The following is a 72,089-nucleotide window of genomic DNA, read 5'->3' as shown; positions in this document are numbered from 1 at the left end:
TTGGCTTTACAGAGTTACTTCAGAACCAGAAAGCCATTTTCACTTCTCTAGTTCCATAGAAAAGCAGTCTTACCTGCCGTAACAGACTGTCTGTCTGGAAGGGACAGTTGTTGAGGTCATCAGTGTTGCCCCTCTTCCTGCACATGGTCCGTGAGATCTCCACTTCCAGAATGTAGCGGATGCCTTTGACTATCTATAGCAGAGCAGAGATCAGATGACGTATGTACACACACACACACACACACACACACAGTGAGACGTATGGGCATCTGGAGTTATACCTGTCTCTTCGCATCATCAACAGCTGATGCTTTGAAGAGAAAGGCATCATTGGATTTATTATTAAAGGAGTAGGTTCCAGTCAGGACGGCCTCCTTCACCCCAGTGTCATTCTTGCTGACATTCTGTAGAGTTCCTGGGATTGGTCTGCTGACAAATGCATGGACTGGAACTTTCTCTTTAGTCAAAGAAGAAAAATGCAAACATTTTATGCACAGGTCTTTATACAAAAGAACATCATATTCTGAGTTGCTCAATTGGACAGACTATAGCCATTTAAGTGACCATATAGTACATCCTTACAAGAAAGCACACAAAACTAAACAAACATCTTTATCTACAAACAAATAAGAAAAGAATTATAGGAAAAGCTTGTCTTACCGAGTGAGCATAAGCCTGCTAAGAAAAGCAAGACTAGAGCCTGATAAGAGACCCTCATGTCTGTTGAAGTTCTCTCAATTCTACTCAGCAACTTCCTGTTCAGCAACACTTCAACCACCAACTGTGTGCTGCAGTCCTCTAGAGGGAAGGCACATTTCCCATTGGTCAGCAGTATTGTTTCCTACGTGGACTCTCAAAGGCCTTTTACACAGGAACACAGGTGAAGTCAATTGACTGCTAGTTACTGCTAGAGTACAATGTGATGTTCCTTAAAGATGCTGCAAAACTTATATTTTTGATATTTTTTTTTTGTTTTGATAGTTCCAGATAGTTCCAAGTGCATGTAGAAGTTGAGGGTTTGCTTCTATAAATATCAAACATTGTAGAGACCACCGAAATCAACAAGAACAAAGAACTGAATCCTTCCTCAGACTGAACTGAAAGAGGTTGTGTGTTGAAATGCTTTGAAAGATGCAAGTGAACTCCTGTGGTTTCCTCCCACATCCGGTGATGAAATTAGCAGATAAGAATACATGCTTACATGTGAGTAATGCATCTGAATGTTGATTTATTGGCTGAGCAGAGTAAAACTGTGTTGATTTGTGCTAGATTAGAGATCTGCATCTCTGCAGTCAATAATATTCAAAATGAAACTGCAATTGCGACCCATTTTTCGTCAAGTCACCTTTATTTATATAGCGCTTTATGCAATACAGATTGTGCCAATGCAGCTTTGCAGTATTAAACAGGAAAAACGAGTCAGAAAACAGTCAGTTACTCAGTTAAAATCAGTTCACTGTTGATTCATTGATGTCATCGTCCAGCTCAGTTCAGCTCTCTTCTAATAGTGTCTGTGCAGTCAAGTCAACAATGACAAAGGAGACGGTGACAAGGAACCAAAACTCAGTCGGTGACAGAAATGGGGGGGAAAAAAAATCCTCCTCTGTTCAGACGAAGCCAGCATGGTGTGGTTTAATTCCAGGCTGCAATGCAAATCAGATTGAGCAGAGGACTCGTCTGGTTCTCGTGGTCTTGTGAGGTCGTCTCTAGGTTCTGATCCACCCTCTGGACTGGATCCAGGTGACTGCAGTGACCCTCTGATCTGGATACAGACTGGATCTGGTGGCCACGGTGACGTCGGAATAAGAATAAAACAGACTTATATTAGCGTAGATGCCATTCTTCTTAAGATGAAGCGAGTAGATCTGGTGTTATGGAAAGTGTTCCCAGTTCTGGTTTACCTATTTAATGTAGACTAACATTTGAATTATAGTAAAGCAGTAGTGTGTTATGTGTAAACCAGATTAAAAAGATGGGTCTTTAATCTAGATTTATACTGACAGAGTGTCTCTGCCTTGTAATTTTACTTGTAAATTACATTGATAAAATAGCAAAGCAATGTAAGGTAGATTGTTCCAGAGTTTGGGCACTAAATAGGAGAAGGATCTGCCGCCCGCAATTTTTTTTTTATATTGAAGGTATTCTCAAATGGCCAGAATTTTGAGATCACAGCGGACATGAATGACTATAATACAAAAAGAGGTCGCTAAAGTATGAGGAGCAAAACCATTCAAGGCTTTATAATTAGTAAGATTTTAAAATGTATATGATATTCAATTAGGAGCCAATGCAGTGTTGACAGAACCAGGCTAATATGGTCATACTAGTAACTAGTTACTTATTCTAGTAAGAATTCTAGCTGCAGCAATTTGGACTAGCTGGAGTTGTGCACAGAGTAAACACCCAATAAATCATTACAATAATCTAACCTTGAAGTCATGAACGCATTAATTAATGTTTCTGCATTTGACATAGGTAATTTGACATTAGCATAGGTATTATATATATATATAAGATGGAAAAATGGTTTTTTTTTTTACAAATGTCTAGGTTCCTAACTGATGACAAAGAATTGACAGCAGGGCCATCAAGTGTTAGACACTTGCAATGCAGAGTTTTTTTGGTCCAATAATTAACACCTCTGTTTTTTTTGTTTTTTTAATTTTTTGTTTGTTTGGTTTTTTCAGAATTAGACAATAGGAAATTACTAGTGAACCAGTTTTTTTATATGAACTATACATTCTAGCAGTTTTGCTAATTGGTATGTTTCGTCAGGCCGCAAAGAAACGTAAAGCTGAGTATCAGCAGCATAACAGTGAAAGCTAACACCATGTTTCTTGTTGATAGTTGTTGTAAGTGTGAAAAGCAATGGTCCTAGTACTGAGCCTTGTGGTATTATGCATTTATGCACTGCTACAAATTGATGATGGTCAGATAATATTATTTGAACCATTCCAAAACAATTCCAATAATGCCAACATAATTTTCCAGTCTACCCCTTACCAAAAAGTAGTATACTTCAAGTTTATTTTACGAAGTATACTTAAGTAAAGTTCAGGTATATTTTTCAAGTATACTTTATGTAGCAAGTACACAAATATCAGTGTTCTAGTAGTATACTTGTAAGTGTACTGTTTCAATACTCCTTGGGACTAAATTGGCCCACCTTCTAGTATATAAAAGTATACTTTTAAGTACACTTCATGTGTAACAGTGGCAAACTTTGAGTACACAACTAGTTTACCTCTATGTTTGTAGTTTGTACAGCAATTATACTAAAAGTAAACATAGATCTACTGACAGTTTACTAATTAAATACTTTTTAAGTAAGGTAAACAAGTAAATTTTGAAGTATAGTCTCAGTAAACTACTAGTTCAGTAGTATACTCAAGTATACTCATAAGTTTTCTTTAAGTGAACTTTACATCATACTTTAAGTATACTACTATGTCCCTATTTAGGTTTGAATTTGTATATATTTATTTATCAAAAGAAAGAACAGGGTATCTGCTTGTAAACAAAAGAAATGTGTTCTTTTTTAAACACTTTAATGTGGGTAAGTTTCATAAAAATAAAGAAATAACATTTTGAACAAAAAGCTGAAAAAAGAATTGGATTCAGAATGATAATCAAAATGTTGACCAACACCCCAGAACTAAATGTCATTTTAAGTATATTTCTGAGGAGTACATAAAGCCAATTTCTGAGAAGTACATAAAAAGTCAACTAAAAAGCATAATTTCCTATTTTTAGTTTAAAAGAAATATACAAATAGCATACTTGAATAAACTTATTTTTAGTGAGGGATTCAAAAGAATGTTGTTCAAGTTTATTTTGTATAGCTCTTTTTACAATGCAAATCATTACAAAGCAACTTTACAGAAGATTAAGTTTCTACAATATTTATAGCTTATAATTGGGGACTGTCAGTTTGTGCGCATATGACAGGATTTTTTTGAAAAAATAATACAAGACATAGTCAGTCAGACGATGAACATTATTAACAGCAATTATTATATGATGCAATCACACTTGTAGCAATATTTGTTAGTTCTGTTTGTTGATTCAGGGTTAGCATCATCTGAGGTCCTCTGAAGGGTCAGCATCATCTCTTCTCAGGTGTTCTGGATCCAGACTGGAGCTTGTGGCAAAACAGAGAAACAAATAGAGACATCATATGTAAAAAAGCTTTACCTCCTTTAGTGGACTTTGCTATTCTAGGAACTACCAAAAGTCCAGTATTTTTTTACCTTAGGAAGCGTGATGGATTGTAGCGTGGTAGAAGACTAGTTAGGTACGCAGGAGCTAAACCATTTAGGGCCTTAAATTTGGGCATCTGGAGACTGTAAAATTCGGGTAATATGATCATATTTTCTTGACCTGGTAAGGACTCTAGCCACTGCATTTTGGACTACCTGTAGTTTGTTTATTGAAGATGCAGGACAACCACCTAGAAGTGCATTACAATAGTCCAGTCTAGAAGTCATGAATGCATGAACTAGCTTTTCTGCATCAGAAACAGATAAAATGTTTCATAGCTTGGCAATGTTTCTAAAATGAAAGAATGCAGTTTTTGTAACATGGGCAATATGGTTTTCAAAAGACAAGTTGCTGTCTAATATAACACCCAGATTTCTGACTGTAGAGGAAGTAACAGTACATCTGTCTAGTTGCAAACTGTAGTCTACTTGATTCTGTGTACTGTTTTTTGGTCCAATTAGTAATATCTCTGTTTTATCTGAATTTATTAGAAGACAATTATTGGTCACCCAGTCTTTTATATTTTTAACACACTCTGTTAGTTTAGATAATTTAAAAGTTTTATCTGGTCTCGTTGAGATATATAGCTGAGTATCATCAGCATAACAGTGGAAGCTAATCCTGTATTTTTTAATAATATTACCAAGGGGCAACATGTATTGTATATTGAAAATAGAAGGGGACCTAGGACGAATCCTTGTGGCACTCCATATTTTACTGATGATAAATGAGATGACTCCCCATTTAAATAAACAAAATGGTAGCGTTCGGACAGGTAGGATCTAAACCATCTTAGAGCCTGCCCTTGAATACCTGTATTTTTTAATCGATCTATGAGTGTGTCATAATCTATGGTGTCGAACGCAGCACTAACTAAGTAAAGCTAGCAATGAGATGAGTCCTTGATCTAACGCAAGAAACAAGTCATTTGTAATTTTAACAAGTGCAGTTTCTGTGCTATGGTGGGGCCTAAAACCTGACTGAAATTCTTCATACAGATCTTCTTTTTTTTGCAGGAAGGAGCACAACTGAGCAGACACAACTTTTTCAAAAATGTTAGAAATAAATGGAAGATTTAAAATAGGCCTATAATTTGCCAGTTCACTAGGATCTAGTTGTGGTTTCTTAATAAGAGGCTTAATAACAGCCAGCTTAAATGGTTTTGGGATGTGACCTTAAGATGACGACGAGTTAATAATATTGAGAAGCGGTTCTTAGTCTACAGGTAACAACTCTTTCAGTAATTTAGTGGGTATAGGATCTAATAAACATGTTGTTAGTTTAGATACAGTGATAAGTTTATTTAGCTCATCCTGTCCTTATAGCAGTTTATCTTTGGGTGCGATGGATGAAACTGAAGTATTAGACGCTGTAGAATCTACATTTGCTATTGTATTTCTAATGTTATCTATTTTATCAGTGAAGAAATTCATAAAGTCATTACTATTAAACGTTGGTGGAATATTTGAATCAGTTGGCGTCTAGTTATTTGTTAATTTAGCCACTGTACTAAATAAAAACCTTATATTGTTTTGGTTATTTTCAATGAGTTTGTGGATATGCTCTGCCCTAGCAGTTTTTAGAGTCGGTCTATAGCTGGACATACTGTTTTGCCATGCAATTCTAAAAACTTCCAAGTTAGTTTTTTTCCATTTGCGTTCAAGACTACGAGTTTTTTCCTTGAGAGAGTGAGTATTACTGTTATACCATGGCACAGTTTGTTTTTTTCTAACCTTTTTCAATTTGGCAACAGCTTCTAATGTATTAGAGAAAATAGTGCCCATGTTGCCAGTCATTTCGTCTAGTTCATGTGTATTTTTGGGTACAAATTGAGATAAATCAGGCAGGTTTCTTGCGAATCTTTCTTTGGCGGCTGGAACAATAGTTCTGCCTAGATAGTAACGCTGAGTCATATAGTTAATATCAGTGATATGCAGCATGCACGATACAAGGAAATGGTCTGTATCATCATCACTTTGAGGTACAATATCTATATCAGTAAGATCGATTCCATGCAATATAATTAAATCTAGTGTATGATTAAAATGATGATTGGGCCCGGTGACATTTTGCTTGACTCCAAAAGAGTTTATTAGGTCAGTAAACGCAAGTCCTAATGCATCATTTGTATTATCAATGTGAATATTAAAATCTCCCATGATTAGCGCTTTATCAACTGTAACTAGAAGGTCTGAGAGGAAATCTGCAAATTCTTTTAGGAATTCTGTAAATGGCCCTGGTGGTCTATACACAGCAGCCAGAGCAAGAGATACCTTAGATTTATTTTGCAGTTGTGGTCAATAGTGTCAAACATAGATTCAGTAGCACTAATAGAGAGCTACCACGATCGGATGATAAGAGCAGGTCTTTTTTAACTCTGATATGAGATGATAAGATCTAAATCCTGACTGGATACCATTTTTCTCTAAGAAAGAACATAATTGTGAGGAGACTACCTTTTCTAGTATCCTTGACAGAAAAGGGAGATTTGAGATCGGTCTGAGAACTTATTATCCAGGATCAAGTTGTGTTTTTTTTAATGAGAGGCTAAATAACAGCCACACACACAGCTATTTTTGGCAAGTTGTTTTATTTTGATGAAAGATTATGAATGTTATTTTTCCTGATAAATCATACAGAGTAAAACCAGCAATTACAAAACATCAAAAGAATAATACAAAAGTCAATAATAATAAATTATAATTATGACCTTTAATTCAAAATTGCTATAAATGTGTATATACATCTCCCATTTATATACATTGTCATTTAAAAAATGCACGTACATGAGTGTTTTTGTGTTTGTTGACCAGTGTACTTACTCACCCTTGACTTCCTCTTAATATTCAGTCAAAGTTATGACTAAGGAAACCAGTATAGTTTATTTTGATTTCCACAATTTTTTTCTTTTTTTTTTTTAAGAGGAAGTCGTGGTCTAAGATGTTTATCTGCTCTATTACAGGCTGAACTGGCCTTAAACAAAAATATCTGTAGCCATTTGAAATTAGAGGCAATCACTGCTTTTTAAACACATTAAAAAAAAAGAGGCTACATACATGTAGCATAAGCATTTTTATTATTATTATTATTTAAATTAAATTGCATAATTTCAAGATTTAAGACTAACAAAATGGTCAGATTTTAGCTTTGTGAAATTATGCTAATAATGCAATTTCAGTCTCTGACAGCAGGTGGCGCTTATGGAACAGCTGCATAGCGTTTCCTTGGTCACTGCTGTAACCAAAGCAATGCTGAAACAATACTACTTAAATATGTATTATACAGAGGTAAACTAAAAGAAAATATCATCAGAAATGTTCTGAAACCAGTCAGTTCCTTTCAGAGTTGCATTAATATTTTATTTTGAATGTAATATTCAATATTTTGAATTTCCTTTAATTTTGCAAACAGTGAGCTTGCTCTGTCTGGTATAGTAAGTGCTTGCTGAAGAGAGATATGTCAAGATTATAAGACATAAAGTCAAAATGTTGACATAAGTTAGAAAAAAAACAGTACTTTGATAAATCTTAATTACGACGAAAAGTCCAGATTATGAAATAATAAGTTGTAATATAAAAGGTCAAAATGAGATAAAGTAAATGATGAGATTAAAAAACTAAGTTGTAATTATGACAAACACAACTCACAAAGTCATAATTATGAGATAAAAATGATGCTAAAAGATTATGCTAAAAAGTCATAAGACAATAGGATTTTAATATGATGCATGGAATTCAGAAGGTCATTTGCATGGAAGCCCATTTCCTACACATCAGGAAACATGTTTTAGTAAATCATAATTCATTCTCATCATAATTAAGAGATAAGATGTTTTAAAAAGTAAATGAAGAGATCAAGTTGAAATTAAGAGATACAAAATTGAAAATTATATTATAATACCAAATAAACACACACAGATATGTACTACATATCACACATGAGACTGCTATTGTCAGAAGATGCCACCATTCAGTTTTGGTTACATTATAATTACTGTGGAAATCCATAAAGCATGCTTTGGCAAATAGAAAAGTCATAATTAATGGTGACAATGAGTAAGTCTTAAGTGTTAGTTATTAAACCATTATTGATTAAAAAAATAAATAAAAAAGATTCATTCAGGAAAAAAATAATTATGATCAGTGAGCCTTATGAGTCATTGAATCATTCATTCCAATGATTAATTCAAAACAATGATTCATTCAGGAAAATAAAAGATCTTTACTACCATTACTGTGTGTTGCTTGGGGACAAGGAGCAGCCAAAGATATACAGGTAGCTGGAAATAAAAAACAACAGCACAATTGGGATGTTGATCCGATGTTCAGCATTATTGCATGTGATATTGCTTTCTAAAGTAACTCACAATATTGGTTAACTAGCATTTTAGAGACAATCTTAGGGTTTAGTGTATATGGTAACAAAATATATTGATTTTTAGACATCATGGTTAATCTCTATGAAAATAACTTTTGAATGAGTCGCATTTACAGGCTCCATTATGTGTCTGAAAGAGCTGTCTAAGTTTGTATTCATAACCTGCAGATGGCACTGTGTCGATAGAGGTACATTCTGTTGCTCTGAAATAGCCCACGTTTTGTTGAAGCCCTAGTTTTAAGACCCTGTATTGGATCAAAGTGGACCAGAAGCCACATTTCAGCATTCATCCTGCAATCACCAAAAACACTTTAGCTATAGCTTTTCAGTAGTTCGCAAGAGAAAAAATGTGGCATCTTATCTGCTCACTTCTGCTTCTGGACACTTCTCGGCTCACAGAACTTGAAGGATGGTGCTCATATCAAGTGTTTATCCTTGTGCTGAGAACATGAGAAGGCTTGTTCCAGCCATGCCACATCCTTCACATTTCTCAAACTAGCCCGAAGAACGGCTGCTGCACTTCAAGAACTGAAGGCTATTTCTAGAAGGCTATTTTGTCATGATGAGTCTAGATCCTCATCATGACAAAACACTGAAATCACTATCTGTCTGTTGTTCCTTGCCCTGTGAAATGGTTTCAGTTGGTACAAATACTTTATGTACCCAATGCTGAACAATTGCTAAGGAATATTTCCCTTTAATAGCCTGTGATCAGAAAACATAGATGTCTAAAGGTCTGCATGTAGACTATCTGTTTTATAAACGTAGCTTTTCGTTCTGTTGTAATGTTAGATGTGTTGCTTGAAAGCTCTGCTGCAGAAGTGTACTTGAAGGATGAGAGCTTCAGTGTCTTGGTAAATCGAGAAAACACTTTGTTTCCACACCAGCAATGTACGAGATCTCACTCCGTGACACTTAAAGCTTATTTTAAAGCTTGTTTTGTCTTATTTTACATTATTTTAAGCCATTTTACAGCCTCTTTGGAAGTACAGCGTATTTGCACCCAGGCATAGCAATGGCCAAACAATGTCTAAGCAAACACTCAACATACAAACTTAAAATATCTGTCCAAATATTAAAAAACCACAAGATATGCAGTATAACCTTCAAACTAACATTAAAATGTTTTTGTGAATTCCAATGAAGGCTTCGTCAGGGCAGGGTTCAAACTTTACTTTTCTATTTCTTCCTCTCAGTCTTTATTTGTCTTTTGCATGTGAGTAAACCTCAGTGCACTGCTAAACGCATGTTGTTCTGTGGATATTGGAAACTGGATTGATTCCTGCAGTATCACTAAGTTGTTCTATGAGATATACTGCATCATTAATCAGCATGATGTCGGGTGATGTTCCTCTTGCTGGCTGGTGCGAACTCTATATTAATCTCAAGCTGGTGTGGAACAGGAAAATGATTGTCGGTGCTCTGTGGCCCATCTGGCTCTCCAGAACAAGATGTGAGGACGTTTGGGTCAGTGTGTGTGTGTGTGTGTGTGTGTGTGTGTGTGTGTGTTCACTGTGGAGACAGCTGAACTATCTTCAGCAGGGTTATTACGAGGGACTCCTGACAAGCCTTTGTTCCAAATTGACAATTAACAGTTCTCAGAAAAAAAAAGTCTCATATTCTTTTGCACAAAAATATGGAGCCTGTGGTGAACCATGTGAAAGAGAAGTGTTCTCAATTGCATTGAATTTTCACTTGCAGTATACTTCAAATTTTAATAGTTTATTAAATGTGTGGTTTGTTAAAAAGATACTGGTTTTGATGCGTATGAATAATTTGTATGTTCTGTGTGTATTAAAAGAAATGCATTACCTCATCGAGGCTCTTCAGGATTGTTGCATCTGCACAATGAACTTTAACCCTTTTAGAACAGAAACACAGATGCACATTTCTCACCCTTTTAAACAAGGACAGACTGCTCCACTGCTAGAAGGTAACCTAGCAACAGTTCACCGAGAAGTGATGCTGGATGAATGTTTTACACCGAATCCCAGGACGCTGGAGTCTGAGAGGCATCTACTCAAAATATCAAGACATCCACACTGATGATCTATTAAACTGAGATGACATTCATACACCTGGGCTTAAGATGGAAACCTGCATCTGGGGCAACCAGTGCTCTGTAATGTGTAGAACCTGAAGGAGACGTTTCTCACCGCTTTTGTTGTCTTATTATAGGATTTTATCTCATTCTCCGTTATTCTCTTGCATTCTCGGTCTCTTGCATTGGTAGGCATCAGTTATGTCAGCAAATAAGCATTAAAATGATTTCTGGATGATCATTTGATGCTAAAGACTGGAGTAATGATGCTGAAAATTCAGCTTTGCATCACAGGAATAAAATACATTTTAAAAGTAATAAATGGTATTTTAAATCGTAATAATATTTTACCATATTACTGTTTTTACTGTATTTTAAATCAAATAAATGCAGCTTTGGTGAGTATAATAGACGCCTTTCAAAAACATAAGTATGTGCCGAATTATTCCAAACTCTTGACCAGCAGTGGTGGAGAAACTTCACCCATAGCAAAGACATATCCCAGTCAACACTCGATCGAACACTTGAGAAAATAAGGGTGTACTCACACTAGCCAGTTTGAACCATGCCCGAGTACGTTTGACCACCAAAGTGCGGTTCGTTTGATTAGTGTGAGTGCTCCAAACCGTGCCCGGGCGCGGCTCGATTAGCCGGCCCTGGCCCGCTTGGAAGAGGTGGGCCAGAGCACGGTTCAGTTGGACTCGGGCGCAGTTCGCATGCAGTGTGAGCGCTAACCGTGCTGGAGCACGGAACAGGACGCGTGGCGTCACGGTTTTGCGAAGCTCCAAAAGTACAGCTGCAAAGTCCTTGCTGCACTTCAGCTGGTACCTTGCAAACCTCCTCATACGAGCAGCACGATTACGTGAAAATTTTCGCGCCACTAAGGCGACACATCTGTTTAACAACAGGCTCTGAGAGGGCTGTAGACCAAACGACACAAAATTATCCACAAAGATAACAGAGCGATGGACTCCATTGTGTTCAGAGAGCGCCGCTCTTCCTGTTTATCCCGAAACCGTCGCGCACCATAATGACGTAAGCGTGCTCCGGCACGAATGCTGAAACCCTATGTGAGTGCAGGCCAGAGGGGGAGTGGGGAGGGGGGACAATTGTACTTGGGCCCGGTTCATGGCAACCGTGCCTAGTGTGAGTACACCCTAAATCCCCCTTCCCTTTTACATGCTTCCCTCTCCGTAATGTATGAGCCAATGATTTTCTAGTTAGATTGCCAAACAATTTATTTTACAGTGGCACAGATTTCAAATCCAAATGCCATTTATAAGGTTTTGGCATAATTGTTTATAATTTCTGAAATTCTAATGGTAGGTTTGCAGGATCGAGTGTGAATATATGTAATGTTTGTTTCATGTTTTGTTTCTTGTTCACTGTTTTCATGTCTCTTATTTTGAAGTTTGTTTCATGCCGTTTGTGTCATGCTTCCCTTGCCCTCATGTACAGGTATCTCTGTCTTGTGTATGTGTCATGTTCTCATTGGTTATTGTCTCATGTCATGTGTCCTTCTTTGTCTGTTATAAGTAGTCAGGTTTTTGTCCTTGTGCCTTGTCGTGTATTAACGTATGTAACCTGCTGTCGGTGAGTCAAGTCTGTTCAAGTCAAGTCTATTCATGTCAAGTCTGTTTTCGTCAAGTCAAGTCAAGTCAAGTCAAGTCAAGTCAAGTCAAGTCAAATCTTTGTTTCTGGTTTGGATTATGTTTGGATGTTTTGGTTTTCACTGTAAATAAACTGCACTTGGATTCATCTACGCTCGCCTTCAGTGGACTGGTCGTTACAGAATACACGACCTAACCATGAACCCAGCAGTTGCCCTCCTTGGACTACGCCAGGGGACTCGTTTAATTGAGGATTATATGGAGGATTTCTGTTCTTTGTGCCACTTCAATGATGTGGCCCTCAAAGACATTTTCCGTTTTGGACTCCCAAAGCAGGGGCGGACTGGCCATCGGGAGCACCAAAGGAGGAGCAGAGAGGGAATGTATAAAAAGGAGAAAAGCCCTGGCCACAGACGCAGAAAGTTGCTGCAAAATCCCAGCCATGTTCGCCAGTAAGGGAGCAGGTCGGTCAGAATTACATTTCTAGGGATGGGACGGTTCACTGAAAAAACCGTGATACTTTGATACTTCTTGATACTTCATTTGATTAATTTGCCCATCCATAGTCTAAGGATTTTGATTTATTTTTTAATTATAACCCAATTTAAACAACTGAAAGAGCCAAAGAGCAGTTTAGCAGTCTGGTGGACACATGAACTGGGTGGTGGTGACTGCAGCAACAGAGGTGGCCTGGGGTGGAGTCAAATTCCCAGCATTATTTACTGTCCCAGTTTGCCACTGTCCCAAAGGAAATATTTTTGTTAATGCCACGACACACACCTCACTGGACTCTGACTAGCTATATCGACTTTGCACTCCGGTTGAGTGGTTCCTCGTTTACTGTGGGGATTGCAGATGAGAAACCCTGCTTTCCTCCAGTACCTACCACACCGGTCGAGTCAAGTCTTTGTTTCTGGTTTTCACTGTAAATAAACTGCACTTGGGTTTATCTACGCTCGCCTTCAGTGGACTGATCATTACAATATAGATGGAAGCAGAATCTCTCATTTAGGTCACGGTCAAATATTTAGCTATTGGTTGGTTGTTGTTCAGTTATTTTAGACCCCAAACCCCAATTTTTTTTTTTATTGATACTTCATTGAAATCTTTTGAAACTCAGTTACTTTTAAGGCATTGAATTTTAACATGAAACACTGCCATAATTGAAATGTAATATTAGAAATATTATTTTGTATTATTTTCAATGGAAAAAAAATATCTTATTAGATAAATATTAATTATTGCAATGAAATTCTCTCAAAATACAAAAGAAAAAAATTATAATTGAACAAAAATATATTTCATTGATTGTACTGAAAATAAAAAAATAAACCATTACATTTCAGGTGTTCGTTCACTCTTGACCACGAACAACACAAGTGTGTCCCTCAAATTAACTCTACCAAAGGGTTAAATAAAAATAAAAATGTCCCCGTGAAACCTTACTGAAGATTTGCTGTAGCCCTAAATAAATGAAAGCATGATGTCACTTCTTGTGTGTAGTGCCCATAGTGCCCTTTATTCCCATTAGAGTATAGCTACAATACACTGATGGTTTGCTGATTTTATCATGACTTCCTTCGGCCTGCATTAAGTCTCTTAAATGACAGTAGAAACAGAAGCCATGCAGCATCACCTAACAGAAACAATCCACTGTGTAAGAGTCAATTAATGTTCAATTTGAGCCTTGGACCGATTCTTCTCATCTATGAGTATGTCGTATTCTATGAATAAAATATGAAGTTTGGGGAGCTCAAAGCAGGGAGGATCAGTGCTGTATTGGGTCCCTGATGTGATGCTCAGGAACAGCACTTGAGACTAGTAATGGAAATTGAAATATGACATGTTTTTCCACCCTCTTTACTCAACAGAGAAGAAGTAATTCCTGTGATTGACCAACACCATGTACGACCAGTAATTAGTGGTTTATATCATCATGACACTGATGGTGATGTGAATCAAAAGTTTTGTCTGAGCACTTTGCACTTTTTTGCACCTTTCTGACCTCTTCCATGATATTATTGGAGGGTGTGTTTTTGTTTGTTTGTTGATTAACTATCTTTTTAAGAAGAGAATATGGTCATTTCCTTTGTTTTTACTAGTGAAACTTGGAACCAAGACACAATATATCTGATATTTCATTCTATATAATTTCTGAGCTTGCGTTTCTCTCATGGACTGAAGCTGCTGTTCTTCTCTTTGAATGTAGGTCAGAACCAAACGTTATACTCTCGTTATCTTTGAAGCTTTGGGGAATTACAGTGTAGGCTCAACACCAAAGACACACACCATATCTCGAGGCCCCCTCTTCTTCCAGTACCTCCCACTCATATTCCTTTCTTTCTGTATCCCATCTTTTGTACTCTTTCCTTCACTATATCTCTTTATACTAACTTGACATTTTCTTCATAAGCACATTAGCTTTCAAAGTCAGTTGTGGAAGTGAAGGTCACCCTGCTGTCTGTTTTGATTGATTGTGCAATCCTTTTGATTGGCGATGCATTATGTATTATCATGAGACACTTGTGTTTTTAAATCATTATTTGTTCTTATAAACCACATTTCATCTCAGAAGATATTTGCAGTGCAAGCATCTTTCCTTTCCAGTGCTGAAATTCATGCTGCTTGTATTTTGATATATCGCAATATTAAATTGTTTGGTTCGACTACCCCACAGCGCAAGTAAAAATATGAAATCATACACCATTTATCAACATAGGCTCAAACATGAGCTGCAACTGACTCCTATCAGGCCCTCTGTCGTGTTACATCATGCTGCAGCCAGCAATTGCATAATAATTAAAAGCCCATTGCTGGATGAGAATGATTTGCATGTGACTGCATTAAATGTGATTAAAAAAGGTGATTTATTCTTTCTTTCTTCTTTTTAAATGAGCACGGCCTCTCCGTCAGTCTTTCAGTGGCCGCCTGTTTTTGGTTTGTGCATCATGGCGTCAGGTAAAACTCATTTCCTCAGTAAATCATCTCTTGTATCAGACAGAGCCACCCTATAAACACCAAACAACGGATCTCTGTCACTTAGACGGCTAGTATCTGATTTAAAGTCATTTCCTTCTGATTTTTCTTCAAAAGTCATAAGTTATGTTAATTAAAATATAGGAGCCCAAGACAGTAACATAGACCCAACATTTAAACAGTTAACATAATCAATTTTTGGTAACACTTATTTTAGAGACCAATTCTCATTATTAACTAATTGCTTATTAGCATGCATATTATTAGCATATTTGCTGTTTATTAGTACTTATAACGCACATATTAATGCCTTATGATATACAGTCAGAAATCTGGGTGTTATATTAGACAGCAATTTGTCTTTTGAAAATCATATTTCCAATGTTACAAAAACTGCATTCTTCCATCTTAGAAACATTGCCAAGCTACGAAACATGTTACCTGTTTCTGATGCAGAAAAGCTAGTTCATGCATTCATGACCTCTAGACTGGACTATTGTAATGCACTTCTAGGTGGTTGTCCTGCTTCGTCAATAAACAAGCTACAGGTAGTCCAAAATGCAGCAGCTAGAGTCCTTACCAGGTCAAGAAAATATGATCATATTACCCCAATTTTACAGTCTCTGCACTGGCTACCTATTAAGTTCCGTATCTGTTACAAATTATCATTACTTACCTATAAGGCCCTAAATGGTTTAGCTCCTGCATACCTAACTAGCCTTATACCACGCTACAACCCATCACGCACCCTAAGGTCACAAAACGCTGGACTTTTGGTAGTTCCTAGGATAGCAAAGTCCACTAAAGGAGGTAGAGCTTTTTCACATTTGGCTCCCAAACTCTGGAATAGCCTTCCTGATAATGTTCGGGGTTCAGATACACTCTCTCTGTTTAAATCTAGATTAAAAACGCATCTCTTTCGCCAAGCATTCGAATAATGTATCTCTTAAATTGTGAGTGTAGTTGCATCTGCATTTTTATTCTTTAGCTTGGGTTAAACTAATTTTACTTTGTTGGATCAGCAGCTATGCTAATGATGTCTCTATCTTGTTTCTATGTTTTGCCACGGGATTTACATCCCGTGGTAACTAGGATTTACACAAGCTCCAGTCTGGATCCAGAACACCTGAGAAGAGATGATGCTGACCCTCAGAGGACCCCAGATGATCCTAACCTTGAATCAACAAACAGAACTAACAATTATTGCTACATGTGTGACTGCATCATATAATTACTATTAATTAATAATATTGATAGTTCATCATCTAGCTGACTACGTCTTGTATTATTATTATTATTTTTATTTTTCTAAAATCCTGTCAAACGTGCACAAACTACTAGCTACTACTAAATATTGTAGAAACATAATTTTCTGTAAAGTTGCTTTGTAACGATTTGTATTGTAAAAAGCGCTATACAAATAAACTTGAATTGAATTGAAAAAATGATCACATTTTAGATCCCTTAATCCTATACCATAACTAAAATTAACAATTATCTTAATAACTATTAATAAGTAGCACATTAAGAGTTTATCTTCATTTTATTTATGTTCAGAAGCTGTTGGTCAGAATTCATGCTGTATGGAGGTTTCTTTAACTACATGGCACTTCTGCCTCAGGTTTATTTTTACTAAAACTGACAAAACTTTCAACTTTTGTATTTTTGTTATACGAAGGTCACATTTTATTTAAATTTTTTTCTACTGTTTATATGGGTTTTATGTTGTTTATTAACTTACCCTTGTAAAAGACCCTGGTACAGTGGGGTCGAAAGTTTGGGAAACCCTTGCAGAATCTGTGAAAATGTGAATAATTTTAACAAAATAAGAGAGATCATACTAAATGCATGTTATTTTTTTATTTAGTACTGTCCTGAGTAAGACATTGTACATAAAAGATGTTTAAATTTAGTCCACAAGACAAAAAAATGCTTAAATTATTAAAATAACCCAATTCAAAAGTTTGGGAACCCTTGGTTCTTAATACTGTGTGTGGTTACCTGGATGATCAGCGACTGTCTTTCTGTTTTGTGATGGTTGTTTATGAATCCCTTGTTTGTTCTGAACAGTTAAACTGAAAACTGTTTTTCAGAAAAATCTTTAAGGACCTGCAGATTCTTCAGTTTTCCAGCTTCTTTGCATATTAGAACCCTTTCCACCAGTGACTGTCTGATTTTGAGATACATCTTTTTTTTCTTTCTTTTTCTTATCCTTTATTTAACCAGGTAAAACTCATTGAGATTAAAATCTCTTTTACAAGAGAGACCTGGCCAAGATGCAGCGTAAAAAAACAAACAAAAAAAACAAAAAACAAACATAAGGAACAGTTTCCAACATATAAAAAGCCCACATCAAATACATATATATATATATATATATATGTATTTGATGTGGGTAGTCATTTTCAATGATTTCTGAAGAAGGTTCCAGGCCGAAGGTGCTGCAAACATAAAGGCTTTTTTCCCTAATTCTGTTTTGACACGTGGTACCAACAAGTGTAGTACATCATTTGAACGTAATCCATAATGGCCATGATTACTTAAAAGGACACTCAAATAAGTAGGAGCTAGTCCAAGAAGTGCCTTGTAAATGAAACATAGCCAGTGAGTGTACCTTCTTGCATAAAGAGAGGGCCATTTTGCTTTATAATAAAGGATACAATGATGTGTCCTATAACCACAACCAGTAAAAAAAAACGTAATGCACAATGATACACAGCATCCAGTTTCTTCAAACATTGGGCAGAAGCATTCATATATATCAGATCACCATAATCTAATATGGGAAGAAAAGTGGCCATCACCAGGTATTCTCTAGCGCGAATGGATAAGCATGATTTTGATCTGTAGAGATAGCCAGGCTTTATCTTAAGCTTAGAAACCAGATTGGTAACATGGGTTCTGAAACATAATTTAAAATCAAAGATTATACCCAAATATTTATAAATGTTAACTAATTCCATTTCATTTCCTTCAAAAGTTGAGATGCTTGAAGAAGAAACTGGAAGTTGTCTTGAGTTTGTGAATACCATTATTTTTGACTTTTGTACATTTAAGACCAGCTTAAGCTGTTTTAAACGGTTCTGAACAGTATTAAATGCAGACTGCAAAAGCTCAAGGGCTTGTGCAGTAGATGATGCAGTACAGTAAATAACAGTGTCATCAGCATAAAAGTGATACATAGCATTCGATAGATTTTCACAAAGTTTGTTTATATAAATTGAAAATAATATGGGCCCTAATACTGAGCCTTGCGGAACCCCCTTGGAAATAGGCAAAAATGAAGACACAGAACCAGCCATTCAAACACTTTGGGTTCTACCTGACAAATAATTTGCAAACCAATCTACCGAATGCTTAGACAAACCAATGCTCACTAGACTGTTCAAAAAAATGCCGTGATCAACTGTATCAAAAGCCTTTGAAAGATCTATAAACAACGCAGCAATATCATTTATCACCTTCAATGCTGCAGATATGGCGCTATGTTGTTTCCTAAACCCTGATTGAAAAGGTGAAAGGATATCATTTATATTTAAAAATTCCTTTAGTTGCTCACCAACCAGGCGCTCAAGGAGTTTAGCTAAAATACACAGCTTAGAAATAGGCCTATAGTTATTCAAAATAGATGGATCGCCCCCTTTTAGTAATGGTGTAACATGGGCTGACTTCCATACTTTAGGGATGTCGTTTTCGACAATTGTTAAGTTAAAAATATAACATAAAGGCTCCGCAATGAAGTCAGCTGCTATCTTAAGGAAGAAGGGATCTAAATTATCAGGACCAATTCCTGAAGGGCTTTATGGACTTTGATAATTGATAAAGGAGAAATATAAAATTGTTTTTCTAAAGGTAAACATGGGTCAGAGGGGTTCTCCTGTACAAAGGAACCAGAAGAATCAGGACATAAGGATTCAAATAGGGATCCTGAAGAAATAAAGTGCTCATTAAAGCAAGCTAACATTGTTTGTTTATCAGTCACCTTGCCTGAATCAGCCATTACATTAGGGGGTAGTTCACTACAGCTAATATTTCCAAAATAGGCTTTAATAATTTTCCAGAACTTGCTTGGATTATTTAAGTTTTTTGTAGTTTCATTAACGAAATACTCTGATTTTGACTTTTTAATAAGAGATGTAAGTCTATTTCTCAATTGCCGAAAATAAACCCAGTCCGTTTCGCTCTTTGATTTCCTGGCCCTTGACCAGGCAGCATTCCTATCCTTGAGAAGGCATGAAATCTCAGGAGAAAACCAGGGATTATTTCGGCCTTTAACTCTGAATTTACGTACAGGGTCATGCTTATCTATGATCCTAAGAAAACCATCATAAAAATAGTTCCAGGCCAATTCTACTTTATCTATAAAGTCTTCTTTTGACACTGAGGACAATTTAGGCACTCAAACAAAACTATTAAAAAAGGTTCAAACGTTCACTGATGCTCCCAAAGAAAACAAGATGCATTAAGAGTTGGGGGGTGAAAACTTTTGGAATTTGAAGATCAAGGTAAATTGTACTTAATTTGTGTTCCAGGAAACATCCAAGTATCTTTTGTTGCTTACAAAGGGCAGAACGAAATGGAAAAAAATTATATTTCAACAAAATAAGAAAAATTTAGCCATCTTCATCATGTTCAAAAGTTTTCACCTCTCTTAAACTCTTAATGCATCTTGTTTGAACTAACTTTGAAGTTAGCTTGGCAAAGCTTGCCTGGGTAGCCTTGGGGTAAAAGAGTCAGAGTACTTGTGTGTCCAGCATTCTTGAGCTGCCCCTCTGCAAAAAAAAAGTATAACAGTTAAAGTTTTCATAATATTTTTCTATGGACACATGCTTTTTTCTATTCTAATAAAAAAGCCTACTAGGCTATGACAACAGCTTGGACAAAAATGAAGCAACCAAAACACACTGATGCAACCATCATAAAACTTAGTCAGGTTAACATTAAAAAACAACAACAACAATGCATCACGTTAGTGCTGAAGCTGTCTAGGAGATTTTAGTATGATTGGTGCGGACGTGCATGAAAACCCTCATGAGAGACCCACAGGCACAAATAAGTTTCCTCATCCAGGATGAGTGCTGATAGGTACTGCGAGTCAGGAGCATTCGGGTCTTCATTGTCTTCAAACGTTTGATATTCATGTTGCATATATAAAGTTGTAAGCCTGTTCATATGCACCATCACTGCAATGTGCAGAATCTGATGGGTTAGAGATGGAAACACTCATCTGTATGCAGAACAACATCAATTCCAATGCTGGACTTAAAACATTTCTTTAATAAATCAAATACTATTTTAATTCTGTTCCAGTGGAAGTATTAACAGGAGCAGGACCTCGTGATTTCAAGTTAATTCAGGATTTCAGTGACTTGAGTGACCGTTTAGTTTTATGTCATTTTTGTTGCAGCATCACTTGAAATAAATCAGACTGATTACTGTTAATCTTATAAACAAGCAATAAAGTTATAAACAAAAGTAAATAAAGGCATAATTATAGTAATTTAAGTGAATAAAAACTAATAATTTAACACAAGTTTTCATATTTACAATGTGAAAATTGGGAAAATGGAAGAAATAGAAAAAGTTGATGATAGAAAAATAATATACTCTTTTATTATTTTTTATTATTATTATTATTATTTAATAATGAGTAATCATTAGGAGATGCCCAGAACTAATTAAATAATTAAATACACTTTTTGTGCAGATTTTATGCAAAATAGTGGCAAAATCTGAGTACTGCATGATTTTTAACCCAAGATCCAATTGTCAGGGTTTTGCACTGTCACTTTGTTTTATGTTTGTTTCTTTTGTCTACTGTCAGTACATGGCCTTGTTAGTTATTTTCTCGGCCATGTGCTCCTTTAGCCCCTCCTCCTTGTTTCCTCTTTACCACACCCTCTTGTTACCCTAGTTGGTCTAATTGTGTTCACCTGTCCCTCGTGTATTTTCCTCCCTATTTATAGTGCACCTTACCCTTTTGTGTTTGCTGGTTTGTTGCCATTCTCACCCCCTCTGTCTGTGGATGTGGCTGAATATGTGTCTGTGTCTCCCTGTCTGGTTGGTCTTGTGCCCTTGTTTTGTCGAGTCCTTGTGATTCTATGTTCTTGTCTTGCTCCTTGTTTTAGTCATTTTTGTTTTTGCCCTTTGCTTTCATTTGTAATATTTATTTAGTTTTCTAGTCTTGATTCTTGGTTTTGAACATTCTCAAGTTGGTTAAATTGCCAATTTCTTATTTTGTTACTTTACTTTCATTATCTCATTGGTTGTCTTGGCTCTAACTTTTTATATTTTTTTTTTTTTTTTTTTTTTTTTTGGAGCTTTGTCCTGTCTAGTCTTGTGTTCAAGTTCCTGACCTGTCCCCAAGTGTCCTGCCCTGGTTCTAACAGCCTGGCATCTGGTCTGTCTCCAGAGTCAGTGGTCAACAAGTTTCTGAGCTCTGCTTTATGGTGCCTTGTGTGGCCTTCTCTATCAGCCTGATCTTGCTGCCCCCTCTGTTGCCCATGTATTCTGCCAGTTGTTTCCTGAAGCCTTCCCAGTGGCCTTCCCTAGCTGTTCTGTTTGTGTATCTGTTGTGCACTTCACTACCTCTTGTATCAGTCTGTCTTGTCAAAACCTTATCTCACTGCAATTGGGTCCTCCTTTCCAGATCCCTGACACCAATAATAACAGAAGTAAGTTATTTCACTTTTTTTTTTTTTTTTTTTTTTTTTTAATACTTGCAGTAAGCTTTCAGTGCAGTTCATTTCTAGACTTGATGTGCATAATGGTTACGTCCTTAGATTTGATTTAATTGTCTTTTTCACACAGATGATGAGATTTCTAATAGCATATGGCACACTGTAATACATTGAACAAGAAAAATAATTGTTCATTAATACGTAATGTGAATTAGTCACTGCTACTTCAAAAGTCATGGCAAATGTCAGCACACTCTTACTCTCTGATTGCTCTGTTTAAATCAGTATTTTTATTTTTTCTTGTAATTCCTGCTTGTCCTGAAGCATAGAATAACCTCGAAATGCAATTAGAGCAGTCAACTTCCCGGCTAAACCATGCCGACAGCTTAAGGTGTACCTTTTTATAATAAACCTAAGTTGCCATGAAAAGTGATTTAAAGGTGAAGTGTGTAATTTCTGCATCAGTAGCAGCACCAACAGAACTGCAGAGTTGGGTCAGACGTTACAACACTGGCACAACCATTGGCGTGAGTTCAGGCCGGGACTGTTTGTTTCAGTGATATGAGATATGACAACCATTATAACCATTAACCGTCATTATATTTCAAATCCGTTTGGTGAGGTTTTTTTATTATATTTTACTGTTGAACTACAGTATAGCAATATGTACCATGCATTTTGCTGTAGTTGTACTTTATACTGGCAATTAAGTATTGCATTGGAAATGAATACTGAAATCCATCTATGGGTGAGAAACGGAGCTGTCTCTGCAGAAGGGAAGGTTTTATTTAGTCTCCAGGCTGTGTAAGGCCAGCTTTTGTGTGCAGGAGAAACTTAATCGCTGTTCATTTCTAATTAATGGCCCTGGAGGAAAGGCTGCAGCAATGATTTCTTAGCCAGACACCTCAGCACAAAGCCTTGCCTCTGTGATGAATGTGCCACTAGCTTTTTTCTTTTTGTTCTTATTTACCTGTCTATTTATGTTGTTCAAATCATGACTGTTAATCTTGTTGCAGTGCTATACAGAGGTTGTATGAATCAAAGCAATGCATTTTTGTCTGTCGTTTAAAGACCGTAGATTCCATGGCTCTGTTCCAAATCTGAGTGAGCTGCCTACATGTATACTAAGTGCACATTCAAATACAGTGAAGAACACTTCTTTGTGCCTATGTAGACCGTTCCAAAATGGTCACTTGCGAGGTTTCATTTGAATTAGGATGAAAGCCGTACACAGCAACACAACTCACTAGCATTTGGAACAGAGCCACTATATACTATTCAGTGAAACCGTAGACAGCAGTAAGTGATGCAACAATAAACGCTTTGAGGTATAGTCATAGACATGGTTGTTTGAAAACTTTTACACTTTAAAAAAGTGCTGCCCTGCAATTTCTACCTTACGGAGCTATTTCTACTTGATTTAACCCAGTTTAGGGTTGATTCAAAAATAATGTTTTTGACTAACCCCTGGTTTCATCGACAAGGCTTAAGCCTAGTCCCAGACTAAAGTGTAAGTCTGAGCTGTTTCAACTGAAAGAAACTTGCACCGACTGATCTTATAATATATCAGTGCCTTTGTTTTGTCTCAAGATGCACACCAGTAATGTTTCTTCTAAGGAATGTTAATAAAAAATTACTTAAATCTCCTAATTGAACAATGGCCTAATCCTGGCTTAGTCTAAATCCTGTCTGTGAAACTGGGCCTTAAATTAAAACAAATGCCAGATTAAAATTTTATTTTTCAAAATAATGCAAAAACAAAAGTGCTGCATGGGGTATAAAGTCTCGGTGCTCTTTGGTTGTGGGATAATAAATCTCTGAAGACAAGAACTCCAAGGCACTCGAATATCTCAGTGAAAAAATTAAAAAGCCTTTATTACATTCTTGGCTTGCTTTTTTAAAAAATTGGTGAGAGGTACACCTACGCGTTGCGGCTACATGCCTTCATCAGGGTGTGTATTACAAACAATGTCTCAGTTCATTTAACAGCAGCTAATTAATCAAATTAGAAACACCTGGCCACTCTGTGTAAAGCAACTCAAAGAGAGAGGTAAAAAAAAAAAAAAAATTCAAAGAAATGGTACAAAGTCTAACTCTCCGTTTAAGCCTGGAAATGTAGTTGCTTTCAATGTATAAATCCAGAAAGACTCTCTCTGTAACAGCCTATTAGTCCTATCTCCTCCCCTGATTGATTTCGGGATATGTTCAATGCCAGTAATTTTTAATGTACTTGGATTACCATGATTCGCATCTCTATAGTGTAGGGCCATAGGGTATAATGGGTTGCAAACTCTAATCGCATTTTTATGCTCTGCTAATCTGGTCTTTAATTTTCTTGTAGTCATCCCTATATAGAAACAACCACATGGACACTCCAACTTATACACCACGAATGAGGTATTACAATTAATAAATGATCTTATTTTAAATTCAGAACCAGAGGTTACATCTCTAAACACACCAGTCTTAACCATATTATCACAATGATTGCAATTACCACATCTGTAATTTCCTACACTTAAGCCTAACCAGGTATTTGATTTCTTAGCTGGAAGATGACTTCTCACAAGTTTATCTTGTGAGAAGTCCCCCCCCCCCAAAAAAAACTTCTGTTTCTTCACTGGACACACTTTGCATTGCAGAATAAAAATTCTATGCAGTAAATGTTCCATACATTGTAGAAAATAGTATGTTACTATGGTGTCTATCCCATTATTTATATAACAAATATGTAGTAGCCTACAAGACATTTTTGATTAACATTATTGATATGCACCTCACATAAACCAGGATGAACATGACTTATTTTCTCCAATAATACATTCAGATCAAATCAGTTGGATTGGTGCTCATTTGAATAATAAATTAATTGTAGCACTGGACAGTCAGATAAGGCCACAAGTCATTTCAATCTGCCAATTATGAGAATGAAAACCACAGTGTTTACAAAACCGCATCCATCCCCATGTTATGGCATTCAGCAGGTATTATGTTGCACGATGATTATTTGGGTTACTGTGGGATAGAGATTAACTAAAGCCCACAAATGCAGTAAACACATACTAACATTATTAAAGCTCTTGAGATCACATCTGTAACCAACTGTGCTTTAGGCTAATTGAGCTCTTATGCCCAGATGCCATTTAACCCTTTTAGCATAGTAGGAGCAGTAGCGCTACAAATGCAGATGGTTGTGCTATGAATAACAATCATGTTTCATTTGTCAGGAACAACATTTGTTGTTTCACTACAATTGATGGACAGGTGGATTATTATAACAATGTATTTTTAGATAGGCTCTAAAAAAAATACAGCAGGGAAAGGAATGTGCCGACAAAAGTATTTGTACTTTATCTGCTCCTGAAAGTCAAGGCTGCATTTATTTTATCACAAATACAGTAAAAACAGTAATATTATAATAGTATTATACAATATAATTGCAATTTTAGTTTGAATCGTTTTATATTTTAATATATATAAAATGTGATTTATTCTTCTGATGTAAAGCTGAATTTTCAGCATCATTACTCCAGTCTTCTCATTTAATATGAAGATTTGCTGCTCAAGAAACTCTTATTATTATTATTATCAATGTTTGCAACATTTGAGTTGCTTCATATTTTTGTGGAAGCCATAATCAATTTTTTTTCCCAGATTCTTTGCATTTTTCTGTGTCCTTGCAGAATAAAAGTATTAAAGCAATAGTTAACCCAAAAATGAAAATGTGCCGAAAGTTTACACACCCTCAGGACAACCAATTTGTACAAGAGGTTGTTTCATCATTAAATTAATTTAGCATTACATCACTTGCTCAGCAGTGGATCCTCTGCAGTGGATGGGTGCCGTCAGAATGAGAGTCCATCAAGTGATAAAAACATCACAATAATCCTCAAGTAATCCACACCACTCCAGTCCATCAGTTAACAAAGCGAAAAGCTGTGTGTTTGTAAGGAACACATCCATCAAGATGTTTCAACTTCAAACCTTTGCTTTTAGCACAAATTTGTCTGAAGCAGGAGAGAAATATGCACAGATCAAGCACATTTACAAGTGCTAACAATCCAAAACAATTGCTGTTTTGATGTAAAAGGAAACCAAGAGAATTTTTCACTGGAGAAAGTGTTATTATAGACTCATATTTTGATGGCTTAAAGTTAAACTGGTTTAATTATGGTTTTATCAGCTGTTTGGACTCTCATTCTGACCGCACCCATTCACTGCAGAGGATCCATTGGTGAGCAAGTGATGGAATGCTAAATTTCTCCAAATCTGTTTAGATGATTAAATAAACTCATCTACATCTCAGATTGCCTTAATTTTAAGCGAATTTTAATTTGTGGGTGAACTATTCTTTTTATTGTAGTTAAAGTGAGTTATTTGGTACATCCTCAAAAGTGGATCATTAATGGAATCGTTAAGTGGAATCTAAGACAGATGATGTTCAGCTGATCAGAAACAGTATTCCACATAATCATGTTATTAGATTATTTAAGTTCTCATCCTGTGTTGTGCTTTCCTCCTCCGCTGGTGGAAAACTGCAGATATGAACTTCAGTGAATGACTCATCATCTCATCTCTACTGTACGCTCCTGAGAGAGTCAGCCTTCAGATGAATCAACCAATACTTGCTCCTAAAAAACATAAACTAGGACCACAGAAACCCTGTTATTTACTTGTGCAAAGACATTGATTTAGTGATTCTCTTACATCCCACAGTTTTACGAATAGTTAGATTACAAACACTGTCACTGAGATGTTACACCACTGACCGTCTTTAACTCTCTCTCTCATCCTGTCCTTCTGCCCACAGCTAATAGTCACAGCTTAGATTTCTTTATTAACTCTATAAAGCTTACTTCATGATATTTGATTTGAACATTTCTGAGGATTGTAAATTATCAATGGGATTAAAACCTTGCTGAAAAACCTGTAGATGCCTTCTGTCTGATTGATCATTAATACTTTTTAGCAAGTAAAATGAGATTTAGTGTAAAACGACTAGAAAAATAATTTTAAACTGTATCAAATATGATCATCAGGCTTTTGAGGAATATTTCTTTGTTCATCTCTTGTTCATCATTTTATTGAACTGCTTTATGTTTTGCCCCACAATCAAATTTTTCCTTTTTTGCTATATGGATATCAGCCACTGCACTAAATTACATATGTTTGCTGAGTTATGGACTGTGAATAAAACTCTGTATGAGCTTCATATTCTCCATCATCATACTATGAGTAATAATAGCCTGACCTATCAAATATGATACTCAAAAAAAAAAAAACACATATGCTTCAATCATTCAGATTTGCATCTGCTGTGTTGTGTCAAAAGGTTCAATAAGCTGTTCCATTGAACAAAATCTGATTTTTCTGACTACTATTTCACATGTCTGTCTTTACAGGTTTAACTACTCTAGATAGCATCCTGTTCAGTCCCCTTAATTGAGAAGCAGTGTTTCCCAAGTCACCTATTTTAATAGGGTAGCTACAATTTTTTTTTTGAGATCCTAAACTCAGCCATCCCTATATGTAAAATGCATTAAGTGGCTCAGCTAATATCACTGACAAACTGTGGAGACATATCTGCCGCTATGAAATATGCACAGGTGTTTAGTTATTCAGCCAGCCCATGGGAACTGAGGAGAGGAAACTTCAGGAACGAAAACAGAGCTGAAACTAGTCAAGAGACAGGTGCAGCTGGACACTTTTAAGAGAATAACTGAGCCCAAAATAAATCACTGTCAACAACACTTTAGATTAGGGAACACTATTCACTATTAACAGGTTGCTTTGTAGCATGCACATTACTAACATACTGGCTGTTTATAAGTACTAATAAAATAAATATTATTCTTATATTCAAACCTGATTCCAAAAAGGTTGGGACACTGTACAAATTGTGAGTAAAAAAGGAATGGAATAATTTACAAATCTCATAAACTTATATTTTATTCACAATATAATATATATAACATATCAAATGTTGAAAGTGAGACATTTTCAAATGTCATGCCAAATATTGGCTCATTTTGGATTTCATGAGAGCTACACATTCCAAAGAAGTTGGGGCAGGTAGCAATAAGAGGCCGGAAAAGTTAACTGTACAGATAAGGAACAGCTGGAGGACAAATTTGCAACTTATTAGGTCAATTGGGAACATGATTGGGTATAAAAGGAGCCTCTCAGAGTGGCAGTGTCTCCCAGAAGTCAAGATGGGCAGAGGATCACCAATTCCCCCAATGCTGCGGCGAAAAATAGTGGAGCAATATCAGAAAGGAGTTTCTCAGAGAAAAATTGCAAAGAGTTTGAAGCGATCATCATCTACACTGCATAATATCATCCAAAGATTCAGAGAATCTGGAACAATCTCTGTGCGTAAGGGTCAAGGCCGGAAAACCGTACTGGATGCCCGTGATCTTCGGCCCTTAGACGGCACTGCGTCACATACAGGAATACTACTGTAATGGAAATCACAACATGGGCTCAGGAATACTTCTAGAAAACATTATCGGTGAACACAATCCACCGTGCCATTCGCCGCTGTTGGCTAAAACTCTATAGGTCAAAAAAGAAACCATATTTAATCATGATACAGAGCGCAGGCGTTTTCTCTGGGCCAAGGCTCATTTAAAATGGACTGTGGAAAAGTGGAAAACTGTTCTGTGGTCAGAGGAATCAAAATTTGCAGTTCTTTTTGGAAAACTGGGAATCCATGTCATCCGCACTAAAGATGACAAGGACAACCCAAGTTGTTATCAGCACTCAGTTCAGAAGTCTGCATCTCTGATGGTATGGGGGTGCATGAGTGCATGTGACATGGGCAGCTTACACATCTGGAAAGGCACCATCAATGCTGAAAGGTACATCCAAGTTCTAGAACAGGGGTGCCCAACCCTGCTCCTGGCGATCGACTGTCCTGCAAAGTTTAGCTCCAATCCTAATCAAACACACCTGAAGCAACTAATTAAGGTCTTCAGGTTCACTTAAAAATTAAAGGCAGGTGTGTTTGATTAGGGTTGGAGCCAAACTTTGCAGGACAGTCGATCGCCAGGAGCAGGGTTGGGCACCCCTGTTCTAGAACAACATATGCTCCCATCCAGACGTCGTCTCTTTCAGGGAAGACCTTGTATTTTCCAACATGACAATGCCAGACCACATACAACATCATGGCTGCGTAGAAGAAGAATCCGGGTACTGAAATGGCCAGCCTGCAGTCCAGATCTTTCACCCATAGAAAACATTTGGAGCATCATAAAGAGGAAGATGTGACAAAGAAGACCTAAGACAGTTGAGCAACTAGAAGCCTGTATTAGACAAGAATGGGACAACATTCCTAATCCTAAACTTGAGCAACTTGTCTCCTCAGTCCCCAGATGTTTGCAGACTGTTATAAAAAGAAGAGGGGATGTCACACAGTGGTAAACATGGCCTTGTCCCAACTTTTTTGAGACGTGTTGATGCCATGAAATTTTAAATCAACTTATTTTTCCCTTAAAATTATACATTTTCTCAGTTTAAACATTTGATATGTCATCTATGTTGTATTCTGAATAAAATATTGAAATTTGAAATTTCCACATCACTGCATTCTGTTTTTATTCACAATTTGTGCAGTGTCCCAACTTTTTTGGAATCGGGTTTGTATTCTACATGGCCATCTTCTATGATATGGTCCATATGATCCATATTCTAGTGTGAATGTGACCTTTTGAACACACACAACACACAAAAAAATATTTTGAAGAATGCTGGTAACCAAACTGTTTTGGAGACCATTGACTTCCACTGGACAAAACAAACAATGAGCCATTTCTCAAAATATCTTCTTTTATGTTACACATAAGTCAAACAACAAAAACAAAAAGCACCTTTAACATAAATTAACAAAGTTTGATAGAATCCAAGGATCTACTCCGAATCAATACATTACTAATTAACATTAGGTTATTGTTGGAGCAAATGCCGTGTTGCAAATCTGCTATTACTGGTGTTCTGTGAACACGGTAGTTGAATCCACAGTAAAGATACATTTCTCAATGTGGAAAAATCAACAAACCCAGAAAGGACATATGCCATATTTTGCTGTCTGTCTATAACTGAACCATAATTTAATTATTTTCAAAGTTAAAAAATAAAACAGATCTGAAAGCAAATGGCCCAGATAAACACACCAACACAATTTTTGAATGAAAAGACCACATTTAATTAGCATGAGCTTGCTGGCAAGAGGTGTTTCCCAAAGTATGGGAGAAAATCTGATAGTGGAGGCATTTAGAGCTTCATAGACTGACATGTATAAACTGAAAGCCTTAGGACTTAATTACAGAGTAGTTTGTATTAAATGTTACAGCCCTACAAAAATGATTTCACCCTTACATTTTGAAAAAAGTAAACGCGCTGGCTGGAGCAACCCATCTATATGGCTTTATGTTCATTTTGTGTCTGTAATATCAAAAGGGAGTTGAAAATGCCCCTTCTTGTGTCACAGACCGTAAGATTGAGTAGCTCTTATTAAAAGGGCTTGAAAGCACTGTGGCACTTCAGATTGATGCTTCGTGTACTTCAAAAAACATTCCAGAAAAAACACTGATTGTTCAGATTCAGATCCCGTTCACATCTTTAGAGAGGTTTGATCTGTACATCAAATACTCTGTTTGTGACGAACCAATATTAAAGTCAACAGGAAATACTGTTCGTAACCTCTTTTACTTTACATTTAAAATTAGATATGTTTCCGAGTAAAACAAAATTCAACCATAAAAAAAAAAAAAATGGGTAGACTTGGGTAGGGTTACACCAGCCGTTCGGAAGTTCTTACTTAAATTGGAACCACACTAAATCCTTTGTAACTACTACTAGCTAGTCCGAGCTTGATTTTTGTTGCACCATTTAATACATAATCACGTACTGTGGTGTTTATCTTCAATTATCTAATAGCAGCCAAGTTTTAAAATGCCATGATTTTTTTCTAGTTATGGTTGATTCTATCTTCTTGCGCCTCACATAAAATGATAAAAATTTGTTTTTCTATTAAAATATGGTACTTCATGATGAAATAACATTGCAATTGCAATTAACAAGAAGCAATAAATAAAAACTTACATAAAAAAGAATAAATAATTGATATGATTGATATTACTTGCCATGCAAAACGTGGAGCGATGGACACAAACGGTTTACATTTACATTTATCCATTTTATCCAAAACGACTTACAGTGCACTCAGGCTATAATTCTTTATTTTATTTTTTGTCAATATGTATGTTCCCTGGGAATTGAACCCACAACCTTTTGTGCTGCTAATGCAATGCTCTAACACTGAGATCAGGTTTGTAAACAATATTTTTCACATAATATTCTCTCAAAATGTAAACAGCCATATTAGGGGTATGCAATATTTATCATCTATGAATATTTCGTAATTGTTGTTTCAACGATGAGCAAGATGCCATTATTGATGTCACTCACTTCGCAAAAACAACCCAAAACATGATATGATGTATGATGTTCCCGAATATTAGCATGATCAAGTGAGCGTAATCGCAAATGTGATACTGATTTTATACAACAGTTCAACAAACAAGAAGTTAATTTTGGGTTACAATTGATTGGCTTACATGAGTTACATTTTAGACACAATATTATCTGGAGGTTTTTCACCAACAAAAATAGTTACAAACAAAGCCGGAAGATTTGTTTCCTGAATGAATGAATCTGTTTTTGAATGAATCATTTGAGTCAATGAGTCAATAATATGTTCATAAAGACAGGGTCTGCATCCGAAATCACATACTCTCTTAAGTAGGAACTTTTACTTTTACTTTACTTTGACTCTGAGCCCGGAATATAGCCCAAACCCAGAGAGCCCCCGAACCTTGTTAATAAAACATCAATTGTCACACACTATTTTGTTTTTCACCTACTATATCGTAGGTACAGTAAGGGTGCGATTTTGGATGCAGCCAGTCACATGCTTAGTTACTAAATGAATCATTGTTTTGAACACCTCATTTGAATTAATGATTCAATGAATCACTCATTAAGACAGGGACTTACTGGAAGTTGTCATATTTATCCATGATAGGCCTAAACCAGCCAAGGTGCAAGAACAAAAACACACTCAGCCAAATATTGTTAAATTATCATTCAAATAATCCCAAAAAAAATATTGCTAACTACTACATTATGTATGTTTAAAGAGTTTGTCAAGCAAAACATGACCTTATTGATGCAATTTGATCATTCTGCTCTTTCATTCCAGCTGTTACGTATGTTTGGAGGCTTGTTTAGTCAATATTTAGTTTATACGTAGAGTTGGTGCAATTCAAAAATATTTAATAGTAAAATGCACTTTTACATCAAAACTTGTGACTTGCGCACAGCTGGTGCAACCGGCCCCTGATTTCATCCATTGGAAATTGCCCGGATTGGCCATCCATCTGATGACAAAAAGGAAAGCTGTGCAGTGACAGAGCAAATAAATCCATTTTGGAGAATTCTTTTTTGGAAAAAACGTGCACAACATGGAAGAACTATTTTTAAGAACATGCATTAAGAAAATAAATCAGGTTTTCATATTGACTTTAACTTGGCCAAAATCTTTTGTGTGTAGCAATAGACTTGCACTTGCACAAACACTGAGCGCAAAAAAAAAAAAAAAACAATAGTGGTGGGCGGCACATTCACATGAAAATGCAGAAAAGTGATCAAGACCATTTACACAAACGATGATCTTCCCAACGAAATGGAAACATGACTTTTAAAAGTGCAGGAGTGGAGCACGTTGCTGGTGAGTCCTGTATCGTGACTATTGGGTGTTGTCCCAAAAAGCAGATCCCAAAATAATCAAGTTTTTTTCCGACCGTGAGAATGGTTTTGGACATGGGAAGGCTAAAAGTGATTGTTTTTGGAGAGGTATGCGATAAGGGCCACAGCCACACCCACGTAGATGCCTGTCCCGATGGTGATGGACAGTACGGCGAGGAAGAGCGCACGTCTGGAGCTGGAGCTGGCGTAGTGAAAGTCTCCTTTAGTCAGCGCTTTGTTAGTCTGCATGAGAGAGGGAGAACAAAGACAGAAATAGAACATGTTTTGAAAACGTTTGGAGTGTGAACGAGCTATGATCGCATAAGAGAGATGCAGATAGAAAGAAAACAGAGAAATTACTAACTTTCCAGCAGCTTACTGACAGATCTGGTAAAGTGCAAAAATAATAAGTGCTGCATGACTCAGAGCTCTCCTGCGGGGACCCGCAGCCTTTGAAGTCCAGGAAATGTTGCCAAGATTAAAGACAGACATTTCTGATGAATTCATTTACATCTCAGCACCCCGCTGCCTCGTTTTCCTACCCTGCTCGCTTACAGATTCTTCTTTCTGACCGCTATGAGCTATTTTGCCATCTATTATCTTGATTTATTACATAATGGTGATAATTGCTTAGGGAGAAAAGCTGGACTGTCTGTCTGTAGGCTTGTGTCTTTCATCTTTGCCAACATCCATCAAACCGTCAGCCCACAATAAGCTGATGATGCTTATCAGGTCATATTAAATTGCCATCAAATTTAGCAGCTGATCATAATTTAACTACTTCTGAGCGACTGCATCACAATGTAGAAAAAAAAACAAAATTATTCTAGTCATGCTCAACCTAAATATGAGCTACAGTAGCACGTCTGTTGGATCAGACCACACAGGCAATTCGTTTGCTCCATACGTGCATCATTGAGCCTTGGCTGATCATAACCTTGTCACCGGTTAAACACTGTTGATCGGTGTGTATTTCTAGATAAAACATTTATTTTATTATGTTGTGTTTTCATATTTCACATTTTATTATGTTTGTGTTCCTATATTCATATAGGAACATGCATTAAGAAAGTAAATGGTCAGTTTTTTGAGCTGATACAGTAAAAGAAGAAGCTAAAGTGAGAGGACAGTAGGTATACTGGACAGGAACTGAGATACTGTTCTCAGGGCTGTTTACACAGAATTCACAGGCATAATGAGCTCAAGAGACAGTTTCTAGTCTCTAGAAGATGCACTAGTTTCCTGTGAAAGTGGTCATTGACAGGGCAGCAGTAAAAATGTATGTGCTCTGCCTACTACTGGGTCTCTTGAAATTACTGCAAGATGTCAGCACTCCCCACAGCATGGCAACATGCTGCAGACAGGCAGGGGAGTATATTAATGGCATGGAAATAACACAATGGGTCAAAGAAAGAAATTAAAACTGCAATTTTCCAATTTCCAACTGCATTTTTTGTTTGTTATACTTGACAATGACTGCTGTCTTTTACAAAGCTTTGCTGCAACCTGGCCAAGCTGATCAAACATGAAGGTGATTTCATTTTGTAAGTGTTTTTTTGCTGTGTGATTACTAATTTAATAATTTTTAGGTTTACTTAAGCCATTATTAAATAACATCTGGCAATTAGATAGTTCATGCTGTAATTCTTCAAATAAGGCTAGTATTACTTTTTGGCATATATTTGTTCCATACTGTTCGATACTTTTCTACACTCTTATAATAAAGGTTCCAAACATTCAGTGATGCCAAAAAACTATTTTTGGTTCTTTCAGTGAACAGTTCTTAAAATAACCATTATACTCTTACTGTAAAGAACAATTTACTTAGAAGCATGTCCAGAACTAAGGCATTTTAACTTTAAAGAGCAGGTCATATGGTATCTTCAAGTGTCCTAATATTGTGTTGGAGTCCCCTACACCAGGTTTAAATGCATCTAAGGTCGTAAAACATTGCAATTTTCTCAGAATATACATTTAATATTAAAATATTTTTTTGAATTCTCATCAAGTTTGAGCTTAAGGTCTGAAAACCCCTACCTTCCATAAGCCTACTTTGCTCTGATTGGTCAGCTGGTCAAGTCTGTAGTAATTGATCTTTCTGTATACAATGCGTGTCGGAAACGAAAAGTCCATTACTTTTTTGCTCAGGTGGGTTACTTGTAAACAAAGATGCTATAAGGTTAAAAAATGGCATCGATATTACCTTATCAATTCAAGCCCAAGTCCGAGGATGATACCGATACAGTGAACCAGAAACTCCATAGCAAGCAAGACTTGATCAGGATGTTTCTCAGTGGTAAGTTTAAACTTTGTATGTGATACTTTACATGATGTGACAGCAGTTCCCTTTCAGTCGGTCACTCTGGACATCATGTCGGTGACCGACAAATTGGGATCTCACTTCAAGAGACCAATCTACTTCAAGTGTAAACTAAACGAGCCAATGCACATTGGCATGCAATTATGGAATCCAGCTGCCGCTGATCATAGCTTGAGCATAAACAGGCAGCAGGTGCACTGCATACCAGGTTTTCACTTCAGAGCCAAGCGACAACATTATTCTGCTCCATTCAAGTCTCTTCAGTGAGGTACGAGTTTAACGTGTTCTTGGAAGCTTCTGGTGTTGGCGGTATGGCGCTTCAGCAGTGGTCATTCCTGTGTCGAGTGGGTTGCAAACTTCATGCTGCACTACCCCATGTCGTGCTGCAAGTGGCCATTCCCCTGTGTGCCTCAGCACTGAAAGAGCATTTCCCTGAAAGATAAATTTCTCTAAAAGAGCTTACACGGGTACATCTTTGTAAAGATGACGGATCGTCTTTTTAAAGATGCCGTTTCAGCCGTGCGTTCCTGGATGCGGTCGTTACCTGGCAACGGGTGATGGTCACGATAGCTGCCTCAGGTGTCTAGGCATTAAACACGCTGAGGTGGCTTTTGTGGATGAGTCATGTTCCCATTGTGGGAAGATGACTGTGGCGGGGGGGGCGTGGTCTAGCGAAGTCTGCAGCGGGAGAGAGAATCAGGAGACGAGCGGTAAGTGAGTGGTTTGGGCAAAAATTATTATCACCTGTTTCTTGTTCTAGTAATTGGCGTGGAGTATAAAACGCCAGGAGAGTCGGAAGCAAGAGAGAGAGAGACGGACTGCTGACTCAAGCCGGAAGCGGAAACCGGAAGGAGTGAAACGAAACGAAACTAGTGTTGATGTGTCAGAATAAGAGTCACCGTTTGGGTGTTTGTAACGTTTTAGTTCTTTTTGTTTATATTAAAGGAACACTCCGACTTTTTGGGACTTTAGCTTATTCACAGTATCCCCCAGAGTTAGATAAGTCCATACATACCTTTTTCATTTCTGTGCGTTCTGTAAGTGTTATTTGACGCACCTACCGCTAGCCTAGCTTAGCACAAAGACTGGATGTTAATGGATACTGGTAGCATAGTAATCCCAATAAGTGACAAAATAATGCAAACATTTTCCTATTTACATGTTGTGATCTGTATAGTCACAGCGTGTACAAATAACAAGGCTATATGAGACAGAGAGCATTTTTAATCGTATAAATACTGGGAACTATATTCTCACTAGGCGTAGGAGCACAGCTAACGTTACTTGGGCGGAGTGGCTACTTGGGCGGAGTGATTAGCGCAGCACACGAGACCGTAAACAAAACAAACATGACTAACTAGCTAGACGTGACTCGTGATCATGGCTGACTTTGAGGAATTGTCAGACTCAGAGGAATTTTACTGTGTATCAAACCAAGATCCAGAACCATATAGTTTTGAGCCAGAATACACAGACGGGGAGTTACAAACTTTGGAAGCTGTAAGACGAAGGGAGAATCAGAACGAACACGGACTGGTGGTGTAAATGTGGAACATGCCAACCTATGCCGACAGAAACCGAGTGCCTTTGTTGTAATGAATGGGACCGGGTATTGCCATCAATGTCAAGGCTTGATGACAATCAAAATATTTGCGTCACTACCACGGAAGATTTCTCTGCCCTAATAACGTACACCCAGCAGTTGTCCTTTTTTCCCCATTGTGACAAGATCAACTGGAAGAAACGCCCCATGCCGAGTGAACCTAATGGTCAGCTGTCCACCAAGTAAGTGATTTTGTTATAAGGATCATTCATAGTTCAATGAAATTGTAGTATAGCCATTGCATACAGTGTGTCACAATAATAACAATAAAGGGGATACACTGATACACGGACCCCCTATTTACGTAATAGTGTCACTACTAAGGTTATATTACATTAGCATGGCACTGTTACAATATGGCTAATGTTAGTCATCTCAAAACATAACGGAACACTTACCACAGCAACAGGTGATCCAATTTGTCCTGTCTTTATTATCGATGGGATGGCTATATCCTTTAGCACACGTTTCATGGTCCGAACGAGATACTTCGTGATGGCGTTTACAGGTGTGTTTGGATCTATTTCCAGAGCAAGTAGCCATCGATTCATCAGGTCAGCGTTTGTGGTTGGAATTCTATGAAACATCATAGTAATACCTGGTCTCCCCTGTTTATTGTCGCAGTTCTTTACAATACAGCGAACACCCATGATTGTACACTATAAATTTACTATCTAGTAATTGCTGACTCTATTACTCCAACTTTGAGCCAACTCTCTTCTCCTCACCACGGCGCGTCTCGTGTGTTGCGCTAATCGCTCCGCCCAAGTAGCCACTCCGTCGAAGTAACGTTAGCTGTGCTCCTACGCCTAGTGAGAATATATTTCCCAGTATTTATACGATTAAAAATGGTCTCTGTCTCATATAGCCTTGTTATTTGTACACGCTGTGACTATACAGATCACAACATGTAAATAGGAAAATGTTTGCATTATTTTGTCACTTATTGGGATTACTATGCTACCAGTATCCATTAACATCCAGTCTTTGTGCTAAGCTAGGCTAGCGGTGGGTGCGTCAAATAACACTTACAGAACGCACCGAAATAAAAAAGGTATGTATGGACTTATCTAACTCTGGGGGATACTGTGAATAAGCTAAAGTCCCAAAAAGAGTGTTCCTTTAAACCTGTCAGCAGTCCAGCCGACCCCTTTGTCCTCTTCCTTCCATCCCACGAACTTTGCTACACTGGTGCCAAAACCCGGGAGGAAGTAGGACCGTTGCCGCCGCCATGCAAAGTCCGGCCGCCACGCCGCTTGCGGATATCATCGCCTCCCTCGCGGTCCTTCACCGCGAACAACACCAGGCCCTGCTGGACCTAAGGACGGATCAGGAGAGGCGTTTCCAGGCCATTGTCCAGGTTCCGGAGCTGGATCGATCGGGAGGTTCGCGCCGAGGCCGCCCGCCGCACCCATGCACCTACCGCTGCACAAGATGGGGCCCCAGGACGATCCGGGGGCCTTCCTGGAGCTTTTTGAAAAGTCAGAGGAGGCCTGCAGGTGGCCCCGAGAGCAGTGGCCGGTGCGCCTCATTCCCCTGCTCTCTGGAGAAGCCCAGGTGGCCGCCCAACAACTTCCGGTGGCGAACCTCCTGGTCTTCGACGACCTAAAGAGGGCCGTCATCCAGCGGGTCGGCCGGTCGCCCGAACAACACCGCCAGCGGTTCCGGTCCCTGGACTTGGGCGAAGCCGGTCGACCCTTCGCGATGGCCCAACAGCTCTGGGACTCCTGCCGCAAGTGGCTACTAGCCGAGGGAAGCGACGTGGAGCATGTCGTCGACCTGGGGGTGCTGGAGCAGTTCATCGCTCGGCTTCCCAAAAAAACGGCCATCCACCTGGCGGAAGACCACATGGCGGCGTGCCCAGGGGTCGGCGCACCCCCACCTACTAACTCTCTCTCTCTCCTTCTCTCTCTCCCCCCTCTCTCTCTCGCCCTGTCCCTCTCCCTAGGTCCCGTCCACCCGGCCCTCCTCATGTCCCGCCCTGGGGGTGGGGCGGGTCTGACCCAGGCCATTTCGGGAGTCCAAGGGCCCCGCCCAGTGCTTCCGTTTCTCCGCTCTCTCTGCGCCAATTATCCAATCCACTCCCTGCCACTGGGGCGGCGGGTAGGTCTGGGCTGGCCTGTTGGCGTTGCGGGGACCCGGAGCATTTCGTGGACAGGTGTCCAGTGATGGAGGTGGGGACGATGATCCGGGTCCCGGACGTCCCACAGGTCACCCCCGGTCAGGCTGGCGAGTACCAAATACCAGTGAGTATCAAGGGGGGTACATATCCGGCCTTGGTGGATTCAGGATGTAACCAAACCTCAATCCATCAAAGCCTGATTCAACCGGGGGCATTGGATACAAGCCGCGTGGTTAAGGTGCGGTGCGTACACGGGGATGTGGTGGAGTATCCGGTTGTCCCAATTATAATTCAATTCCGGGGACAAAAGCATAGTGTGGAGGTGGCGGTTAGTCCCCACCTCCGGCATCCGATAATCTTGGGAACGAATTGGCCCGCGTTTACGGTTTTATTGGGGTCGTTATGTGCGGATGCCTCTTGGGGAAATAAGGCACGGAAGGAGACCGCGCGGGTACAGGTGGGGGAAACTGAGCCATGAGCACTGGGTTCTGCTTCAGGGGAACCGAACGAAATCGGGAGACTGATTCTCTCGGAGCGTGATGACTTTCCTCTGGAGCAGTCTCAGGATGAGACCCTAAAACATGCGTTTCAACAGGTCCGCGCCATCGATGGCCAGTCTCTCCAACCTGCCCTCCCGCTCTCCTATCCGTATTTTGCCATTTTAAAAGACCGGTTGTATCGAGTGACCCATGATGCTCTGACAAAATTGAATACAACCCAATTGTAAATTCCAAAGGGCCACAGGGAAATGCTTTTCCATGCGGCTCATTCTAATCCTATGGCGGGCCATTTGGGACAGGCAGCAACACTAAATCGCCACATGGCCCGTTTCTTTTGGCCGGGCATTCATGACAACGTGCGCAGGTGGTGCGCGTCTTGTCCGGAATGTCAGTTGGTAAACCCACCGGCCGCCCCAAAAGCGCCTTTGCGCCCTCTTCCCTTAATGCAGGTCCCCTTCGAGAGAATTGGTATGGACCTCATCGGGCCATTAGAGCGATCGGCATGAGGACATCGCTTTGCATTAGTCATAGTTGATTATGCAACATGATATCCTGAAGCGGTTGCCCTCCGCAACATTTCCGCTAAAAGTGTTGCGGATGCCTTGTTTCGTCTTATCTCCCGGGTGGGGGTTCCAAAAGAAATCCTCACCGATCAGGGCACGGCGTTTATGTCACGTACGCTACGCGAACTGTACGGATTGTTGGGCATTAAGTCGATTCGAACTAGCGTCTATCACCCACAAACTGACGGCCTGGTCGAACGATTTAATCGCACACTTAAATCCATGATCCGTAAGTTCGTTCACGAAGACGCCAAAAATTGGGATAGGTGGCTAGAGCCCTTGTTATTCGCTGTGCGAGAGGTCCCGCAAGCCTCCACGGGGTTTTCCCCCTTCGAGCTTCTCTATGGACGCCAGCCCCGGGGGGTGTTCGACGTACTGAGAGAAACTTGGGAGGAGGGACCATCTCAGGGCAAAAACGAAATTCAGTATGTGCTGGACTTGAGAACAAAACTCCACACATTGGGGCGGCTATCAAGGGAGAATTTGTTACAAGCCCAGGACCGCCAGAGCCAGCTGTATAACAGGGGAACTAGGTTACGCAAATTTGCACCGGGAGACAAAGTACTTGTATTACTTGTATTACCCGCACCACATCCGCAGCAACCTCCAGCACGCGGTGCAGTGGAGCTGGGCGTAGGCAGGCTGCACCTACCCTTCCTGGCCCTGTCAAACCTGGCCGTGAGCAGCAGAGCAAGAAGCCCCGGTACAGGCGACCCAGAGAGGGAGGAAGCTGCTCTTTGGGGGATGATGAAAATGCCTCTTCCTCCCCCGGAAAGAATCTGGAATGTCTCTGGGTCCCAGTAGAGCACGTAGTAAATTGCCCAACACTGGACCTCACTTCTCCTTCGCCAGCCGGCAGCTGCAGCCGGTTCGAGAGCGTCAACAATGGCCCTAGTCATGCACCCTCTGCCAACCTGTGGAACCAGGTAATCATTGCACTGCACACTCATACCCCTCTTTGGTCTGCTCACAAGCTTCCCGAGTTGGATCCCTGCGTTTCACCTCGCTGCCCCACTGAGGGTATGGCAGTGGTTATGTTGGTCTCATTCGCATGGTATCTGGGGGCCTGGCTAGTGCTACCCAGCCCGTCTCACTGGCTTCTGTGGACCATCAGCCTCGGCTATGCGATTCAGTTGGCCTGGCATTCTCCCAAGTTCAGCGGCGTCCGCTTCACAAAAGTGGAGGAGGCCGATGTTCCTGTTTTGCATGCTGAGATCGCAGTCCTACTGGCGCAGGATGCGATAGAGCTGGTCCCTCCAGCCAATATGACGACAGGGTTTTTCAGCCCTTACTTCATTGTACCCAAGAAAGGCGGTGGATTACGGTAAATCTTAGACCTGCGTTTCTTGAACCGTGCCCTTCATTGGTTACCATTCAAGATGTTAATGCAGAAATGCATTTTCAGGTGCATCCGTCCGCGTTTAAAGTCTGTATGAAGGATGCATACTTTCATGTGTCAGTCCTTCTGCACCACAGACCATTTCTGTTGTTTGCCTTCGAAGGACGGGCATATCAGTACAAGGGCCTGTCTCCCGGTGTCTTCATGAAAGTCACAGAGGCTCTTGTTCCCCTCAGTTCGCATCCTAAACTATCTAAACCATTGGGTTATTCTAGCACAGTCTCGGGATCAGTTGTGTGGGCACAGAGACTTGGTGCTCTAGCACCTCATCCTGTTGGGTCTTCAGGTCAACTGGGGAAATAGCAAACTCTCCCCAACCCAGAGGATCTCTTTTCTGGGTATGGAGTTGGATTCGGTCAAACAGACAGCATGCCTCACAGAGGAACATGCGCTGTCAGTGCTGACCTGCTTGAATTTATTCAAGGGCAGGATGGCGGTCCCACTGACACTATTTCAGAGGCTTCTGGGGCATATGGCAGCTGCAGCGGAACTCCTGAGCGAAAACCTGGTGTGCATTGCACCTTCTGCCTCTTATACGCAAGCTGTGATCAGCCGCAGCTGGATGCAATAATTGCATGCCAATGTGCATTAGCTCATTTAGTTTACACTCGAAGCAGTTTGGTCTATCGAAGCGAGATCCAAATTCGTCGGGCACTGACGTGACCAAGACGTTTTATAGCATTCTTTGTTAGTATTTTCTTATTTGAGGTGCACGTGTGAGAACTGCGACAGGCTGGGATTATACAAACGTGTTACTTTGTGACATTTATAGGTAACTGGCAGTAGATTCGAAAATATAATGACTCGTTAAGGTGGTTCAGGGTCAACTCTTTCTTTTGAGAGACAATATCTTTATTTATCATGCACTTTTTTTATTAACAACTTTGCAGACTGTTTACACTGAAGGATAGCTACATTACAAACTGCAAAAATTTATATTTTTCAATAACCCATATGACCTGCTCTTTAAACCATCATTTCCAAAGTCCATAATAGATAATAATGCTTCCTCCAGTCAACAAAAAAAAAAAAAACATACTCTGCTGTCCTTTCACATCAAAATCCACTCATATATAAGTTTGGAACTTTTTTAGACTATTTTTGCTTGCAAATGGTGCTTGATTTGTGCATATTCCTCTCCTGATTCAGACGAGACAACTTTTTCACAGGAAAAAGCAATATTATGGAGAGAGGATGTCAAGCAAAAATGTCTATATTATGGATTTGTTTCTTACAAACATGCAACTTTTTACTTCACAAGATGTTAACTGGTGGACTGGAGCAGTGTCGATTACTTGTAGATTATTTTGATGTTTTTATCAGCTGTTTGGACTCTCATTCTGACAGCACCCATACACTGCAGAGACTCCATTGTTGAGCAAGTGATGTAATGCTACATTTATCCAAATCTGTTCCCCTGAAGAAACAATCTTATCTACATCTTGGTTGCCCTGAAGATGAGTACATCTGTGGCAGATTTTCATTTTGGGGTGTACAATTTCTTTAAGTTGAGAGAAGAATTCGTGGTTCAATTTCATTTACAATTACTGCACAACAAGGGCCTTGTAATGTATAAATCATAAGCTGTTATGTCATGTTCAGCAGGGGTGACCACACCTTATTTCTGCTTTTACTCATCCAGAATTCACTAAATCCATCCTTGTGTGGATGCTTTCCCTTGGGCTCGCAATACAAACCGAGTTAACATGATTTTTGTAATGCTTACTGTCAGGGCATTCATTTTAGCCCTGCAGTCCAAGAAGCAAAGCAGTATGTTGTTATATTCACTTAGGTTATTCATTTGTTTGCCTGGCATATATCTTAAATGTTCTTAGGCCTCTGGAAATGTCACATAGGTCACAAGCACAGCCACTTTTACTCTCTTGCTTTCAGACCATCAATTGTTTTAAACCAGTCAGGTATATGTGAATCTATGTTAAGGAAATCAAAATACACCAAAACTGTAATGAATGCATAAATATATCTGAAAAAATAAATAATTGTTGAGTGTAATCTCCAGTATTTTAAATGCACCTTTTGTTGAAAATTTGTCAAAATTAGTCATGCAGTTGTATTTGAACTTTGTTTTACAAAGTAAATGTGCTGTTAATGTGCACAGTTAGTGTGCAAACATGAATAGCAGCCTATTGTTCCATACAGGACTATACTTAGTTGAATTGCCATTAAATCAAAGTAAAAACAAATTAACAACAGAGCAATGACACAGATGATTAAAAAATAAAAAATAAATAAAAAACAAATCAAGTGAGACAACAATCGCTCACTTCGTCAAATTAGTGATTGCACCAGATCTTACTTTGCAGAATATATTTCCTTCAGTATTAATGTGACATTCCTGCATAATCATCAATGGCAGCACAAATGCATATTGACTTGTGAAGTTGGTTTATTTGAATCTCGGCTGTGATCAAGCACAGAGCACCAACGGTTTGCTGACAAAATGAAAATGATTAAAAAGGTATTTTATTCAAAGCTTATGTTCTACAAGGCCCACACTTGCACCCTCTCTTCCCAAAACATTACATAAGGAGCTTATTGTGTTTGAGTTAGAACACGCTCTAAAAGCAATGAGTCAGATTATGCACAGTTTAGCAAAAACAGATAGGACCTATCTGACTTACCTAAATTAATAATTACTTGTGCTTTAAGATCTAATAAGAACAATTAATCTGAAATTATAATTTGATTGTAATACATCTGAGATGTTTTTTTTCTTCTGTACCGCTATGTACGAGCAGCATTTGTAAATATGCAAATTTGTAAGGATAGTGAGACTTGAATCAATCTAATAGCTACTACATATTCACAAGAGTGATTTATTTAATATTACTTTCGAATGAAAATGTGATATAATACTACTTGTTATTATTTGGAATGTTGTAATGTCCTAATATCTGCAAAAAATAAATCCTTAAGCAGAAACTATGATGAGATCCATCACACATTAAAATCCATTACAGTTTTATCCCAATCTAAAATTCAAAATTGATTCCCTGCTTTGGTGAAAACCTTGAAAATGTACACAGATGCAATCTCTGTGAAACTGAAATCTCCCAATACACAGATGTAATTAGTAACCAGTGAAACAAAATCACAAATACATATGAAACCGTTATAAAATGGGCGTTATCACATTTTCATTAAAATGTTATATTAAATAAATTACTGTTGTGAATATGTAGTAGCTATTGGATTGATTAAAGTCTCACTATTCTTACAAATGTGCATATTTACAAGTGTTACGATCATCAGCTGTAGAGTCCTTGAACTCCTACAGATGGCACTCCACTCAGGACTCGGGCATCTTCTATTTCCATCAACCATCAGATGTCACCATATCATCACTTGGACACTAGCACCTTTCATTCTGTTGCAACACACCCGAACTACATTCCCCATGAGTCACTGCATCACAATCACCTTGCCTCACCTGCACCTCATTCATCAGCCAATTTCCTTGCCACACCTGCACCTCATTTACACACACATATAAGTAGCACAATCACTCTCACTTACTGCGAAGTCTTGTTTAGCCCCGTCTAACATTTCTGAGCGTTTTTCGATTCTGGTTTTCCCTAACGCACCTGACGCCATTCCTGATTTCTGCCTGTCTGACGATTCGGTTTAATAAATGCTGCAATTGGATCAGAACGTCTCTGACTCTTTTCCGTTACAACAAGTGCTGAGACTTTAGCCTGGATACCATACTACTGCTTTTTGCTATACATTACTGGGGTTGTAGAGCTCCAGTACAGTGATCCAGGCACCTAAAACTAAAAGTAGACTCATCTCAACCACGCATCTGCATATATTCCTGGTTATAATGCTACCATGATCAATAGAAAATGTGCACAAACATCTCTTTTAAATAACATTCTGTTTAACGTCTGCTTTCCATGAACATTAATAAGTGAACAGCCACATTTCAACCATGAACCAATTCAACCAGCTTCAGTTTGAAGTAAAAATGTATATTAGAAATTTGAGCAGATTGTTCCTGGTCTGTGCAGAATATCAGACTCTTAAACATCATTTTATTAATTTTATGGGTAACTGTGCCAAGCAAACTGTATTCAGTACTGAATTTTGTAAGATATTGCATACAGCACATGAAAGCAAAAGGATTTTATAAGACTTCGAATTTAAGCCAAATGCTTTAGATGTATGATTCAATTTCTATGCAATTACATTAGCAGACAGCAATAACCTTTTAAAAATGATGCCAGTGAACAGAATATAAGAAAAAGAGCTGTTCAAAGAGGCTGCTTCGGCCTCCCTCAAGACACATTACGCCTGGTTCATGCTCACAGAACGTCCCGTTGGTGGATGTCTTTCACATTGGCCATCCATTAGCTACTCGCTAAACCCAGAGAGAAGATGAAAAGCCCTGGAGAAACGCTAGATGCATAATACATGACCATTCAAACTGTATTACACTCAGCCTTCAACACACACACAACTCCAAACTCAAAGCAATGATGTTACATTTCAATTGAAATTTAAACACCTTTTCTTTAAGTATACCTGAAGTGTATTGCAGAGAGAAATCATAAGAGAAAGAACAGGGCTAGTGTTACACAAGAAAGCTGTAACAAGATCTACATCAAGTTTGATGCAATAATCGAATTACGGTAATCGAATCTGTTAGTATTATTTTTTACAATTATTATTATTTGCTTTGGTACTGTTTTTACATTTTCAACACCCTTAGTACTAATATCACAACTATAGTGCACTTTTTTCAAATATTTCAGCATTTTTTTAAGTCTTAGTACAATACAGACAATCACAAAGTATTATTTTCACTACCTAAAATAAGTGTTTCATCTATAGAAATGTTTCATTCACAGTAACCGTTTACTATCAAACTTTTTATTTGCATGTATTCTCATTCAGTTTAACACTTTTGTCTATTATTTAATCTAACTCCTCTTAATGTTTAACCAGTGAATCATTTGGTGCATCTATAGATAGATTTAGTTTCTATAGAACGTGTTTGCAGTGAAGACAACCAAATTGAATGAATTATTTTTTACAAGTGATTTATCTTACATGCTAACTACTATTTTCTAAGTGTGTGTGTGTGGTTTAGGTAAACCCTATTTAAAGATGGAATCAAATACAGAATTTTATATTTGTGTGATACTATATATATGCTTTTACAAACATTATGAATTGTAATATATTCTACAACTGTGAGTTGGTGCTACAAGCCACTGCTCTGTATATGACACAGTTATATTCTGTTTTGTGAACACTTTCTACATGCATTTGGTTCCTGTGTTTTCTCTCAGTCAAGTCCCTGGCTCCTTAGCTGTCATAGTGACTGACCGTGCCCTTGTTTGTCTCTGTAGTAATTTATCATTTACACCTGTGTCTCATTTAGTTTCTTGTTTGGCCTGTGGGTATATGTACCCCTCAGTTTTCAGTTGTGTTTGTCAGTTCATCTAGAATTTGAATTTCTCCTTCACCTTCTTGGACCACGTGATACAGTCTTTGATATGAATCGAGCATCTTTTAGACGATATAAATAAATGTATTCAGATATTCAGAGTTTAATCAGGTGTTTTTTGTGAGATTTTTACATGATCAAATATCTGCAATAATGTGAATCTCTTGAGGTTTGTATAAAGATAGCAGTGAATTGATTTTTCGTGTAGGCTTAGATTTTAAGAACCAGGCTGAGAAAGGGTTTCTATTTTTTATTATTTATTTATTTTCAGGCAGAGAATTAGAGAGCTGTGGGTGTTGAGTCGTGATGTACCGCATGAAAGAAAAAGACAGAGAGAAACCAAGAAACTACTTTTAAAATCCGTGTCAAATATGAACACTGAATGTTTAAACACACGATGAATCACACAAAACCCATTACAAATTATGAAAATGAAGCCTGTTTTGGGATCATCAATATATTCTAACACTGACACGGTCATGAAATAAACTTTATAGTTTGTCCTAAAGGAGGATCGGGAATAATAGGGGACAAGTATGGTGAAATTTTCAATAAAACTTGAAAAGGCCTTATAATAACAATAAAAACAATTATTAATTATGATTATTATTATTATTATTATTATTATTATTATTTAGATCCATTGTGCTACTAATACTCTAATAACAACAATAATAATTTTTATCTTTGCTAATATTACTATTGTTGTTTTTACTATTATATAAATATTTTTTTCAATAAATAATTAAGTACAATGGATGCAAAAAAAAATCCTACCTGGCTAACAACTTCTCCAGAAATGTTGCACCACAAAATTATTATTTAATAACATTTGTAAAACAACTCCTGACTTCTTCTGGCTTATTGCTTTATTATAAAACAGATTGTTCAGACAAAATATGTTGTAAAGTAGCCAGTATAATGTATTCACAGCTGTGACCACGCATTAGTTGTGATATGTTGCTAAGCAACTGTAAACAGTCTACAGTCTTCCATGGAACCTTCCATTCCACAAAAGATTCTTTATGGTGGAAAGGGTTTTTAGATTATTAATGTTCTTCAGACTAAATAAAAGGGTTCTTTTAAGAACTGATCAGAAAGGTTCTTTGGGAAACCAAGAATGGTTCTTCTATGGCATGGCTGTGAAAACATCTTTTTGGAAGCTTTATTTGAAGAGTGTATAGTTAAGCCGATTAACTATATATTTATTAGTTCTGTTAGTATTAATAAATGTAACTAATTCTTGAACATTGGCATTTATGTTGGCATATGAGGTAGTGGTTGAGAGCTCCTCACCTGGTGAGACAGGTAGAAAGCTGCGATGCCCAGGGGCCAGAAACAGCAGAGCATGGAGAACACACTGAGGCCCAGGTGGTCCCTCGGAGGCATCAGGAGGAAATTGTCTTCGCTCTCTGAGTCACTTGAGTACTCACTCTGCAGAAAACACACAAAACACTGAATGAATCAGAAGACAGAGTGGCTTTCATCTAACGCTCTCCATTTCATATCTCTGTGCTTCTTTTCAGGGAAAGAGAAGACCAAAAAAGTGGAGTAATGTTGGTAACAGAGATAGTAATTCATGGGATCAATAACATAACAAATTTTGCACATGGAGGATTTTTATAGCATAGGGTTAAAATTGACCATAACGCTTGCTTAAAGGGATGGTTTACTGTTTTTTTTTTTTTTTTTCTAGGCTTGATTGTGTTTATGGGGTGCATGTTCATGCTTCATTTCTTAAAAATGCATTATTTTTCACATAATTTACCTTTATTCCACACCAATCTGTCCCTTCTCTGACAAACGGCTTGATTTATTTCCTGTTATTATGAAGCCCCTCCCTCAGAAATACACGATGGGCTGAGATTGGTCAGCTGGCTCGGTGTGTTGTGATTGGCTAAACCGTCTCGAGCGCGTCTGAACATCCCGCCTCTCTCAAGTTCAGAATGAGCTCCGGATGAATTGTAAACAATAACGTCCTCTATATTGCTTATCAATTTGAGCCCGATTGAGAATATTAATGAAGAGGGTCGCGCAGAACCTGTGCAAGCACGGCTCTTAATGGTATGTTTGTTTGTTGTTATCTCATACTTTTAGATACGCTGTTGTTTGTAAATGCTACAGCTTCTGTTAGCTTTTAATAAATAATTTTATTCTGATTAAAGCTTTAATACAGCACAGCAAATGTACGTGCATCCATGTTTAATGCTTCTCATTGCTACTGCTACATTGAATTGCTACATTGAAAATAAGTGTATAAATGAAACAGTTTGTTGGAGCTGATCTGACGATCGGAATGAGAGAGAGAGAGAGAGAGATGCAGAGCAGGGAGACGTAGCAGGAGCAGGGAGAGGAACAGTATTGAGAACCGCTGCTTTAGAAGATTGGTTTTGAAACTTGTGAATCATTAGAACTGTTAGAAGACAGAATCGTGATTCATATATGAACAGATTTTTACATGCACCCCTAGTTTTCTCTTCCTCTTCTCTAAAGCAGCACAACATGGCCCCGCCCCCTTTGTTGTGTGTTCCTGGGGGCGGGGTTTATCTGGGTTCATGACGTAACGGACCCGGGAAAAAGCTTGTTGTAGTCCCTCACCAGACGTTTTTGGAGGCATTAAACTGACAGAATTTTAAAAGACATCTAAGTTTGCATTGAACTTTCAGCGCTGCAACTTTGCAGATAATGTTTATGCTCAAACAGCAACATTTACACACTAACTAACGTTAAAAAATCGCAATCAGCAACCCCTTTAATGTACCTGGCCTTTTTGTACACTGTACGTTATTCCAAACAAAAAGAGACTTATTATCTTTGTCAATTTCATGTCAATGTCACCTTTATTTATATAGCGCTTTAAACAAAATACATTGCGTCAAAGCAACTGAACAACATTCATTAGGACAACAGTGTCAATAATGCAAAAATGATAGTTAAAGGCAGTTCATCATTGGATTCAGTTATGTCATCTCTGTTCAGTTAAATAGTGTCTGTGCATTTATTTGCAATCAAGTCAACGATATCGCTGTAGATGAAGTGTCCCCAACTAAGCAAGCCAGAGGCGACAGCGGCAAGGAACCGAAACTCCATCGGTGAATGGAGAAAAAAACCTTGGGAGAAACCAGGCTCAGTTGGGGGGCCAGTTCTCCTCTGACCAGACGAAACCAGCAGTTCAATTCCAGGCTGCAGCAAAGTCAGATTGTGCAGAAGAATCATCTGTTTCCTGTGGTCTTGTCCTGGTGCTCCTCTGAGACAAGGTCTTTACAGGGGATCTGTATCTGGGGCTCTAGTTGTCCTGGTCTCCGCTGTCTTTCAGGGATGTAGAGGTCCTTTCTAAGTGCTGATCCAGCATCTGGTCTGGATACGTACTGGATCCGGGTGACTGCAGTGACCCTCTGATCTGGACACAGACTGGATCTGGTGGCCACGGTGACCTCGGAACAAGAGAGAAACAGACAAATATTAGCGTAGATGCCATTCTTCTAATGATGTAGCAAGTACATAGGTTGTTATGGGAAGTGTTTCTGGTTCCGGTTTACCTAATTAATGCAGCCTAAAAATCCTTTAACGGATTTGGATAATAAAAGCATATTAGTATGTTATGTGTATGCCAGGTTAAAGAGATGGGTCTTTAATCTAGATTTAAACTGCAAGAGTGTGTCTGCCTCCCGAACAATGTTAGGTAGGTTATTCCAGAGTTTGGGCGCCAAATAGGAAAAGGATCTGCCGCCTGCAGTTGATTTTGATATTCTAGGTATTATCAAATTGCCTGAGTTTTGAGAACGTAGCGGACGTAGAGGATTATAATGTAAAAGGAGCTCATTCAAATACTGAGGTGCTAAACCATTCAGGGCTTTATAAGTAATAAGCAATATTTTAAAATCTATGCGATGCTTGATAGGGAGCCAGTGCAGTGTCGACAGGACCGGGCTAATATGGTCATACTTCCTGGTTCTAGTAAGAACTCTTGCTGCTGCATTTTGGACTAGCTGTAGTTTGTTTACTAAGCGTGCAGAACAACCACCCAATAAAGCATTACAATAATCTAACCTTGAGGTCATAAATGCATGGATTAACATTTCTGCATTTGACATTGAGAGCATAGGCCGTAATTTAGATATATTTTTGAGATGGAAAAATGCAGTTTTACAAATGCTAGAAACGTGGCTTTCTAAGGAAAGATTGCGATCAAGTAGCACACCTAGGTTCCTAACTGATGACGAAGAATTGACAGAGCAACCATCAAGTCTTAGACAGTGTTCTAGGTTATTACAAGCAGAGTTTTTAGGTCCTATAATTAACACCTCTTGTTTTTTCAGAATTTAGCAGTAAGAAATTACTCGTCATCCAGTTTTTTATATCGACTATGCAATCCATTAGTTTTTCAAATTGGTGTGTTTCACCGGGCTGCGAAGAAATATAGAGCTGAGTATCATCAGCATAACAGTGAAAGCTAACACCATGTTTCCTGATGATATCTCCCAAGGGTAACATATAAAGCGTGAAGAGTAGCGGCCCTAGTACTGAGCCTTGAGGTACTCCATACTGCACTTGTGATCGATAGGATACATCTTCATTCACTGCTACGAACTGATGGCGGTCATATAAGTACGATTTAAACCATGCTAATGCACTTCCACTGATGCCAACAAAGTATTCAAGTCTATGCAAAAGAATGTTGTGGTCAATTGTGTCAAACGCAGCACTAAGATCCAATAAAACTAATAGAGAGATACACCCACGATCAGATGATAAGAGCAGATCATTTGTAACTCTAAGAAGAGCAGTCTCAGTACTATGATACGGTCTAAATCCTGACTGGAAATCCTCACATATACCATTTTTCTCTAAGAAGGAATATAATTGTGTGGATACCACCTTTTCTAGTATCTTGGACAGAAAAGGGAGATTCGAGATTGGTCTATAATTAACTAGTTCTTTGGGGTCAAGTTGTGTTTTTTTGATGAGAGGCTTAATAACAGCCAGTTTGAAGGTTTTGGGGACATGTCCTAATGACAATGAGGAATTAATAATAGTCAGAAGAGGATCTATGACTTCTGGAAGCACCTCTTTCAGGAGCTTAGATGGTATAGGGTCTAACATACATGTTGTTGGTTTAGATGATTTAACAAGTTTATACAATTCTTCCTCTCCTATGGTATAGAATGAGTGGAACTGTTCCTCAGGGGGTCTATAGTGCACTGTCTGATGTGATACTGTAGCTGACGGCTGAATGGTTGCAATTTTATCTCTAATAGTATCGATTTTAGAAGTAAAGTAGTTCATAAACTCATTACTGCTGTGGTGTTGGGAAATGTCAACACTTGTTGATGCTTTATTTTTCGTTAATTTAGCCACTGTATTGAATAAATACCTGGGGTTATGTTTGTTTTCTTCTAAAAGAGAAGAAAAGTAATCGGATCTAGCAGTTTTTAATGCTTTTCTGTAGGATATGTTACTTTCCCGCCAAGCAATACGAAATACCTCTAGTTTTGTTTTCCTCCAGCTGCGCTCCATTTTTCGGGCTGCTCTCTTTAGGGTGCGAGTATGCTCATTATACCATGGTGTCAAACTGTTTTCCTTAACCTTCCTTAAGCGTAAAGGAGCAACTTTATTTAAAGTGCTAGAAAAGAGAGAGTCCATAGTTTCTGTTACATCATCAAGTTGTTCTGAGGTTTTGGATATGCTAAGGAATTTGGATACATCAGGAAGATAACTTAAAAAGCAGTCTTTTGTGTTAGAAGTGATGGTTCTTCCATACTTGTAACAAGAAGTAGAATTTACAATTTTGGCTATATGAATTTTGCAAAGAACTAAATAATGATCTGAGATATCATCACTTGGCTGAATAATTTCAACACCATCAACATCAATTCCATGTGACAGTATTAAATCTAGAGTATGATTTCGACAATGAGTAGGTCCTGAAACGTGTTGTCTAACACCAATAGAGTTCAGAATGTCTATAAATGCTGATCCCAATGCATCGTTTTCATTATCAACATGGATATTAAAATCACCAACTATTAAAACTTTATCTGCAGCCAGAACTAACTCAGATGTAAAATCACCAAACTCTTTAATAAAGTCTGTATGGTGCCCTGGTGGCCTGTATACAGTAGCCAGTACAAACATAACAGGGGATTTATCATTAACATTTGTTTCTTTGGATAATGTTATATGAAGTACCATTACTTCAAACGAGTTATACTTGTAGCCTGCCCTCTGAGAAATCCTGAAAACGTTGTTATAAATTGAAGCAACACCTCCACCTTTGCCTTTTAGACGTGGCTCATGTTTATAACAATAATCTTGGGGGGTGGACTCATTTAAAATAATGTAATCATCAGGTTTTAGCCAGGTTTCTGTCAAACAGAGTACATCTATATTATGATCAGTGATCATATTATTTACAAAAAGTGTTTTCGTAGAAAGGGATCTGATATTCAATAAGCCAAGCTTTATCATTTGTTTATCCATATTGCTTCTGTTTTTTATTTGTTGAACCTCAATTAAATTGTTAATCTTAACCAGGTTTGGACGTTTTTTGTTTTTACTAGTTCGGGGAACAGACACAGTCTCTATAGTGTGATATCTAGGTGAAAGAGTCTCTATGTGCTGAGAATTAACTGACCTCTGTGACGGGAGGCAGCTAGCAGACGGTCGGTTTAGCCAGTCTGTCTGCTTCCTGACCTGGGCCCCAGTTAGTCAAGTATAAACACTAAGACTATTTGCCATATTTCTAGAGAGAAGAGTGGCGCCACCCCGGGAGGGATGAAGACCATCTCTTTTAAACAGGTCAGGTCTGCCCCAAAAGCTCGTCCAATTGTCTATGAAACCTATGTTATTCTGTGGGCACCACTTAGACATCCAGCCATTGAGTGATGACAATCTGCTATGCATCTCATCACCACCGTAAGCAGGGAGGGGACCAGAGCATATTACAGTGTCTGACATCGTGCTTGCAAGTTCACACACCTCTTTAATGTTATTTTTAGTGATCTCCGACTGGCGAAGTCGAACATCATTAGCGCCGGCATGAATAACAATCTTACTGTATTTACGTTTAGCATTAGCCAGCACTTTTAAATTTGCCAAGATGTCAGGCGCTCTGGCTCCCGGTAAACATTTGACTATGGTGGCTGGTGTCTCTATATTCACGTTCCGTACAATAGAATCACCAATAACTAGAGCACTTTCATCAGGTTTCTCAGTGGGTGCATCACTGAGTGGGGAGAACCTGTTTAATGTTTTGATCGGAACAGAAGAGCGGTGTTTTGACCCACGACTACGCTGCCTCACCGTCACCCAGTTGCCCTGCTGCTGGGGCTCTGTTTCCGGAACCGAACAATGTATAGGAATCCCTGAGCTAGACGCATCCAAAGCCGTATCTAGAGCCCTAACATTCTTACTGTCCTCAATTAAAGTTTGGATGCGTGTCTCTAATTCTGAAATCTTCTCTGTCAGCCTAACTATTTCCCTACATGTGAATCCCTCATCAGCGACAGAGATAGATAAACTGTACATGTGGCAAGAGGTGCAAGAAACAATGATAGGAGAAGCCATTACTCACCGTGCTTGATGAAAATTCTTACTGCGGTTGTTTGATGAACTTGTGAAAAACTGGAGCGAGGGAGAGGAGAAAAGAAAACAGCGATAGGTTCGAATGAAGACGCTAATGACAAGCTAACGAGTGCTAACGCTTTTGATGGGCTGGATTCAAATAACATTCCTAAGGAAAAACTGCTAGTTCTCTTACGAGAGTTCTCTCGTACTGCGTCTTAGCTAAGACGCTACGGGAAAAGTCTCTTTTCACGATATACTGAAGCAAAAAATTATCCTTAATTTTGAATTATTGTAAAGCGCATTTGCAGCAGCACACAGCCATAGGCGAGACGGCTCGCTCGCTCATTGGCTGCTCTGTGGCAACTGCATAAGCCTATCGAGCCTATCAGACCAATGAGGGCACTTCGCGCCCTCCATGCCACTTCCCGCCGAAACGGGTGTGGCCTGGCCCTATAAAGGGAGCTCGAAAAGGCTGACTCACCTGATTTTTCATCTCTTCAGCGAAGCTCACGCATCGTTGAATCACGAGAGGAAGCAAGAGTCGTCCGATAGCATCTCAGCAGGATGAGCCATTCCTGAAGCCGCTGGCCAACGCCGCCTTCCACTGCCGTTCCTACTGCTGATTCCGGCGCCTATATCCTTTTCATATCCTCGTGTGTGTGTTCACCCTGCGACACACACTCGTAAAAGAGCTGCGTCTTTTTAAAGATGCCTTTTTGCGGCTAGTGCAGAGCCCCGCTCAGCGAGGAAGACCGTCACGTCATCGGTGTCTCCTGCCTGGGTGAGGATCATGCAGCGCTCGCGCTCGCTGACGGCGGCTGCCCTTACTGCGAGCTGTTGCCAATGGTGACTCTGAGGACTCGCTTGGCATTTTTCTCCGAGCCTGCATTCCCCGCTGCGCTGCAGCGCCGTAAAAAGCGCCGCTCCCAGCGGATTCCAGAACCGTCTCCAGCTCAACCGAGCTCGCCGGTTCGCCCTGCTTCACCGGCCTCCCCTGCACCGCTTCTCGATGGTCAGCGCCCGGTGTCTGCCGCCGCGTCTTCCAAGGAAGTCGATCTCAGGGCCGCGTCGGGGGAAGAGGACACGTGCTCTCTGCTAGCTTCGGGCAGCGAAGGCTGGGCGAGCTCCGGGGATCTCACGCTTTCTGCTCAGAAGCCCAGCAGACGAGCTGACATCGAGAAGGAGCTGATGCGAGTGCTCACGCTGGCCGCGACGAGCTTTGGCCTTGAGTGGTCTGCACCAGTGCCCCCCTCTCGTTCCCGGCTGGATGGTAGTTTTCTTCCGGGTGAGTGTACTTCTCCAAACTCAAAGCCCGCCCCTTTTCTTCCTGAGCTTCATGAAGAGGTGGCAAAGGATTGGAACGCTCCATATTCAGCACGAACTCGTTCGTCTGTCTCACCAGCATTCTCCACACTGGATGATGCTAAGAACAGAGGCTACCAGTCACTTCCGCCCGTGGAACAGGCGATAGCGACGCACCTTTGCCCGCCCTCTGCTGGACGGCGGATGAAAGCGGTGTTGCCATCTAAAGCCTGCCGCATGACGTCATCTCTGCTTGCGCGGATCATTTCTGCTGCTGGGCAGGCTGTTTCTGCACTACACACCATGGCTACGCTGCAGATATTCCAGGGTGATCTCCTCCGTAAGCTGGATGAGATGGGACCTGAAGCTATCTGTCGCGGATTCTCTTCGCGCTACTAAGTCCGCTGCACAGGCCATGGGACGAGTTATGGCTTCCGCAACTGTGGCTGAGAGGCATCTCTGGCTGACGCTTTCAGACATGGCAAGCTCTCAGCCACACCTCCCGCCTCCGGCTGCTTCATCGAAACAGCGTCAGCAACGCAGCTCAAGACCCCGCTCTCGCTCTACCGGCCGTCGCCCCGCACCGCGGGGATTGAAACCATGAAAGCAACTCAGGTCGATCGCGCGCACTACATAGTAAACGTGCCCACTCCTCAGTGCCCACAAACACTATGTCACACACGTCATGTGGTTTCTGTAAAAACGAAACCCGTGCACGTTCGTTCTGCCCAGGCAGACAGCGAGTCAAAAGCAGTAAATGTGCACGCTTACTCGCTCCTCTCAGACTCAGAGGCATGCGAGGCATGCTGAACTGACAGACTGTCCAGAAACAACATTCCCACTGGCGAATGGTCTCTACACCCACAGACAGTCCAGCTGCTGTGGGAGAGATTTGGCAGGGCGGAAGTGGACCGCTTCGCGTCCAACGAAAACGCTCACTGCCCCGCGTTCTTTTCCAAGAACGAAAGCGCGCTGTCACAAAGGTGGCCGTGCTGCCCGCTCTATGCTTTTCCCCCCGTCTCCTTCCTTCCGCAGGTGATAGAACGGGTGAGGGAAACAAGATGCTCAGTACTGCTTGTAGTACCACTTTGGAAGAACCAACCATGGTTTCCAGATTTGATGCAGTTAGCAGACACTGCCCCGTGGCCAGTGCCGTTGAGGAGGGACCTCCTCTCGCAGGCCAGGGGCTCGATTTGGCACCCTCAACCGGAGTTGTGGTCCCTCCATGTGTGCGCGCTCAACGGTTACCCGCTGATCTCTCAGTGCGAGTGCTAAATACTATCACTCAGGCTAGAGCGCTGTCGACTCGACGGCTATATGCCTCGAAGTGGTCAGTATTCTCCAGCTGGTGCACAGCTCGGGGACGTTCACCCCTTAGTTGTGAGGTGACGGAGGTTCTCTCCTTCCTACAGGAGCTGTTGGATAAGGGCAGAGCCCCCTCCACGCTCAAAGTTTACGTGGCGGCTATCGCAGCGTTTTCTGAGACAACGCTCGGTCAGTCAATGGGAAAGAACGATTTGGTCATCCGCTTCCTTAGAGGAGCTAGGAGGCTGAATCCTCCCAGACCTCCGTCAGTCCCTGTATGGGACCTCTCGACAGTTTTGGAGGCCATGAAAGGTTCCCCTTTCGAGCCTATCCAAACAATTAGCCTCAAACATCTGTCATTCAAGACAGTGTTCTTGTTGGCTCTCGCTTCAGTGAAGCGTGTGGGTGACCTGCACGCGCTCTCGGTGAGCCCGACGTGCTTGGAGTTTGGGCCTACTCAAACCTAGGCACGGTTATGTGCCGAAATCCCTCAACACACCATTTCGGGCTCAGGTTATTTCCCTGTCTGCCCTGTCGGTGTCAGAAGAGGATGGAGACTCAAGTCTTCTTTGCCCCGTTAGGGTTTTAAGAGCTTATGTGTCTCGCTCTGCTGTCTTCAGACAGACTGAGCAGCTGTTTGTCTCGTTCAGTGGACGTTCCAAGGGACATTTCGAAACAGAGCCTATCCAGATGGATAGTTGACGCTATAGCATTAGCTTACACTTCCAGGGGCCTTCAGTGCCCACTGGGTGTCAGAGCACACTCCACAAGAGGCGTCGCCTCATCGTGGGCGTGGTCTAGTGGGATTTCCTTACAGGATATATGTATGGCGGCAGGATGGGCCTCGCCGTCTACATTTATCAGGTTCTATAACCTAGAGGTTCCCGCTCTGCAAGCAAAGCTGTTGTCGGTATAGTTGAATCAGTGTCCTGATTGGAACTCTGAGATCGCAAGCGTGATGCGCTGCCGACTGTTATATGGGCAGTATTGCGTAAGACCCACATTCGCACATTGGTCAGGCCTTGCCTTGAATATGTGATGTCATATTGCCGCGTCTACGAATGCTGCTAGATATGGGACGGAGGGTTTCCCCCTCCTGTTCTAGGACTCTCTGTGAGTCCCTCTGGTGATTGTGCACTGTAAATCCTGGGCGTCGCTTCCAGGTTTATTGGTGTGTGATCTCTGATTTTTTTTCATTAAATACATTTTTATTTTATAAGGAATGAAGTTACGAATATTCTGTTTTTTTTTGAGAAAACTTTCTCATCTTTTTGTTCTTAAGACAAAACTTTGAAACCTCTTAAAGTTAGAATAACCACCAACTTCTCTTACTGCATATACCCAAAAGTAAAATTTTTAATGGATTTGTTTCAAATATTAAGCATAAAACATAACACTAGCCACATAAAAAGTGTTGAACTTTGTTTTTTTTTCATTTACACTTCTTCATTGTTACAAACGTCTTAGAATTTCTAAGATATATATTTTAACTTAATTCTTAAGAAGTCTTGCATGAATCCAGCCTCAGATTGTTTTCAGACCGGACTCCATACTACTACTGTATGTGCTGTAATATTCACTTTTCATGATCCAATCAATTTAAAGTAGGAAAAGGCTTCTTTTCTAGTAGAATATCCTATTTCACTTTGTAATATGTCATGGAAGTAAAATGGTTTGTGAATGCAGTATTGTGTTGACTTTAACATTTGATTAAGCTGCAGTACCTCATATGTAACTCGCATGGAAATAATACCTTTTTTGACAATAGAAAAAGCACAATTTCACACTGAGTTTCAATCACGTCAATAATTCTGAATGCCATAATAATTAAAGGCTTTAATTATGTAAATAGCTACTGATGAAACCTTTGACGCTGCATTACAGAATGATGCCACAAAGCATGCAATTTTAATTCTTTAAGAAAAATTGTTTTTCTCTGTATCCTGTATTTTTAATGATGTTTTTGACGTCAACTAACATACCAAAGAAGATTTTAGCTGGTGTTTTACCTCAAAGACGGCATGAATAACACTTGTCTGTATTAATCACAGCTTGCATATGTTAACGGTGTGCAGATGCTTGTTGCTTTTCCACCTAATTTGCTAAGAACGCAGACATAAACAGCTTGCACAACCTGGCTCTCTTGTCACTAATTTGCACCAAAATGCCGTCTGCATATGTTAACTCATACGGGCATGGTGAAGTGCAGCATGCTCTCTCTCTCTCTCTCTCTCTCTCTCTCTCTCTCTCTCTCTCTCTCTCTCTCTCTCTCTCTCTCTCTCTCACACACACACACACACACACACACACACACGGTCTCAAAGAAGATGACTGGAGAGCATCTGAGTAATTAAAGAATGAATACACCTGAATATGTGCCTTAAAATATCTCACCATTAAAATTTTAAAAACAGTCACAACTCTATAGACGGTTTCAACGGCAACAACATAAACAAACATTACTGCACATGCGCGCTTTTGTGGCCCTAACTTAACTTCTGGTAGACTTCCAACTAGAATCAATAACAACAGCCAAGTCCCTCTAGAGTAGATATTTTTTTGATAACAAACAAAAATTTTTTGCTGTGTAAATCAGGTGGACTTAATAAAAATGCAAATTAATTATTTGACAGCAGGAGATAGAGGTTTCCCCTGTAACAGCTGTGAACAAACGCTGCGTTATCAGGCATGTAACATGCAAGTCTTCCTTCAGAAACAGGGATATAAAAACACCCGTGCCTCGTTTTGATATTTAAACATATAAATGTATGGAATAATTATTATTAGTAAACGTGCAGGACGTAACATTACTCATGTTTATTCAACGAAGCTTTTTTGAAAAAAGACCAGTTTTAAAATCGTGGCGAGTCTCCAAAAATAAATAAATGTATGGGAAACACATCCCACAGCACAACCACATAAGCACCTGAGCCCAACTTCAGTCTACTCATCACCTTAACTTTAACTGCGTTTGTAGACGGCACAGCTAGCCAGACCGATATACACAACACAGACCGGAAGTTAACTTAGGGCCAGGCATGTGCGCCCGATGAAACCGTCTATATAAAATGCTGTTTTTATTTATCTATTGTGGTTGACAGAAATTCACCATTAAAAAAATCAGGGTTACACATGACACAAAAAATGCAATTAACATTAAAATAAACAATATAATGAAAGAAAATAATGACATTATTTTATGTGTCATGAGTGAATTACGTGGGAATGTTTTTATACGATTCCTCTGATTCATTCTGACACATAAAATATTATATAATTTTGTCACATTTGTGAAACACAAGACATATTGTTATATTTCCGAAACACCTGTGAATCGCTAACAGATATTTTTTTTCCCGATAATATTCATTTATACGTACAAGAACAAATTCAAATTAGGCAAGATAATAACAGTATTAGCTTAATTCTTTCTTATGATTCCAAGTTTATATCTCACAATTCGGAGTTTATTATGTTTGCATCTTACAATTCTAACCTTTTTCTCAGATTTTGAAATAATTAAATAAAAAGCTGATAACTGATAAATGGCCCTTATTAATATAATATAATATAATATAATATAATATAATATATATATATACACATACAGTACAGACCAAAAGTTTGGACACATCTTCTTATTCAAAGAGTTTTCTTTATTTTCATGACTATGAAAATTGTAGAGTCACACTGAAGGCATCAAGGGCTATTTGACCAAGAAGGAGAGTGATGGGGTGCTGCGCCAGATGACCTGGCCTCCACAGTCACCGGACCTGAACCCAATCGAGATGGTTTAGGGGTGAGCAGGACCGCAGACAAAAGGCAAAAGGGCCAACAAGTGCTAAGCATCTCTCGGGGAACTCCTTCAAGACTGTTGGAAGACCATTTCAGGTGACTACCTCTTGAAGCTCATCAAGAGAATGCCAAGAGTGTGCAAAGCGGTAATCAAAGCAAAAGGTGGCTACTTTGAAGAACCTACAATATGACATATTTTCAGTTTCACACTTTTTTGTTATGTATATAATTCCACATGTGTTACTTCATAGTTTTGATGCCTTCAGTGTGAATCTACAATTTTCACAGTATATATATATATATATATATATATATATATATATATAAAGCTAAAATTTGTATACTACTTGTCTACATAAATTAAAGATATAACACAAAAAAATGTTAATCAAATTTAAAAAGTAATTTTATTCAGCACAATATTATAATAAATAGTATAAAAATGGACATTCACCCAATAACCAGTATTGTTAAGATTTTTGCATCCGTAAAGTACAGTATATAATACTACTTTTATCATGTTTCGATATTTTATCATGTAATTTTTTTATGAGTTTAGAACTTAGACACTATGTACTGGCATTAAATGAAAAAAAAAACAAAATGTTTCCCATGTCTTAAACTGTAACAGACACGCCAGGTTCCATCACCAACCAATCACAGCGCACTCCCTCACCTGAGTACTAATCACTCCCACCTGCTCCTCATCCACCTGCAATCACCACCTCACTACAAATACCACACACGCACCCAGTCAGGCCATCCTTAAAAATATTCTTGTTTGCCGTAACCCGACCGACCCTGTCAATTTAGCACCGACTCAATTTTTTATTTTTTTTTTGCTTTTAGTCCGACTGACTTGCCCTTTGTAATTTTGTAAATTGTAAATTTGCGTTAAGACCGACCAATTATTTTTTTACTCTTCAAACAACTAATACAAACGCAATAAAATACTATTAATTATATTTAAGTAAGTATTGTAAATATATAAATTGCCTTGGCCTACATACAAATGAAGGCTATCTTCTTTAATTAAAAAAAACCCTTGACGTCATCTATGTTTACACGGGTGTCACACTGTGGCCGGTACGTTCGCTTCGTCTCATTCACTGTCAGAGTCAAACGGTTCGCGCTTGGTAATGATGGCTGCGGCTGCAGTAAACTAAATGTTCGCGGTCACTGTTCAAAGTCATACGGGTTCGGGCACCATAATACATCTAAAAAAATTCATTAAAACAGCTCGACACAGCTTTAACTTGGCACGAAGTTCTGGAAAAACTGTGCCCAGATCTTTTCCTATCCCTTCTCCTCTCTAGTCTAAAACTGTGACCGTGTCGACTGTCACTTTATGTTCAAAAATCTATTGCACGAATCAAGCACGAATTAACCAACACAAGTTTCGAAAACGAAAATAAGAAAATGATTTTAACGACCTTTTCTCAGAGCGCGTCCAGGTTTTTTTTTTTTTTTTTTTTGAACAGGCGTCACACAGCAACTGCAGCTTCGGACAAACACGCATAACAGCAAATAATACTTTTGCACAATGTTACTCTTTTTACAACAGAAATGTGAATTCAGCCGGTATTCAGTCTCATACAGTTTCGGGCTTGAATCGCCTAGGGCTGTCAAAATAGCTGAAAAAACTAAATTCGAATTTTTTACTTAAATATGATCAAAATTTGAATTGTATTCGAATTTTAAATGCATAATTTCAGTTAGGGTGAAGAAAAGCTTTTTGCTTCTATTCTGAGGCTCAAGATATATATAAAATATTACTGCATGTTTATTCAAAGCATTAGAATACATGACTGTGAAAAAAACATAATATTTAAAATAATGTTTATGAACCAATTATTAATTAAGTTGCTTAAAGAACTATAAACAAAACAGCATCATGTATGCATGCATTGTTAAATAAATAAAAAGGGCGGAAAACCAGTCACACAGGATACATTTTTTCATTTAAAAACATGAGATGCGTGAAATATGCGTTCTGTGTAAACGGCTTGGTTTCAGTTTTGATGTAAACAAGATCTTCTCCACATTGATTTTTTTTTTTTTAAGTGGCTTCAACTGGATAGGCTAACATAACCTTATAATGCAATGACACATATATTGTCATCGCACCCTCTGCGCGTACACGAGGTGAAAGATGAGAAAGCAGAAACTTCGTGTCGAGCTCGTTCGCCTTTGAAAGTTGTGTAGACACAGCTGTGCGCACGGCGAGATGGAATGGAACACGTACCGGGGCTCATAAGGCAGCTTCCTTAATGCACACCTAAAATTCATATGCGCATTCGAATGTGGATTTTTATTTTAAATTCAACGAATATTCGAAAAAATATTTTTTTTGATAGCCTAAGAAAATCTCCTATGCGATTTTTTTGTTGTTGTTGAAATGTAATCGTAAACACAGCCATGTTGAAGCCTGCAGTAAATGTTTTGCATTATGGCAGTCCACTCTGCTTATTGTTTTTCGAAAATGTTGCACTCCTGTTTGTCACTTTGCACGTAACTTCACGCCAATAAATCATCAGAAATATTGGTCTTTACTGATATATTGAATCTTTACATTCCTCCTGCCTGTTGTCCGTGGATTTACCTATATTTGGTGTTATTTGCCGTATAAAACTTATTTAGACATGCAAAATCGATTTTACAATTGATTCAATGAACACTCGTCACTCAAATCAAACAGGATTTTTTTCACAAAAGTGACAACCCAAGAAAGCAAAGTAAACGTTCTCTCATTTGTAGGTTGAATTGATACGTAGCGGTGGATGCAAGTAAAACAGTACCTCATTTTTTTTCTCACCTGAAATTCATGCACTCAATTTCAAATTCAATTCGAACACTCCCCACTCTTCCGGCATCCCAATCACCTGCAAGCACTTCCGCTGACAACACCACCACTTCTTCACCTGGACACCACTTCTTCACCTGGATTCCATTTGGACACAAAATAACCCTGTTATCCAGTCTTCTTCTAGCTTCATCGACCATTTTCCAAGAAGTTTTTGGCAGACCTGCTTGGGACTCTTCTATTGGTGAGAAGCTTTATAATTTAAAACAAGGGAAAATAAATGTTATTTTATTTTTTAAATAAATGTAAATGAATATGATCTTAAGTTCAGGACTCTTGCGGCCAGCAGCAGATGGAATGAGCAGGCCTTGCTGACCACCTACCATCAGGGATTGGAACCTCGAGTGCGGTTGCATCTTGCTGCATACGAGGACACCATCGGGTTCGAACGCTTCATTCAACTCTCCATCCGCTTCGCCACCCGTATGCAGTTGTGCCTCGAAGAGCACCAGGGCCAGGCGTATTCCAACTCGCTACTCTGCCGAACAGAGGCCGTCAGCTCCCCAGAACCAGCAAGCGAGCCCATGCTCGTCGACTCTTACCGACTCACTGCTGCTGAATGGCAAAGATGGCTGGCCCAGAATCTATGTCTCTACTGTGCATCTCCAGGGCATATCATCTCCGTATGCCCCATCTGCCCTCCTCGTCCCATGGTGAGTGCCATTCTCCCTTCGAACTATCAAATGAAACCACTCACCACTATAGTGACACTTACTGCCGCTGACATCTCTCTTCCAGTTTTCGCCCTCCTCGATTCTGGGTCAGCCGGCAACTTCATCTCCGGCGCCCTCTGCTATCAGCCCAAGCTCACTCCCACGGCAACGCCGTCAGCCTACCAGGTCCATACTATAACCGGAAAACCGTTGAGTCGAAGATGCATTCGTCATAGTGTTGGTCCGATAACCCTCCAAACCGGGCTACTTCATATAGAGGAGATCCACCTGCTGGTTCTGGAGGAATCTGCTGCTGACGTCATCCTAGGGTGTCCACGGTTGGAGCAGCATAACCCAGTCATTTCATGGAAGACGGGCGAAGTCCTGAAGTGGGGTGACTCCTGTTTCCAGGGCTGTATCTCTGGATTCCCTGTTCCAGCCACACTCTGCCCGGAACCTCTACCTGTCTGTATCACATCCATCGAGAGCCTGGTAGAAAAACAATCTATATTCATCCCGACCTGTTACGCCCCCTTCAGTAACATATTCTGCCCCAAACGGGCCTCCAAGCTGCCTCCACACCGGCCATGGGATTTTGCCATCGATCTGCTTCCGGGTGAACCAGTGCCCAAAGGAAGGATCTGTCCCCTTTCCATCCCGGAAGAGAAGGCCATGGAGGATTACATCAAGGAGGCGCTAGCGCAAGGTTACATTCGTCCATCTACCTCCCCTGCTGCATCCAGTTTTTTTCTTCGTGGAAAAGAAGGATGGAGGCTTGCGGCCCTGCATTGATTACCGTGCCCTCAACAATATAACTGTCAAGTTCCGTTATCCTCTTCCCCTCGTCCCAGCTGCTCTGCAACATCTCCATGGTGCCACTGTGTTCACCAAGTTGGACCTCTGCAGCACTTACAACCTCATCCGGATACGTGAGGGGGATGAGTGGAAAACTGCTTTCATCACCCCTACTGGCCACTATGAGTACTTGGTAATGCCGTATGGACTTGTCAACACCCCCTCCGTATTCCAGGATTTCATCCTTGAGGTGCTCCGGGAGTTCCTCCACAAGTTTGTCCTTGTCTACATAGATGACATCCTCATTTACTCCCGGAGCTTAGCGGAACATCATTGCCATGTTGCAGAGTTCCTGCAACGCCTAAGGGCCTTCCACCTATACCTCAAGGCCGAGAAATGCTCCTTCCATCAGCCCTCGGTGCAGTTCCTTGGGTATAACATCGATAGCAGTGGCATCCGGATGGACGAGGGGAAGGTGAACGATGTCAAGAACTGGCCCACTCCTACCACCATCAAAGAACTCCAACGATTCCCCGGCTTTGCCAATTTCTACTGGCGTTTCATCCAGAATTACAGCTCCATCACCAACCCTCTCACCACTCTCCTCCGTAATAAACCCAAGTCTCGGTCCTGGACCCCAGCCGCCATGGAGGCCTTCAACTCCCTCAAGGAGGCTTTCACTACCGCTACCCTCCTGGTGCATCCTGATCCCAATCAGCCCTTCGTCGTCGAAGTCAACGCCTCCACCACCATCCACTCTGCACACAAGTCTCTCGGCACTGGTCACCGGGGGGGTCAATGAAACCCTCTCGCTGCTAAGGGAATGCTTCTGGTGGCCCAACATGGCATCGGACATCAGACGGTACGTGCACGGATGTAAAGACTGCGCCATCTTTAAGAGTCCACTCCACCTACCATCAGGCAAGCTCCACCCTCTGCCCGTCCCGAACCGCCCGTGGTCACACCTAGGGGTGGACTTCATCACAAATCTGCCTCCCTCTGACAATGACACTTGTATCCTTGTTATAGTTGACCGGTTCTCTATATCATGTCATCTTTTTCCTCTGAAAAGTCTACCCACGGCCGTGGAAACGGCCGAGTTAATGTTTAACCATGTCTTCAGATACTTTGGCATTCCCGAAGACATCGTCTCTGACAGAGGTCCCCAGTTCATCTCCCGGTTATGGAAAGCTTTCCACTCACTCCTAGGTGTGGCCATCAGTGTGTCCTCTGGATATCATCCCCAATCTAATGGGCAGACAGAGAGGAAGGTTCAGGAGATCGGCCGCTTCCTTCGTACCTTCTGCCATGGCCACCAGGACTCTTGGAACCAGTTCCTAGGGTGGGCCGAGTACGCACAGAACTCCCTACGACAACCAACCACCGGACTCACTCCATTCCAGTGAGTGCTCGGCTACCAACCACCGCTCTTCCCGTGGTCAGGTGAGTCCTCGGACGTCCCCTCAATCGACTACTAGTTCCGAGAGAGCGAGAGGGTCTGGGACGCGGCCCACCACCAACTGCAACGGGCTCTACGTAGGTGCAGGATGACATCCGACCTTTGCCGCTCAGACGCCCCGGAATACCAACCTGGACAGAAGGCCTGGCTGTCAACCCGGGACATCCACCTGCGCCTACCATGCCGCAAGCTTAGTCCCAGATTCATTGGCCCATTTACCATCATAGAGCAGGGAAGGATACGGTCCAGAGGAATGCACATGGGTCCCACGCAACGACATCCTGGATCTGAACCTACTAGACACCTTCCACTCCAATCATCCCGAAAGACCGGCTCCAAGAGGAAGAGGACGTCCACCACGTCATCGGGGTCCTCGGCCGTGGGGAGGGGGGTACTGTAACAGACACGCCAGGTTCCATCACCAACCAGTCACAGCGCACTCCCTCATCTGAGTACTAATCACTCCCACCACCTCACTACAAATACAACGCACACAGTCAGCGTCCGGTCTCGTTCGCAATGAGGTCGAACCTGAATGCTTACTCTAAGGACTAACTATCTCTCTACTTACCTCTCTCCAGCGATCTCCAGAATCTCCAAGTCTTCCTCGTGTGCGTGTGTGTGTGTCCACTACCTCCAGCATCTTTAACTCCTCACCAACGGATCCCTTCATCACTGCCTCCAGCACCATTGCCTCACCTTGCACTACCCGCTCCTCTGCTTGTGCCTCAATAAACAGTGTTTCTGATACTTTCAGCCTTCTGTCCTGGAATTCCGTAACATAAACAAATATGTACGATATGTAAAAACTAACACCAAATTTTCATTTTTCATTGACTGCCTAATCAGATATGGCTTTTTTGGGGGGAGTCACGTAATTTATGAGAAAGTGAACTGGATGCGACACATCTGCATTTTTGGCTGTGCTCTGCGGTGGCCACTCGCGCAGGACTCGTCTCAGAACAGGTGGTGCAGCAGCAGGAAACTGTCTGTCCAGACCAGCTCTCTTTACATTCTCTCCACAGCCTTCTGATACTGCACACAATCTCTCTCCCAGTCATTTGGCAAGAGCTCCAGACACGTGCTCGCTCCAATCAGATGCACCATATGACAGGGGGCTACTAAATTTGGGACAAAGACGAAGATCTCACACTGTCCTTAAAGCACTGTATAACAGCATGGTTTGCATTGGTAAGGACTAACTCTAAATAAACACAATTGTGTGATGGATCAATTATTTCAAAAGACTGAAAAGTCTAGCATTATAATTTAAAAAATATTATTTTTCTTAAATACTAGATTTTTTTACAATGAAATAACACAATAATACTATTTTATTGTTATTTGTACTTAAAATAATAATTGTTATTTTTCTTATTTTACAGTGAAATATTACAACAGTAATTTCTTATTTAATATTTTTATTTGTACTTAAAATTAAATATAATTTTTCTTAACTCCCCCATTTTTTTTTCATTTTATGTAGAAATATTACAATAGTAATATTTAGTTTTTTTCCACAATTTTTATTTGCCCTTTAATTAAAATGGTGATTATATTGTTATTTTTCTTAAATACTTGATTTTTTTTATTTTACAGTATTGTAATTTTAAGATTTCTAATTTTGTTTCATTTTTTAATCGCACATAAACTAAAATGATTTCTATTTTTTTCTTAAATACTTGATTTTTTTTACTACAATAGTACTTTATTATTTTGTTTCATATTTTATTTAGTAAGAAAAATAATCATAATGAAAATAGCAATAATAATAACCATTATAATCACAATTACTATATAACCACAAATGTAGATTTTTTTATTTAATTATTTATTTTATATATAATTTTAAATTGCAATCACAATTTAATCACAAAAATCATAATGACTTTTTTCCCCAAATCATGCAGTCCTACCACCGACTTCCACTGTACGGACAAAAACCTATTTCGTGTTCCACGGAAGAAAGAAAGTACATACAAGTGTGGAACAACATGAGGGTGAGCAAATTAATTTGGTTGAACTATATATTTAAAAGTGTCATAGTGTATGCAGTCTCTCACCTCGAGTTCCTGAAATTCTTCATCATCTTCATCTAAATCACAGGAGAGCGTCTGGATCTTGGCGTCTTCCACTGAGAGATCCAGAAGCTTGCTGTCAGTGAACAGAAGTCTGTCTCTAGCGACGGCTGAGCCGGACGAGGCAGCGCTCATCTCCTCAATGAAGGTGGTCTCGCAGCAGTCCCCCCCCTCTCCCCATGCTCTCAACATGCTCTCGGGGTACAGGAGGTTGGGTCTGTAGTAAGGCTCTATAGCCTGGGGCAGGGCACTGGGGTTGAGCAACAATGGGGGTCCTCGACCATCCTGTGTCCCATTTATGTCCTTGGACCCCACATGGCCCTGGTACTGTGGGGCAGAATAGACTGACATCAGTCCTTCCTTAGTCTCCACCATTAAGTTGTGGGTATTGATCAAACCATTACATCTGCAACATTCATGTCCCAAGTCAGCACTCCCCACTAATGGGGTCCTCCCTTGAGTAAGAGGGTGGTGGTCATCTCCCGCTCCTGTTTCGAGTCGTGTTCGGAGCCCTTTCTCCATGCTGCTCTGCCGCTGTGGAGGAAGCCTTGACTCATGAATGGCTTTGTGGAAGCATGAGGCTTTCCTGCCAAAAAAATGTCATTATAAAATATGTGAAGGAGAATTTGATGTCACACATCACACAGTATAATGAAAGTCCTGGAAGAAATGTGTGTACATCAAGTGTTTTTAATGGATGTATATCACACAACCTGTCAAGAGCTCGCCAGAAGTCATATTTTACCCCAGAATCATATTTTGCTCAAAAAGTCTATTTATACGAAAAAGTCTATTTATATACAATTAATTTTGCATTTTTTCATGTACCTTCCCAGTTTTCATTTACTTATAAAATTATGTACCATAAAAAAACTAATTCGTATTACTGTTGTGTGTGTGTGTGTGTGTGTGTGTGTGTGTGTGTGTATATATATATATGAGGGTTTCATGAGTTAATGAAAAGCTAATAATTAATTATATCCCATTTAAAATTTAAATAATTAGCAAATCAAAAGCTGTGGGTTAATTAACTGTACTGATAAAACAGTAACATCTAAACCTAAGTACATTAATTCATACCAGAACTACTTTATATGGTTATAATTTGATAGCTATACTGCAAGGAGGTTTACAATTCAGCAGTATTATACAAAAAAAAAAAAATGAAATAAAATAAAAAAATTAAATGTTGAACCTCCTGCTTCCTACATACTGTAATTAGTAGCGTTAAACTTTTATATTATTATAATTACATATATTATTAAAATGATTGAATCTTTAATTATAATTTACAAAAATAATATATTTCTGTCATGACTTTTGAAACTACAATTAAAACAACAATATTAATAACAGTACTTTATTATCATTATTATTATTATTATTGGGTTCCTAAAACACCAGTGTGAAATTAATGTGGACATAAGCACTCTCAAATAAGGTTTGGATCTACTTTAAAGTCCATCTATCACATTGACAGTTATAGGAATGACAAAAAAATAATAATAATTAATAAATAAATGAATCTAAATCCATGAAAGTAATGAGAATTTTTCAAATGTGCTGGGCTGTTCTGGGATTCAGATTAATAGAAGAAATGGTAATAAACCTGAATTTAATTATATTTAATTGGATTATATTGAATCAGTTTTGTCAGATTTGAAGTAATTTCAAGGTAAAGAGAACAACAATGATGTTCTACATCTGTCAGACATATACTGTAGTCTTCAATAACAACTTTTTTTTCATCCAAACTCTCAAAGCATCCTCAAATTGTTGTTTCCCGACCATGTGAATGTTGGTTGCTGTTGTTTAATACACGGCTAGACCGTTGATCACAGACTCTGCACCACCGTGTTATCCAAAACCCTGCGGCAGCGTTCCTGAACACACAAACTTTCTTTTGTGCTAAGTTCAGCAGTGTGTCGAGCAGAAGCTGTGCACACTGGCCCTCAGTTTTTAGTGTTTTCTTCAAAATCACATTTAACTACAGCTTTAACAGATCAGAAGTCTGAATAAGTGTGAATCAGATATCACTATTTAAACCAGTCCTTAAGGGGAAAATGCATCTGTGAAAAGCATTAGATACGCTAAAGAGCACGGGATACCCTCTAACTAATCATATGGAGTACATCAGTTTAACAGAGCTGGTGTGAAAACATCAAGACTCCATGAATATAACATTACACCAACATATCAGACAGGCCATTTAGTCTATATAATAATATATAATAATATAATCATATAAATATATAATGTCCTCAAACCGAAATATGAATCCTGGAGGAAGGCTTTCGCACTGCAAGTCAATTCTGAAAGAAAAAAAAAAAAAGATTAAATCAAAGCAAACAACAGCCTGCGTCCGGGAGCTGTTCACGGAGTCAAACCTGACCGAGACACAAAACCTTGTCAATATGTCCTAGAAGCAGCCTAACTGACCACATCACTGTAAGATGAATTATTTAATGAGTATGATCCATCACTATTACAGTCATCGTTCAATCAGCTCTGCTTCATGGTGCTATGCGTTAAATGGACCAGTGCAAGAATGAGATCAATGAAGTGAGATGAGCAGAGCACGAGGAAGGTTTGTGACTGCTGCCAGGCTTCAGGAAGGCTGTGATGCACTGATGTCATCTGGTGCAATCATTCATGTGCTGTACAAGTTCGTGATCAGACTGCTAACTTACCTTCCGAGGTGAGCTCAGCTGCTGTAGCAGTCAGTCAGTGTTCAGCTCAACAACGAAGAATCTCATTCATCAACTGATGAAACATTCGAGTCATATATCCGTAGACAGTCTTGTTTTTTTGGAGCTGAGCAATAAATAAAAGTCCAAAGTGTCCCCCTTTCGAGAAGTCATCTGTCAAGAGTAGCGGGAAATTAAAATCACCAGCGAAAACCTTTCATGCGGACACGATGTCGATTAAACTGCATTTTTCCAGCCGTTTTAAGCCTTCTGCGGTGATGTAGTTATAAGCGAGGAGACGCGTCGAGACTGTCCATGTCTACGCGCTATAATGCACTGCTGTCTCCTCATCTGAGGTCTTTATATGGATGCGCTCGGGTCCCCTGGGTCCTAGAGATCGCACAGGACTGGACATTTTGTTTTAGATTTATATATTTATTAAATGCTTGTAATTCTAATTCATACTACTACAACAGCGTCCGGTTATATGACTGACAGGTTAATGGTGTCCAGCAGTGGAGTAACCATATTCAGGATACAATAAGGTATATTGTTTTTATAAAAGATAAACCACAAAATAAACATTTTTAAACTATATTAACTATTTTATTAAGCAAACATTACTGTGGGTGTCATATGAGCAGGAGTTTTCCTAGCTCTTATTATTGGTTGTTAGAATGAATAGTGTTTTGACCAATCAGAAGCTAGGACCAGAACTCTGTTTTATAAATTAAAATAATTCCATTATACACTGAGATCAAATTATAACAACATATGCATAGACAAACAAATTGATAACACACACACACACAAATGTTATATGGATATAGGTTATGTGAAATATAGATGGAGGAGA

General features: G+C 39.5%; 2 protein-coding genes across 3 annotated transcripts in view; both read right to left on the bottom strand.

Moving 5' to 3' along the window:
* The window catches only part of LOC132110951 (cystatin-F-like), a 2,370-nt gene extending 1,534 nt beyond the window's left edge, over positions 1 to 836 (bottom strand). For both annotated transcript variants that reach the window (XM_059518089.1, XM_059518090.1), the window contains exons 1-3: positions 661 to 836; positions 282 to 457; positions 74 to 193 (exon numbers count right to left, since the gene is read on the bottom strand). In XM_059518089.1, the coding sequence (XP_059374072.1) occupies positions 74 to 193; positions 282 to 457; positions 661 to 718 (354 nt within the window). In that variant the 5' untranslated portion in view covers positions 719 to 836. The remainder of the gene's footprint in view (positions 1 to 73; positions 194 to 281; positions 458 to 660) is intronic.
* A 31,422-nt stretch (positions 837 to 32,258) lies between these two features.
* Positions 32,259 to 71,542, bottom strand: LOC132110948 (synapse differentiation-inducing gene protein 1-like). Its single transcript, XM_059518081.1, has 4 exons — positions 71,237 to 71,542; positions 68,532 to 69,132; positions 48,027 to 48,164; positions 32,259 to 32,993 (listed from the first exon to the last, which is right to left on the bottom strand). The coding sequence occupies exons 2-4, from the start codon at positions 69,066 to 69,068 to the stop codon at positions 32,835 to 32,837; spliced, it is 834 nt and encodes a 277-aa protein (XP_059374064.1). The 5' UTR covers positions 69,069 to 69,132; positions 71,237 to 71,542; the 3' UTR covers positions 32,259 to 32,834.
* Positions 71,543 to 72,089: the final 547 nt, after the last annotated feature.

This window comes from Carassius carassius, chromosome 30 (genome assembly GCF_963082965.1).
Source record: "Carassius carassius chromosome 30, fCarCar2.1, whole genome shotgun sequence".
NCBI classification, from domain to species: domain Eukaryota; kingdom Metazoa; phylum Chordata; class Actinopteri; order Cypriniformes; family Cyprinidae; genus Carassius; species Carassius carassius.
This window is presented reverse-complemented; position numbering and strand designations above follow the sequence as displayed.

Excerpts from the sequence above, each read along its gene's own strand:
- LOC132110948 (XM_059518081.1), bottom strand. The coding sequence starts at position 69,068 with ATGGAGAAAGGGCTCCGAACACGACTCGAAACAGGAGCGGGAGATGAC. Across the intron at positions 48,165-68,531 it reads AAGAATTTCAGGAACTCGAG|AGTGAGTACTCAAGTGACTC; the intron begins GTGAGAGACTGC and ends TGTTTTCTGCAG. Across the intron at positions 32,994-48,026 it reads CTTTCTACCTGTCTCACCAG|ACTAACAAAGCGCTGACTAA; the intron begins GTGAGGAGCTCT and ends TCTCTCATGCAG.